The 72,089-nt window shown below is 34.7% G+C and overlaps 1 long non-coding RNA gene across 1 annotated transcript; it reads left to right on the top strand.

Moving 5' to 3' along the window:
* Positions 1–7,384: 7,384 nt before the first annotated feature.
* On the top strand, positions 7,385–44,863 carry LOC103011252 (uncharacterized). Its single transcript, XR_450992.2, has 3 exons — positions 7,385–7,528; positions 29,153–29,329; positions 44,083–44,863. It is a non-coding gene; the product is annotated as an uncharacterized LOC103011252 (long non-coding RNA).
* Positions 44,864–72,089: the final 27,226 nt, after the last annotated feature.

The raw sequence follows: 72,089 nt of genomic DNA on the forward strand, positions 1-72,089 counted from the left end.
TTGAGTACATTCACATTGCTATTGTATGATTCCACTTAGATGAGGTATCCATAGTAGCCAAATTCAGAGTCAGCACTGTTTTGAATATATATTTATTACAGGAAATACTACAGGAGTCACTTCACGTAGCGGGGATATAATAAAAAGAGTTAGCTGCAACACTTTTGGAGAGCTAAAAACACACAGAGAGACAAAGCAGAGGTAACCCATATATAAGAGCAATTCATGTATAAGGTAACCCACATGTAAAAAGCTATGAAACTTAGGGCTGGAGCAACAAAAGGGGAAAGAAAACTAGGAGCTTAGAGGAAAAGATTTCATGGAGCTGGTGCTCAGACCTCTTGGGGGCGGGGGGCGCCACATAGCCACTGCTGACAAATCTGGGAGGGCTCAGGTACTGAGGATGCTGTAAAAAGCTGGAGGCTGACCCAACTGGGGCTGTTGGAGTAACTATGACAAATATAGGAAAATCAAGAAAACTGGATCAGGGAAAACTTTCCATCCTCCTTTGATCCCTGCCTAATTACTTCTTCTAGCGCCTCCTTTCGGCAGAATCTAAGAAAGAAAGATACCTTTCAGGGAAAAGCAGTTTGTAGCATCCCAGCTCTAGCATCACAGAGAAAACTGTAGAATGAATGTAGAGTTGAAGGATGAGTTATATAACAGCACAATAATTGTAAACCATTGCTGTTAACTGGCACATAATATACAACCCAATGTGCATCCACCATATTTCACCTTTGAATTTACCTATCCACTCTCTCAGATTGCCCCCAACTATGTGCCACCACAAACTATGTTGAGCATTTTACTCTAATATAGAGCTAGCCACTAGATCATAGGGGTTATGAATATATATTTCACTCAGTAGTTCCAGATTAATCTTTCGATTCTTTGAACTTCTCTAAAATCACACCACCCATCGGTAAAGTCGAATCTTTATATTGGTAGTTTTTAATAGAAGTATCTTGATGGTTTTATTTGATTTCTCAGCAGAACCTCTGAAAAAATTAGAACAATTATTTGACTCTACTGAGACCTAAAATCAATTGATGTTACTACTTTTCTGTGTTCAAACTCTTTCCTCCAAATTTCTCACTTGCATCTTTACCTAGAAAATAGTCTACGTTCACCATCATGGCCACTTCACTGGATGCACTTACTTTGCTATCCTTGCATTATATTTGTCTACCAGATTACACCCAACACTGTCTACTGCATTTCTGCACCCAGACAATTAACGCAGTGGAGAAAACACACAACCATGTTTGCTAGTCCCGTTTTAAATGTTGATCACTAACTCAAGTGGACTGGCTAACAAAAGACATGTAGAGAAAACTCACAGAACAAAATAAATTAAAAATTGCTAATAAGATACTAAATTGTACAATCTATTCACAGTCAAAGATAAGAAAGTTAAAATTACAAGATACCATTGTTATCAAATTAGCAAAAAAAGATAATGTTTGATGACACCCAGTTTGGGAAACAAACATTCTCTTACATTTTGATTCATTCATTTGATAACACATATTTACTGAGTTTCCTTCATATGCCAGGCACATTTCTAGGCAATGAGAAAACAGCAGGAGCCAAGATAGGAGGTGTCTCTGACTCAAGAAGTTAACACTTTAGAAAGGAGAAGGGAAAGAAACACACAACAACATGTCAGATATTGATAAAAAGAAATAAATCTGAGTCAAAGGCTAGGTAGTGGTTAACAGAGCAATGTTTTCTCATAAGGTGGTCAGGGCATACCTCTACTGAAACAGAAGCCTAAATGAAATGGGGGAGAAAGTTATATATGAATATGGGGCAGAGTATCCCAGGTAATTAAGACAGAAAGTGCAAATGTCCAGAGGTAGGGGTATTTTTTGCCTATTGACAATAGTGTGGTTATAGTAAAATGGATAATAGGAAGGACAGTATTTATGAGATCAGAGAAATAGGAAAGTGCCAGGTCAGGAAGGAATTGGTAACGAACTTATATTTAATTCAGATTCTTCTGGGATTTATATGTTTGCTCTTAGAAGGAGTATACATTGGTACAAACTTCTTGAAGGGTCATTTGGTAATATTTCAAAATTAAAAGGGCACAGACTCTCTGAACCAGCAATTCCAGTTATAATTCTTTACACTCAGAAATATTCCCACAAGTGTGAAAGGTTTATGAACAAATATTTTTATTTCAATATGTGGGTAATAAAAAATGGAAATAAACTAAATGTTTATTTGTAGGTAGGTGACCATACAATTTATCATCTGAACTGGGACAATTTTGAGAATGAATGGAAGAGCTGTTAACAATAATGCAAGGACATCACACATAAACCAGAACTGTCCATTGAAAACAGAAATGTTCTCTATCAATGGGAAACTGATTAAAAGAATTATGCTATATCTAAACAGTGGAGTTCTATATAGCTGTATGAAAGAAGATCTATGTAACTACCAACAATTTATCTATCTTCATAGAGACTGCCCATATAAAATTTTGATTGAAAAAGAGACATGGAGAGATATAGGGAGACATAGATACACATACAAATAGGCTTGTGCAAGTAACCATTTCCAAAAGGATTAAAATAATTAGTGAGCTCTGGGAAATGGGATATGGGGTGGGGAGGAAGAAGAATTTTAATTTTTTAAACATTATTTTGAATTTTTGGAATTTTTGGCCATAAGCACACAAAATAAAATGCTAAAGAAGTCTATTATTTGTATATTCTGGTCTGCATTAAGAAGACCCCATTGAATAGCTCATGAAATGTTATTTCCATTTTCTCATCTCATTATAGCTACTGGCTTTCTTTCCCCTCTGCCAAAAACATGTGTTTTAATTTCACTTCTGCTGTCTCAGGTCAATCAAATAACACTTTAAAAATACAGTAGAAGCTCTTTTAAACAATATCTACTTAAGTGGCCTGAATTATCCAAATTTTCCGTTTTCTTAGCACAACTGGATCTTACTGCTGACAGGCAAGTGAGCACGTTTCTAACACACCTGCACATTTCTGCTCCTACAAATTGGGTTGAATGCTTGCTAAAGCTTCAGTTGTGTTGTAACCAACTTAAGTCAGTGTCATTTTCTTAGTAATTATATAATTTTATTAAATAATACCTCAAAAAATACATGATTGTGTGTGCGTGTGTATCAATGATACATGCTTTGAAAATTAAGGTAGAAATGAGAACAACAAAAAAAACCCCATATGTCAAACTGGGTAAGGACAAGAACTGTGATGAAACTTCGGGGGAGAATATAAAGAATTGTTAATTTTCCACTTAGACTGCTTCAGACTATTTAAATTTTCTTACTTTAACAAAATCAAATTTGGAAATGATAAACATTGTCTTTATAAGTGTAGTTTAGGTGAGAAAAAGAAAGATTCAGAATAAAAAGCCTTGGCCCTACTTCAAAAGGTCTATTTTTAAATTAAGGTACAGAGTTTAAAGTGGCTATAAACTTATTTATGATTTTCCTTTTCAGCTGACTGTTCCAATTAACATTCTCAATCCAAGTTTCCCAATTATTGTTTTTTGGCTCTTTATTTCTCCAACTCAAATATTTCCTTTTCCATTTCTGAAAAATTCCCTAAACTTTCATAACTGCCTTTAATGAATCATTTATCTGCTGATGACTTAGAAAAATAGACCAGAACAATAAACTATTTCTAGCCCTAACTTCTCTATTAAGCTTCATAATTTCATTTCTGCATTCTATATCATTCATTCAAAGAATGGCATTCATTTGGTCCTTTAAAAAATATTTACTGAATGCCTACCATATGTGGGGAACTGAGCTACACACTTGGAAAACAAGGGATTAAGTTCTTCAAAGAATTCAGTTTGGTGAAGAAGACTAATTAATGAATAACAGTTACAATAAAAGGTGGTCATTGCTATAAGATGTGTAAATATGAAATGCTGGAGGAGCAAACAAGTCTATCTTTATACAGGCATTTCAAGCAGAACACATCCCAAACTACATCTATTATTCAAGCTTTCTTCCTCCTCAATTTACATACAAGTGAAGGATGCCTCAGTCCACCCTGCTGCCAAGGCAGAAAGCTACACATTCAATCACAAACCATGTTCTATCAGTTCAGTTGCATCACTTAAAGATTACTTGAACTCATTCACCCAGCTCAAAATCCTTATCTGGTCCTCATCATTTATCTCCTTGGATTAATAAAATAGGCTCATCTACCTTCTTCAAATTGAGCTTATTTTTTCCTCCTACTTTATTGATGCATAATTGAGAAATAAAATCTTAAAATATTGAAAGCGTACAACATGATGATTTGATATAGCTATACACTGTGAAAGAATTCCCCCCCATCAAGTTAATTGACACATCCATTACCTCACATATTTACTTTTTTATTTTACTTTTTTTTTTTTAATTTTACTTTATTTTTGATGAGAACATTTACAGTCCATTCTCTCAGGAAATTTAAATTATATAATACAGTGTTATCAGCTATAGTTACCACGTTATGCATTAGATCTTCATACCTTATTCATCTTATAGCTGAAAGTTTGTACCCTTTTACCAACCTCTCCCTATTTCCCCCACCCCCAGGTCCTAGCAACCACTTTTCTACTCTGTTTCTATGAGTTTGACATTTCTTTTTCAGATTCCACTTGTAAGTGATACAGTATTTGTCTTTCTCTGTCTGGCTTATTTCAGTTAACATAATGCCCTCCAGATTCATCCATGTTGTAAATGACAGAATTTCCTTTTTTAAAGACTAAATAATATTCAATTACATATTATAGTTATATAACATTTTCTTTCTCCATTTATTTGTTGACTTATACTTGGGTTGTATCTATACCTCAGCTATTGTCAATAATGCTGCAATGAACATGGAAGTACAGATATCTCTTCCAGATAATGGTTTTGTATCCTTTGGATATATACTCAGAAGTAGGATTACTGGATCATATGGTAGTTCTACTTTTAATTTCTTGAGGAACCTCCGTACTGTTTTTCATAGTGACTATATGAGTTTATATTTCCACCAACAGTGTACAGGGTTCCCTTTATTCCACCTCCTCTCTAACATTTTTATCTCTTGATTTAGATAACAGACATCCTAAAAGGTGTGAAATTGTGGTTTTGTCTTTGATTACCCTAATGATTAGTGATGCTGAGCACTTTTCATGTACCTGTTAGCCATTTGTGTTTTCTTTGGAAAATGTCTATTCAAGACCTCTGCTTACTTTTTAATGGTTTTTTGTTTGTTTTTTTGCTATCGAGTGGCATGAGTTCCTTGTATATTTTAAAAATTAACTCCTTATCTGATATAAAGTTTGCAAATACTTTTTCCCATTCCCTAGGCTGCTTTTTCATTTTGTTGTTGGTTTCCTTTGTTGTGCAGAAGCTTTTTCATTGATATAGTCTCACTTGTTTATTTTTTTATTTTTATTTTTTTTTGCTTTTGTTGCTTTGCTTTTGATGTCAAAAGCAAATTAAACATTGTGAAGGTGAATGTCAGGGAGCTTACCCCCTATGTTTTCTTCTGGGAGTTCTACAGTTTTAGATTTTATGCTCAAGTCTTTAATCCATTTTGACTTGATATTTGTCTATGATATAACATAGGGCTCCAGTTTTCCCAACACTATTGAAGAGACTATCCTTTTCCCATTGTATATTCTTAGCTCTCTTGTCAAAAATGTATTGACCATGTATACATACGTTTATTTCTGAGCTCTCTATTCTGTTCCATTGATCTATTTGTCTGTTTTGATGCTAATACCATGCTTTTTTTTAATTACTATAGTTTTGTTATATAATTTGGAATGAGGAAGTGTGATGTCTCCAGCTTCGTTGTTTCTCAAGAGTGCTTTGGCTATTCAGGGTCTTTTGTGGTTCCCTACAAATTTTAAGATTTTTTTTCTATTTTTGTGAAAAATGACATTTGAACTTTGATAGGGATTGCATTAAATCTGTAGATAACTTTGGGTAGCCCGGACATTTAAAAAATATTAATTATTCTGAGCTTCTTCTGATACATTCTCCACTCTGGCACCTGGATTGTCTCTCCAAAAGGTAATTGTGGGCATGCCTCACTCCTGTTTTCTCCTTCTACGACTCCCTATTGCCTTCAGGATGAAGATCTACCTCATCTCTGACCATGCTTCTACCTGTATCTTTCTTTCTTATGATTATATTACAGTCTGATTGAGAATTAAACTTTGGAACACTCATAAATTAAGCATACTCTTTAAAGAATGTTCCAAGTAGTTTTTCTCATAACTTCTGCCTCTCAACAAATAGCACTGCAGTTTCAATTTCCTCTGGATCCAATTGCAATGAATACATTGCAATTACAGATTTAGAAACATTGCATGCCTTTCATGGTTATGTAATTGACTGATTATGTGGTCCAATTAGAGCTATCACCAACTTGGATTTCAGCCATTGTTTCACATGGCTCCCTTCCCTGAAATCAGGATAACAGCTTCTGGAGGGCAAATCTTTGCAGAGTATGTTCAGGGTTTCTCTTAGACAGCAGAAGAATTAGTAAGATCCTTCAATAACTGGCAAAAACAATTATAAAGTGTTATTTTAATATTGCTTTTAAAAAATTATGAAGTTCATGCAACACCATTTGCTTATTCACCTATAATATATCTTCAGTGCCTACCACGTGAGAGGCACTACCCTAAGTGGTGAGATTCAAAGATGAGTAAAGTGTAAACCCCCTCCTAAGTGGAAGAAATATAAAGATAAGTATACTTTACGTTTTCTAATAGTAAGGAGGTGGATAAATTATCATTTTCTATGCTAACATGTCTAACCTGAAAGCTACATATAGTCAAAAAAAATCATTTTAAAATGTATTCATTCAATTAAAACACAGTCATTGAATTTGTATTTTGTATCAGGTACTGTGTGGAACAATGGGAAAAGAGGTGAACAAAAAGCATAAATAATACCTTAGTTCTTGCCTTCAAAGAACCAGCAGTCTAGTGGAAGATGATATTATTGAAAATAGTCACTTAATTCAGTGAATAAGTGTAACTACTGAACATGTTAAACACTCTAATGTAGAAACTCATGACGCTGTAAGAACATTTAACAATGGGATTGATTTCATCAAAATTGGCCAGGGAGGGTATCCTTGAGGAAGTGATGATGGAGCTTAGGTCTAATGAGTGGTTAGGAGTTTACTAGGCAGGGAGGAGGCAGAGTGTGCTCCTGGCAAAGAAACCAGCTTGCACTAGGACCCTGTGAAAGGAAGCAACATAAAAACTCTAAAGTCCTGACAGGGCAATCTAATCAGAGTAGAGACGCCAAGGAAAATGTGGGTATGCAGCAGGTTTTAAGGCACTGCTAAAGGGTTTAATGCAGGGATAGGAGCAGTATGGGAGGTGGGTCTGAAGAGAACTGAATGGAGGTGAGAGTGTTATAAACAAATGTGTTCTGTAAAGATAACTGGCTACCCTGGAGATAACTGATTATGAGGGAGAACAGCGACTGTGGGGAGACCTTCAGGAGGCTTTCACAAGGGTCCAGGTATGAGGTGATGATGCTGTGAAACAAGATGGTACTAGTGCCGATGACGAGGAGGTGAAATTATGAAGATAATTAGGATGTCAAATTGTTAGAACTTGTTGGTGGATTAGTGAGGAAAAAGTATTAGATGCCTTGTGTTCTGACTTGGTAACATGAATGAATGGTGTTACCATTCTCTGAGAGAGGGAATAGTATATGTAAAAAATCTACTTAATTATCTATCCACCAGATTCCTTTTCTCTTGCTGTTTTTTATATGTCAAATGCCAAATAGGGTCAAATCTGGATTTGCAAATATTAAACTCACCACTAATCTAATTTTATTTCTCTAATTTTTCTTGTAAGAAATGAAACTGATCAACTTTAAAACATCAGAAAGCACTTAACACATCACATTTGCATGATAGGGTAACAGGCAAATAGCTTATCATGGGCTGGCATCTGAGCAAGCCCACAATCCTATCAGCAGTTCACTAGTTTGATATGATCCAAACATAAATACCCAGAAGTTGATGCCAGAGCTTTGACTGTTAAACAAAGGATTCTTAAACTGGATTGACAACTTAGAAACCAACTTATGTCTTAAGCTTTGTATGCCAGGAGTTAAAAGAAAGAGCTGAGGGTTGAATTAATTAATATGTCGGCTCTTATTAATGCAGTTCAAACCTCTCAAATGATGGAGGTTCTAAGAGATATGTTTTCTTCTAAGGAACCCATATTTGTGTTAAACACAAAATGAGTTACAATGAATGGATCCCCACTCTGCCATTTTAAAAACTCTATAATCAGTTTGGAGGACAGATTTAATTCCTAAATTCAAAGGCAAGGGCATCCTATAAATTGACTATCAGTGTTAAAGATCTTGTAAATGATTATTATATTTTTTGAAAAAAATAAAAAAAATAATAGAAATTTTGATATCAAACTATTCTTTTATATTAAATAGGTTGAATACAATAATTTTTGAGGCTACTTTCTGACTTTGGAAGAAGAATGGATAATACGAGTGTAAAGGGAGGGAAAAGAACTGGATGATGATGGTGTTGATAATAACAATGAACAATAATAGAGAGCTTATTACTAAGTACTGGAATACTGTACGTGGATTAGCTCCTAAGAACTTTTAGGGGCAAAAACTAGTGCTACTATTTTACAGATGAGGAAACAGGCACAGAGACATTATACAGTTTGCTGTAGGTGAGGCACCTTGTGGAGTTAAGCAAAGTCCCAACCTAAGTAGTCTAACTTTAGAAGCTGTGATTTGACCCACTATAATCCCTCTTAGTGGTAACTTTATTTCAGAATCATTAAACTTTGGTGTTATTATGTGTTAGAAGTTTTGAATGGAAATGAGGATTGGGACAAAATATTCCTTTCCCTGATGTATTCTACTGTGAAAACCCTGAAAAAAAGTGAACAGGAAACACTATACTAATCAAGCTTGAGGTGGATTTTTTCCCCTCTAGGAAAAAGCTCCCCTATAATTCACTACTACGCAGGGATTCCAGTGGAATTCAGAATGGATATATTTAAATGTAACAATTGAAAATTTAGAGTTGACTTTTTATCTCTGTGGTACACTGCACACTGTGACCTGAAAGACAAAAGCATGCTGACAGGAAGAATTTACAAATGACTTTTCCTCTGGAAAAAAGAAAAGAAAACAATGCAAATTGTTGTGGGATCCTAAATGTAACACATATTCCCAAAGGTGGCTTTGGGCTGTTCTTTACACTGCTCACCTGAGCTCATTAATTAGTGTTTCAGTATTTTTTTGTTCTTGGGGAAATGAAGAGGCAACATGGTGTAGTGGAGAAGGTTTGCTTCTAGCCTAACACATGCTCGGCAGCTTAATTCCACCATTAGCAGCTCTAGGACTTGAGCAAGTTATGGAAACTTCTCTATTATATGCTACTCTGATGTGCAAAATGGATATTTTAATTGTGACTACATCTAAGCATTGTTTTAAAGATTAAATTATATATACATATATATATAAGCTTATATTTAAATAAACATTTTGCATATGTATCTTAAGTCCTTAAAATAGAGCCTGACACACAACAAATGTTCAAGAGATGTTCACAATTACTATTATTATCTGACCTTAAAGTACAGATTGTTAGTGTCTACAAATAAATAGCCAGGACATTATTTATTTATTAATAAATCCTAACTTTTGGAGAGAATAAAAATGTGCCTTTTTTATTTCCAGACTTTAAAAGAAATCATTTTTGGCATATAAAAAGAGTTGAGAGTGATTTAGATTTAACTATTTCATTTTTTAATTAAAAATTGCTCACGTGTTATATTGACTGCAAACAGGGTAAAGAGAGATTGCTTTCTAGACAGCAGCCTGGAGGTTATTGTTGAGTGGGTGCCCGTGATCCCAGGCTGTGCACTAAAGCTCTGACTGCTTTGTGTCAAAGCAGAAGAGTAACTGACATTCTAGTAAACACAGGTTGAAAAACGACCTTGATTTTCACTTTGTCCCTGACTCAGCAGGATAGTTGATTCTGATATCCTTTACCTGGTTGAATGAAGACCATAAAACATGATTTTAAAACAAAACCAACAATATCCTCAAGGGTATATGCTGAGCAAAAACCTCATGTGTGTTTTATTACCCTTTTTTAGTGTTCTAATTTCATTTGTTGATATGAACAAATACGAATGTAATTCCTTAGAGGTTGTTTGCCTCCATGCTAAATAAAATGTTTCAGATAGATAGATAGATAGGTAGAACAGAAACTGAAAAGTCATTATTGTAATGTACACTATTCCATCCAAACCAAGATACCAAAATTCTGTGACCTTATATTTTAGTGCTAAAATAGATGTTATTTGTTTGTGCACTAAATTTAATGATTTAATCATCTGTCTCTTGCCTTCTATCACCAAAATCTAGTACTTCATGACATTTTTCTCATTTGGTTATATGCCATACAACAGAATTCTTAAGAGGTAACATCACAATGGGATTTTCTAGACTGAGATTTACAAGGCTGAAAACCTTAATACTTTTCCTTGCAAACAGCACATTAGCTAACCAAATTTGGCATATATTCTTATATTCTCTGGTCTCTTTGGCATCGTCTTATGTCTTTGTGGCAACTGGGTGCTGCTGATAAGGTCTAAATTTATGGATTTCTTGCTTGGGCAGGCCCTTTGTTGGCACATAAGATCCAGGTAGAAAGTCCATTTTACCAATAATGGATACTTTGTCAGGTGGTATTAAACAATACTGTCACCATTGCATATGATGCAAACTGCAAAATAACCTGAAAATCATCATGCTTTTAATATACTTGTAAACTTGAGATTCAGTATAGCTTAAATTCTTCAGTTAATATTTTGTCATGGTATTACCAACTTTACTCGAGTAATTTATTATTCTTGCCTGAATGGTAAAAATAAAGCATTAAAATAATAAATTTAATATTTTTCATGGACTTTAATAACCAAACATTTAATATAGCCATTTGAGTGGATAGTCATTAGGCAAAGAGTGCTAGCATTCATAGAAACTTCAGACATCATTAAGACCAAAAGAAGCAAATTTAAGAGGTAGAGGGCTCAGATGTAAACAGCAGGTAAATGTGAGACAATAGGCCCTACAAAATGGCAAAGTAGAGAATATGGCAAACAGGAGAGTTCATGCCTGTTTTGAAGGGGCAACCTCTAGTTAATTGTTGCCATACAGAAATGCCAGCTCAGTGTGGCCTGCTCATCCAATTTTTTGATAGAAATTTTGAATCTGTGTGAAATCACTTACATTTTTTAAATTGGCAATTCATTTAAAAATTAAACATTGTGAGTGCTAAACAAAACAAAGCAAAAAATGAAGCTATCTTTAGGTATGATAAAGTTTATAGGTTGCCTGTTATTCAACCTTTTTAGAATAACATGTTAATATTACACTTGAGGTAACTAATACCCTCCCCCTACAAATTCAGTAACTTGACCAAAGTAATGAAATTACATCATGGTAACCCAGGTTATTCCAAACTACCATATTCTGCTCATATGACTTCATTATACTGACCTTATCATTCCATGATATAATTTACAAGATTATAGTTATAGTCAACCTGAATTAAGTAACTGTGTACGTGTCGCACAACTATGTGTCAGTGAGTTATCTTTATATACATTGTGCTGAGTTCCTGCATATTTCCTAATTTAATTCTCCCAATCAGCATCTTTGTACTAGGAAGGAAAACTGGAAGTCAAATTCTTGTATACTGTGAAACAAAAATGAATAAGGAAGACTGTTAAGAACAAAGTACAGAATTTGATAAGTTTAAAGCCTAGGATTGGCTCTAATATGTTGTTTAGGTGAAAGATTGGTATATTTCTTACTTGAAGCAGTATTTGGTAATTATCATAGTATTAACCTACAGAAAGTTACTGCTGTCTATTTTTCAAACTATCTTTATGTCCATTATCTTATTTGTTTTGATGACTAAGGATAACCAAGCTGAGGTAGTTACAGTATTTCTCTGGCTTCTTCTATAAGAACAGGTTACCCTTTGAAACTCCATTCACATATTCTTGTCTTACTGCCCTTCCTACTTAAGTTTCCATCATTTGTGTGCTTCTCTAGTAAATATTTTATGCTTACTTTTTCATCACTTAGACAATCCCCCAAATTTTCACTTAATTTTATATCCTGTACTTTCTCAACTCATAAAAATATTAACTCCATTGTTCTTCTATCAACTTATTTTGAAACTAAGGAAAGAAAAGTAGAAAAATACATGGCATTTAAAATAAAACAACAGTACACAATGGCTGATAGGATGGAGGCATTAGGCAATGTAAAATTACATTGCGTTGTTGTCATAGCTATGGTAATATTGGGATATGTTCTTTCTACTCAGTCCTGGTATATAAATGTGCTTTGTCTCCTACAGTATGAATCAAATGCGCACAGAAATACTAACTTGGCAGTTACAACCTCACAGTATGGAACTATATCTCATAATCTACTTTAAAAATCACAATATTTGCTCTGTGGCATATAACTTACAGATACTGTTGGTAAACACTCATGGAACTGTGACAGAATTGGTCACAATAATGCTTAGGGTCTTCTTGTTATAGAATCACTTGCTATTCATTAAAATATTATGGCTCAAAATGACTACATTTGGTACTCAAAAGTGTCATACGGTCCTCCATAGGTGTTCATGGACGCATGAAATAAATTGTACCTTTTCCTTCTCTGATGATAGTTTAATGCAAGTACATTTGCACTAGCAGAGTAACTACCAATCCACCTGGTATATGGGGGCAAATACCATTCTATAGCATCTGGAGTATTAAGATAAAGAACCATCTTATTTCATGAAATGTAATCTGGTGATCTGGATGAGAGAAAGCCTATGGAAACCTTCATGCCCTTATAATTTGATTCATTTCAATTGATATGATCTACTGTTTAAACAGAAAACTGTTTAAAATTTTCAAACACAAGAACAGAAAAGCACAGAATTGAATTGCTTTATGTTTCCAAAAACAGGCAGCTAGACTAGATGTTAACAAACTATTTAAATCTCCTTTGGATTCCACAGGGGAAACCACTAAAACATATTTAGTTTTCTATCATCATCGTTGTGTCTCATTCCCCCAAATGCCAAACTGAAAATTGGCAGCCTTGAACTAATTTGTGGTTTACCAGGCACTCTGACATTATCCCTATCACACATGATAGGAGACTTGAATACTAGTTTTTGCATCTGTTAGAGATTAAGGACCTCACCTGTAAAATGAGAGTGTGGGATTGATAGTTGCATGGTTCCCACTGCTCTTGCTTGTTCCAGGATAATTTCATCCTCTACCCACAAGAAGTCTTTTTTTTTTTTTTTTTTTTTTTTTTAGGTTATCCTTATTTCTTTCCTGGCTTTAGTTATAAATGTGTCTTTCTTCTCCCTTTGACAATAAGCTTCCTTCAGGTCAATGACCAGGTCCTAGGAATATTTATACTGGCTACTCAGGCCTTGGCATGGTAGTTGAATGCAGTATGTCCTTAGTGGCTTGAAGACCGAATGGGATAAAGACACTCTAAAATATTAAATATTAAAAATAATGAGTAGACTAGGGCTTGGTATAACTTTATTTTAATATTTTAACTAAGATGTAAAGCCTAATTATTTCTAAAATGAATAAAGTTGGAGCTTAATTTTCTTCAATATTCTAGGCTTACAAGCATGTTTAGAAGCATTAATCTGTTCTTATTTTCAATCTCTAGTTTGAAATAGGCTGGAAAGTCTCACATACTTAACCCTGAGACATAGTTATTTGTATTGCTTTCCAAAATCAATGTATAAGGATGCACCATCATTGATAGAAATAAAGTCAAGAAATTATACATGAACTGAACTAGAAAACTTAGTGAAGATTCAAGACGATTCCCATTATTTCTGAAGTACATGCTAGTATCCACAGGAATCTTTGGGTTACATTTTACTAAATTCAGTAAGATAGAAATCTAACTTATACCTATTACAAAGGAGCGTAATTCAAATTTATTTGCAACAAGTTTTTAAGGACAATGAAGTAATTACATAGAGTTCATAGCTCTTTGAATGACCTACCAATTTTATTTCTGGCTTTATATTATTGAGAAATTCTCTCACATGTGAACAAAGAGACCTGTATTATATAAGGATGTAACTCGGAATATAATCTTTGAGAATAAACAAGTTAAATTCTCATCATTAGCTAAATATATAAAATATATATAAATATATAAAATATAGCTAAATTTTATATATAAAATATATAAAATATATTATATAAGGATGTAACTCGGAATATAATCTTTGAGAATAAACAAGTTAAATTCTCATCATTAGCTAAATATATAAAATTGAGTACATGTAAAATGGAATAGTATACAGCAAATGCAAACAATCAATTCAACCCATATAAAAGAAAAATTTCAAGGTGTAATATCGACTTAAAAAATAATACGTGGGATGACAGACGAAGGTTGAAGCTATTTACGTACTATGAACGTGCAAACACAAAAAACAATAAAATTATGAGTACACCCATATAATATACATGTAAAATATGTATGTATATAACACTTATAAATGGATTGGAAGGGTTTAAATTAAACTCACAGTAAGGATTCCTTAGTAAAAGGGAAGGGTATTTGGATTTAGGGTGGCAGTAAAGGGGACTTCAGATATATTTATGTCTATGAATCTATGTATCTATCTATTCAAAAAGACTAGAAACAAGTATACAAATATGATAGTTACTTCTTGGTCATAGGGATATATGTTGGTAATATTTTTCTTTTGTATGTCTGTAGTTCTAAAGAAGTAAAGTTTTCAGAAATTTTAGAGTAATCCTATTACTTCTATGCAAATTTTTTTCTCTGTTAGAATTTTTTTAAAAAAATCACCAACACTGAAAGGAACCAACCACAGGTTAGCCACATCTTGAATCTATGGTCATGAAAACATCTTTGTACTAATCTATGTCCAGATCAGCTTCTCTAATGTGATGTTTTGGCTTAATTTAGGAGAGGTGATAGACTCAGACATGGTAATGCTTTTCCTACAACTCAATAAATCCCTAAAACTTATGAAAGATGAAAGTATGTCAGGTCAATAAATGCTGGAGAGGGTTTGGAGAAAAGGGAACCCTCTTGCACTGTTGGTGGGAATGTAAATGGATACAGCCACTATGGAGAGCAGTATGGAGGTTCCTTAAAAAACTAAAAATAGAATTATCATATGACCCAGCAATCCCACTACTGGGCATATACCCTGAGAAAACCATAATTCAAAAAGAGTCATGTACCAAAATGTTCATTGCAGCTCTATTTACAATAGCCAGGACATGGAAGCCACCTAAGTGTCCATCAACAGATGAATGGATGAAGAAGATGTGGCACATATATACAATGGAATATTACTCAGCCATAAAAAGAAACGAAATTGAGTTATTTGTAGTGAGGTGGATGGACCTAGAGTCTGTCATACAGAGTGAAGTAAGTCAGAAAGAGAAAAACAAATACCGTATGCTAACACATATATATGGAATCTAAGAAAAAAAAAAAAAGGTCATGAAGAACCTACGGGTAAGATGGGAATAAAGATACAGACCTACTAGAGAATGGACTTGAGGATATGGGGAGGGTTAAGGGTAAGCTGTGACAAAGTGAGAGAGTGGCATGGACATACATACACTACCAAACGTAAAATAGATAGCTAGTGGGAAGCAGCCGCATAGCACGGGGAGATCAGCTCGGTGCTTTGTGACCACCTAGAGGGGTGGGATAGGGAGGGTGGGAGGGAGGGAGATGCGGGAGGGAAGAGATATGGGGACATATGTATATGTATAACTGATTCACTTTGTTATAAAGCAGAAACTAACACACCATTGTAAAGCAATTATACTCCAATAAAGGTGTTAAAAAAACAAAAACAAAAAACACTCTTCCTAAATGGCATAACAGACAATAGGCCTGAGCTCTCATTCAAACTATGCTCTTACCCCCTACTCTAGGAAATGGGACTAATCGCCAATGATCTCTAAAGCAGTCCTCCCAACCTGTATGATTCTACTTTCCTGTAAGACTCAGTAGCATCCATGGCAGATCCTATTCCACTCATGTCCAGGTTTAGGGTCTTCCCTATAAAATTCCCTAGAATTTTGTAGGAAGTAGAAGAGATGAGAACTAATATATACTAAGTAACTGTGTTGGACCTAACATTTTATACATGTTGTTTATTCAGTTCTTAAAATATTCCTAAAATGTAGATACTGTTTTCTCCATTAATGAAATAAAGAACTGGGGTTCACGAAGGTCATAGCATGATTAGAAAGAATATAGATCTTATCTAACTCCCAAACCTCTTTGTTACACAGGAAAATGCTTTCAGAGTTCCCATTCAAAAAGCTGGTCACCAGAATTCATAGTGTGTTTTGTGTCATAATAGAGTTGTTATCTTCTTACCCCTTATAATTTAGCTGCCTGAGAACAAGGGTGACATATTTAAATATAAAGCAGGTGTTCACTTAAGAGGGCAGTAGAATTAGTACTTTTTAAAAAACATCTTTAGGTGATTCTGATAGATACACTCCCATCTCTACCCTGTTGAGAATCTGTGATTTAGAGAGAAAGGTTAGAGGCATGGCTCTTTAAACACATTATCATCATATAGTGACTCAAAAATCAGGTAAATGACAAGGTGACTGAGCAAATGCAAGATCTCCCAGTTCACTGAAAGCTTATAGCTCTTTTGCATACTTTTGCTCACCATTTGCCCAAGCCAAGGGAGCAAATGATGTCGTAAATATTGTTTGCTTGAGTACCAAATTACACCCATACCTATTCCTCCTGTTGAGTGTAACTGAACCTCATTTGATGGGCAAAGTGGGGAAACAGTTCAGTAAACATTCTGGGACTCATCTCTACAATTAACTTCAAAGATAACTACATGGAGACAGGTAAAATTATGGCAAGAGATTTGGGTCAGCTCAAGTAGTTGGTTTTTAGAGCAGGTAAAGTATTTAAGGAAGCAAAATAAAATCATAATTTAACCAAATCTTTGAAAGAGACTACTTGGGAAGTTTTGAATTTGACATCTACATAAATTTCTTACATATTATAAAACCTTAGATGTGATCATTTTGACACAGTATAAAGGAGATATGGTTTTCTTTTTATCAATTTACATATTTATCTAAATAAAAAAGATTAGACCTGTATACTAAACTCTGTTCACCTTTGTTAAACCATGTTGTGAGTTTCCCAGTTCTTTATGATTTAGGTTTCTTTCTTCTTTTTTAATTCTCTTTTTTACTTGAAAATGTGGGCTTACTAAAAGCAGCTATTTGCCAGTGACTAAGCCAGCACTCAAGGCATATTTGTCTTGGCCAGTTCCCAGTCCAATTAAATCAGAATCTCTGGGGGTGGAACCCAGGCAACTGGTCTTTACAAATCACACCAGGTGCAGCCAACTCTAATGTGCAGCCAACATTGAGAACCACTCCTATTTATCACTACACTGACCATTTGAAGCATGCCACCTTGCTAGAGTTTACAGGGCTGCTGTTCTCTCCACAAGCATCTCCAACTATTCAGCTCCACAAGCTGAATTTTTTTTATTGCAAATATAAAGGAGAAGATCAACTAAGACCAACTTTCTGAGAGCACTTAATTATACCTTTTGCATTAAAATAAATTTAGGGAGAGGTGGATGAATCTCAAAGAAGAGATCATATTTACTTTTTATCTGTCTTCTAGTAGCCTATTTTACTAGTGAAATCTTTTAATATATTGTTTAATGAACCAACATTTTACAACTGAAGTCAAGAAATATTTTTTACCAAAGAAGACACTGCAACCTACCATTATTTCATATTTGGTTGTTAGTAGATGCATTGTCTTCCAAATGCACTGTTTTAAATGACTTACCAATACTACATGAAATGTACTATCTATTTACCTTTTCAAAAATGAGTCTCACCTCTTTCCATAAGAAATAAAACTACACAGAAAATGTGTTGTCACATGTGCACTGTTCTTAGATTTTCTGTTTATACAGTATTATAACAAACACCTTTGGCAACTTAAATATTATATTAATTTTGCATTATCAATATTACGATTATAATTATAACATTTGTCAATTTTGTAAAAGGTAGATGATTGACACATTAATATTATACACCCAGATGCACATATGTTGTAGGTTCACCCAAAAAAACATAGACCAGTTCACTAGAGTGAAAGCAAAAGAAACAATTTATTAAAGGGTAGATAGAGTCACATTTTTGAGACAGAGAAAGAGGGCTTGGGGAGAACATCATACACATACCAAAACATCAGCAAAGTGGAGAGATTTGAAAAATCATTTTTTGTACACGTATTGCCTCTTTGTGATTTCTATTATTTCTATACTCTTAATTCTTCTATAGTTAAGAATTTTATGTGTCTTAACCATTATCTAGAATTACATTGATGCCCATCTGTGTTGCATTTCTCTTTTTGTTGCCAATGACAAGATTGAAATATTGTTTTCGTTAAGTCAAATTAAATTATAAGTTATTTAAAACAGATGACCAAAACTCAGTGTAATGCTTCCCTATTCTATTCTTCTGAGGTCTGCCTCTGTTTACATGATGCCAAATGTCTAGAGACTCAACAAAATTGTAAAATTTATTGTTATTATTATTATTTGCACACACATCAACATTAGTATGAGAGGAGCTTCAGTGTTTTTGTTCACATGATAAATAATACAATACAGGCTCTAAACATTATTTGTAATTTTCTGAGTTCTTAAAATAAAATAGCTAACTAAATACATGAGTTTCATTTAAAAGCTCTTTTTGCTCAAGTACCTTCAATTATAATTTGGCTTGGCTCAACACTCACTGGCAATACATTCAGGGACTGAGAAAGGAGGTTTGTTAAATTTTGAGCATTCTGCTTTATTTTTGTCACCAAATTTCAGTATAAATTTCTGAACTTACATGTAAGGAATTCCACGAGTGACAAAAGCCATAATTACTTCTAACCTGTCCAAGGGTTTCTACAATTATATGTCACAAGTTTACATTTTTTTTCTAACCCAGGGAAGTTTAAGGTCACTTCCTAAATTCCTATATTTGATTTATTTTTCAGAGTTCCTCACCAGTGTGTTGGAAACGCTTTTTAATCTACGGATGCCTTTTTGATATACCTTCACATTAACTATTTTAATTGCAACTAAGCGAATTCACCTATGAAAATACATTCCTATATAGAGCTCACTTTTCCCCTGAGGCTCTTATACTAAACTGGGGATGGATTATATTAGGGAATCATCCATGGAACATTAATAAATGCAGTACAGTTGTTTGGCATCCAAACACTACAGACCTGACATTTATCCTAAAGTGATCACCAACAGCATTTTCTAAAGACATCTCCTTCACCTGACAATGAGTTTAAAATATAATTTATCAGAAGATGGAGACAATATCATTCAGAATCCAAACTTACTAATAGAGGTAAACTGCTCTCCTGCTTTGAAATGCAAACAAAGTGTATTAAAAGTACAATGGGAGGGCATCTTTGATGGGGACAATCTAAAAGACATATAAACATATCAGATAATCAATTCCATTTTCCCATGGCAATTTTTCTTAGAGTCTTCTTTCTGCTTTAAACTAGATTTTAGCTCTCTAAGCCTGGAAATTTCCTCAGATGCTCTGTTTGCTAGGTTCAATCTCTTCCTCTCAATTGCTTTATTTAATTGTTTAACAACAAAAATTAAAAGATGGTTACACATGGACCAACAATGAAAATGTGGCATAAACCAACATTAATGATTAGTCCATCTATTCACCTGAGGTGCAACTGCAAAATATAAGCAAAAAAGGAAATAAAAATCATATTCTCACCGTTATGTGAAACTACATGATTTGTCTCCATTCTTACATAAAACTAGTTCTTCCCCCTGGATCCCTCCTCTCTTGAATACACACCCTCCCTTGATTCCACATACCCCTCTAGCTACCTCTTTCCACTGAACTCCTTTGTAGCAAAACACTGCCAGATCTTAAACATTGTCTATCCATATCTTACACAAATGCTTACACAGTTGAAAACTCCTTCTTTCTTGACAAATTTTTTTTAACTTAGATTCTGAGATGCTTCTAGTTTTCTTCCTGCCTCCTGTTTCTTCCCTGAAGTCTACATTGCAGCTTCCTGCATCATGTCTGGACCAATGAATATCAAAGTGTCCCAGACAAAGTTTTTTTCTTTTTCCCTCAAAGTAATTATCTCCTTTGTCAATGTATCCAGATCTGTGGTTTCACATAACTATCATTATGCTAAAGCCTCCCAACTGTGTAGTATCTCTAGCCTTAGCCAAACCCTCAATTTCCCACGTCAGTAAAATATGCTTCTGTTCTACCAGATGTTCAGGCCATAAACCTAAGCTATACATTCTTGAATCTTCTCTCTCTTTCTTCCTCATATCCAGTAGCAAATCCTGCTTTCAAAAGTAAATACCAATTTTAAACTTTTCTTAACATGTCCACCATGACTTTAGCCCAAATCTCTGTTAGCTCTGTTTCAGATTACTGTCAAGTTCTCATTTATTCCTACTTTTTCTACATTTGCCCCACTGTAGTAGCCACAATCATCCTGTAAGAGATAAACCAGATTATTTCACAACACTGCTCAAAACCGTTTAGTGTTTCTCTACCATATTTAGGTTAAAACACAAGCTCCTTATGATAGGGAGAAAGCATTCCTTGCCTTCCTCAATAACCACTCATTACTCTTACTCTCTCTAACATTTTGCTCCTTGAAAACACCATTCTTGTTTCCACTTCAAGGATTCTAAACTTGTTCTACCTTCTTTCTGAACTTCTCCTTGTTCCAGTATTCATATGATACTCTCCTTCTAAAATCTTACATCTTTGGAGTTTACTATGTAGAACAGAGCAGACCACTGACCCCAGATGCTTTTGAACTATTTACATAAGTGAGAAATAACTTTTATTGTTTTTGAACAATTATACACTTTTTCAGTCTAATTTTACAATTTGACTAATGAAATTGGTATCAAAATTGTCCAAATTTCTGCCTAAGGAGATGAATGCCAAACAAAGTATTCTTAGGTGTCAGATGAAGAAGATAACTATGATTCCAACATAGAGCATGAATACTATTATGAATCCCTCTGTTTGCAAATATGAACCTTCTGCTAAGTCTCATATGTTAAAATCTAGAGCTGTTCCAATTGATTCGTTTGCTTTGGGAGTAAGGGAAGGACTCCAATCTCCTGTTTGGAACTTGGTAAGTAGCCTCCTGGTTGAGTAAAAGTGCAAAGGGGACCTGGAAACCCAACCACTCCAAATACAAACTTTCAATCAATTCTCTGACACTTATTTCTGTGTATCACACATACCTTCTGAGGCATCTTGACCTTTTAGGTATTTTAGTGGTGAGGTGGTCATATCTTTGTGGACACTTGCTATGGCTTCCTCTTATCTACTAATTCAGTAATCACTCCATCTCCTTTCTGGCTTAAAAAAAAGAACACTGAATTGTTCATCTGTTCATGTCTATGCCAGTATTTCCTTTGTCCTTTTTAGTTGTATCCCTTTTGAGCCTTTACTATCTATCACTGTCATTTAAGTGAGGTCTCAGGAGAGCAAGGAGATAATGGATAATTAGAAGTTACTTTGCTAACTTCAAATATTCCACAGCATCTTCCATCCTAAAGCAAAGCAAACCCACTTGAAAAAAATAAAACCTCACAGAACATTAAACCCCTCTAGTGATACCATTCAATTTCTCTCCTTTCCTTTAGAGCACTGCTTCTCAACTGGGGGCAGTTTTGTTCCCCAAGGGAATAGCTAGTCCTGCATATTTTTTTGCTGCATATTCTAGCAATGTCTGGAGACATTTTTTTTTTTAAATCATTTTTTTTTAAATTACACTATACTAGGTGTGCTTTATTTATTTATTAATGGCTGTGTTGGATCTTCGTTTCTATGCGAGGGCTTTCTCTAGTTGTGGCAAGCGGGGGCCACTCTTCATCGCGGTGCGCGGGCCTCTCACTATCGCGGCCTCTCTTGTTGCGGAGCACAGGCTCCAGATGCGCAGGCTCAGTAATTGTGGCTCACGGGCCCATTTGCTCCGTGGCATGTGGGATCTTCCCAGACCAGGGCTCGAACCCGTGTCTCCTGCATTGGCAGGCAGATTCTCAACCACTGCGCCACCAGGGAAGCCCCCTGGAGACATTTTTATTTGTCATGGCTAAAGATGCTACTGGCATTTGGTGAGTAGAGGCCAGGGATACTGCTAAGCATCTTACAATACATAGAACTGCCCCCTACAACAAACAATTATCTGGCCCCAGTGCCACTGGTGCTGAGGTTGAGAAACCCTGCTTTAAAGTCAACCCTATCAAAGAGTACGATACACTTCACCTTCCGTTCAGATCTCAAGCCAGAGCAATTTGGATTTTTCTTTCCTCCTCTGCCCTTCTTCAACCAGTTTGGTTTTGCTAGTAGGAACTATTAAGGAGGTGGGAACTGGCAGAGTATCTGGGTTTACCAGCTGGTGCCGAAAAAAAAAATCTCAATCTAATTATAAGTATCAACTGGATTGTCACTTCTAATCCACCATATTGCAGTTGTAAGGCACTCCCAATTCTATCAGGATCTCACAGTCCAAAAGGCACCAAGGCAAAATATGCAGGATTGGCTATCATACTTAATGAAAACTTCCCTCCCTAAGTAGGAGGCACTTAAGTTATGAAAGTTCATATTCATATAATTTCATTTAGAGAAATCACAAAGTTCAACTCTCCAGGGTAAGAAGAAATAAGTAGTCTGACATGGTTCACTTTCATGGGGTGAGGGGTGAGAAGACACCCTGATAAAAACACATTTGCTAATCCTACATGTCTATAACCAAGATATTTTCTTAATATTAGCTGGATTATCTATCACTTAACCTTCCCTAGTCACTACCCAGTTGTTGCCTCAGAGGCCCCCTCAAATATTGGACCTGATATAACCCCTGTTATGAACTCAGTTGTATTCCCCTCCCAAATTCATATGTAGAAACACTAATGCCCAATGTGACTGTGTTTGGACACAGAGCCTATCAAGAAGTATTAAGGTTAAGTGAAGACATAAGGGTGGGGCCCTAACCCAAAGGACTGGTAGCCTTAGAAGAAGAGGAAAGATACCAGGGTTTCAGTCACACAGAGAAAACACCACGTGAGGCCACATTGAGAAGGTGGTTGTCTACAAGTCAAGGAGACAGGCCTGAGGAGAAACCAAACTCACTGACACCTCGATCTTGGACTTGCAGCCTCCAGAACTGTGAGAAATATATTTTTGTTGTTTGAGCCACCCAGTAGTGGTATTTTGTTATGGTAGCCCTGGCAGAGTAAGACAACCTCCTAGATTCATAGTGGCTTGGTTCTTTATATAACATGGTATCCTCTATTAAAAAAATAAAATCCTCCATCATTGCATTATTTGGATATGTATAAAAACAGCCTGATATGTCACAGATAATAGGAAAAAACTATATAAAGATTCTATAGAATTTCAATGTCTATTCTGAGTGGAAATGAGAGGATTTTTTTGAAATAATAAAATTTAAGTAAGTAATTAAAAAGTGGAATTTTACACAACAAAACACAGCTAGAATTTTAAAATAACAATGCAGAGAGATTTGTTCCTAATGAAACCAAATGTTCAATATAAGCATGCAAGTTTTCTTCCTATTATATTTTTGTGTTTTTGAGCATATTTCTAATTTCCATTCTCCTCTCAGATGGTTTCCAGTTAGTCTATCTACTGAAGTCTCCTAATCCATAGTTTCAAATGTAAGTAATTTTCAATGAAGCCACTTCAGAGCATTGTTTTTGGAGTGTTGGAGCTATCATCATTATTTAAACCAGTGTCGTTCTTTGAGATTTTCTAGTCATTCTCAGACATTCTCAAATTTCAAATAGCACTGCGCAAACATACATGAAGTGCTTTCTACCCATTCATATCTCCCTAATAATTTTGGTCAATATATTCTATTAGGTTCCAGAGTTTGTGGGGCTATGATGTGACTTGGCCAAAATGTCTCACGGATTGTCTAGATATTTCCCATTTATTTTCTGTTGTTTTACAGATACCGAAGTACTTTTTCATTAAACTCAGTAAGATGAAAGGGCTCACGCTTAAGCTAACATTTCATATTCTGATCTATCAGCTCTTTCCAAATGCACCTGGCAGTTTTGGTTTGCATCAGGCTTCACAGTCCACTGTAATTCCTGTTCAAAATTTCTGGCAGTGCTTGACTTTTCCCTCTATAAAAACAATTTTAGATGAGCATTGCCATTGCTTAGTCCTTACCAAAAGAGTAGCTCAGGATAGAGTCCATTTCAGATACAAGTCTGTAACATGATCAAAATAATCTGTCTTGTTGGAAGTCAATTACAGAGGCCCCAGAGGTACTCTTATCCTTGTGAGGACTCTGTGGGACCCAAATAATGAAATTTTTATGTTTAGTCTCTTCTCATGACTGGTTATGTAACCCACTATAAATTAATTGGACTAAGTCCCTAAATCTGAGCCTGCTCTGTCTCTTTTGTGGCCTTTCAGAGCAGAAAAGTAAAACATGTTTGGTAATTTTAATCCAATTCCCTTCTGCCTGCTCTGGGATATTTCTCTATCAATGCCCTCTCTTTAAAACTGACATTTTCCTCTCTCTTGCTCGTTTTTTTATATTAGCATGTTCAAGTTCCATGGTTTTAATACTATTTTAAAGCAATTTTCCCTCAGCCTTGTCTCTCATCTCTAGATATCTCTCTTTACCCTTCTCAATCCAGATAAACTTCTATAATATCATTTTCCATGTGTATTCTTCCCATCAACATTTGGTTTATTTTTCCCTTTGATTAAAAGAACAATCTACATGCAATGAAATGTTAAGTGTGCAATTCTATGAGTTTTCACAAATGCATACAACTGTATTAACCCACACTCCTAACAAAATACAGAACAATTCCATCCTTGGAAAGTTCCCTTTTCAGTCAGTCCCTCACCACCTCAGAAGCAAACACTATTCTTATTTCTGTCATGATCATTTGGTTTTCCTATTGCAAAAATTCACATAAATGAAAACATACAATAGCTGCTCTTTCGTGTCTGGCTCTTTTCACTTCATATTATATTTTTGAAATTTAGCCATGCTATTGCATGTATCAGTACTTTGTCCTTTTTTATTGCTGCGTACTATTCTGTCATATAAATATACCACAATTTGTTTCTCCAGTTGACCGAAACCTGGGCTGTTTTCAGTTTTAGCTATTAAGAATAAAGTTACTATGAACATTCATGATCACAGCTTTTTTGTGGAAATATGTTTTTCTTTTTTTGGACAAACATCTAGGGGTGAAATTACTGATATAGGGTAGAAGTATACATAAAACTTTATAAGAAACTTCCTAATTTACTTTGTATTAACTTTTACTTTTTTTTTTTTTAACATCTTTACTGGAGTATAATTGCTTTACAATGGTGTATTAGTTTCTGCTTTATAACAAAGTGAATCAGCTATACATATACATATATCCCCATATCTCTTCCCTCTTGCATCTCCCTCCTTCCCACCCTCCCTATCCCACCCCTCTAGGTGGTCACAAAGCACCGAGCTGATCTCTCTGTGCTATGTGGCTACTTCCCACTAAGTCAGAAAGAAAAAAACAAATACCGTATGCTAACACATATATATGGAATCTAAAAAAAAAAATGGTTCTGAAGAACCTAAGGGCAGGACAGGAATAAAGACGCAGACATAGAGAATGGACTTGAGGACACGGGGAGGGGGAAGGGTAAGCTGGGATGAAGCGAGAGAGTAGCATGGACATATATACACTACCAAACTTTTACATTTTTATAATCCACATAATCCTTTCATTGAATCATATCAAACAACATATTTACAAAAAGCAAAAAAACACTCTCCAAGACATCTCAAATGGTTTCCCCTACACTGTTCATCTTTGTGATAAGACTACTAATGATCTCCAGTTGTCACTTTTAGTGGATCATTTAAAGAACTTGCCTTCTTTTAACTTCATATGCTATTATGCACAGTATATCACTCATCCCTTGAAAGTCTCTCCTTGTTGGGCTTCTGGGACAATTCTTCTCCTTTCCATCTTCAGTCTCCTCAGAATTGCTCTCACTCCTTCATATATTCCTTCAAAGCTTAAATTACACAGGCCTATCCTTAGTGTCTGTCTGTCTAGTCTGTCTCTCTCCTTTTTCTGGTTATATCCTTGGAAAATCTCAAGCTCAACCCTGGCTTTCACTGCCATCTATATGCACATGATTCTCAGATTGAAATCAAAACCTTTGTTGTTTTTGAGCTCCAGATTTAAGTTCTTTTTATTATCAAATGCTTATTTTCATGTGGATATAATGTATGTTTGTTCCATGGAGGACTTCATTCTCATCTTAATATTCTGGCCATAATCTTCAATGGATTTTTACCGCTAATATATGAGATACAGTCAATAAAAGAGAACCAAAAGGCTGGTTCTTTGATGATGAGACATGTGGGTATATTGTCAATGACTCTGATGATTCAAAAGGTTGCTTTGTTTGACTCTGATTTATAGTTTCTATGTAAATGAAAGGATGCCACTCAAAATTTCTCATCATTTATTCACTGGTCAAAGAAAGCTTGTAATTCAATTGAATCTCACATAGATAATGAGCAAGATGGGCAAGGGTTGGAGGCAAAAGCAGCAATTGGCTAAACTGGTATTTTAGGGGGAATCAATCCATCCATGTTCCTAACTTATTCTGAGACAGAGTCCTAGTATCATTTTAGATGGGGATTGGGGCATTTTTCTATTAACAAACATAGATTGAAGTACTGAAGTATCAAAGTAAGCTTTTAGAAAGGAAGATGCCAAGCTTGTGTGCGTGTCAGATTGTGTGTGTGTGTGTGTGTGTGTGTGTGTGTGTGTGTTTGTGTGTGAAGGCTTAAAAGAGATCATGCAGATTATTTCAGGGCTGATCCAATGAATGCACTTGCTTAAGCTGGGAAGCTAGGGCTTTGGGTTTTTTTTTTTTTAATTCATTCCCCTTTTCTCATCCAGTTGATCAATTTTGTTTGCCATTTCTCAGCTTTCCATATCCAGTGAGTCAATTTTATCTGTAAAATATCTGTTGAAACTCTCTTGTACACTTTGGTCCCATTCCTAAATCCTTATATAACACACATATTATGCCTTGTCTACAATATTAAAGTTAATTAATTAATTACTCTACATCATGAATCCAGCTGCTTTGCTCTGTAGTCCATACCACATATTGCTTAGAGCATAAACTCTTTTTAACACAATTCTTACTACACCATAAACCCAACTTTGCCAACCTTTACCACCAAGCTTTAAAGATAGTGTCTTGTATCGTGAATAGGATGCTAGGCTTATTTTGATAGTGGCTATATCTCTGTGCCCTTTCTGTTTACTCACCAAACATTCACAGCTTCCATCACTCTCCCTATTACCTTCGAATTCAGCCATAACTGAAGTACATTCTGTTTCTCAAACACAACACACCCTTCCACATCACCATGCTGTGCACACACTGCTACCTCTGCCTAACATCACTTTCTCCTCCTTGTCTCCTTTGCATCCATGTATTCAGCCTTCATAACTTAAATCAAACATGAGTTATTATGTGCAGCCTTTATTCTGACTGGTACTGTAATTCTGAATGTATGATATGGAAACAAAAAATGCTGTTAGTCTGGCATCTCTTTACTGAGAATATAATTAAATTTAGATAAAACTTAATAAACTTTAAAGCATATTATTCATAATTACTACTATTGAGGTAAGTAAATTGAATTACATTTATAAGGTATCTTGAGTATGTATAAATATAAGAATTTAAAAAATTTGCTCCCTCCCCTAAAGCTTGAAGAGAATTTCTTCATGAGAGAGGGCTTGTCAAGACTCTAATAAAGATTAAATGCATTCGTTTCAAAGCTTCTTCTTTGTCTTGTAGTTTTAGGATGCAGCCATCAAGAGGAATCTCCTTTAGTAAGGGAGCCATTATCATTTTTTCTAGGCATAGATGGACAGTGAAATTAAAGAGAGAAACTAATTATGGAATAATGCGTAGGATTAATTTCACTGCAGAAAAGGTGACTAAACCAATTCTGGGGCAGGTAAAAAGACTTTTTTTTAAAATCCTTATAGGTTTAGACTTGGTTGCAAATATACATTTTAAGTACCTGGAAGGTATAAATGACAGGTAGCTGGTTGAAAGGACTCACATGTACATTGTGCAAATGATGGAGAGGGTGTCAAATGGAGAGTTTAAGCTTAGTCAAAAGGGTGCACCACTATTTGGATCCACTGACTGTTACCACATGGGGCATGTTGAAATACCCCGTCCAAGGGGAAGGATAAGTTGTTGCATCTGGCCCTTTCTACAGCCAAAACACAAGCACAATGTCTGGTGGGCGTCTGAATTTTGGAGACAATATACTCCTCATTTGGGTGTATTATTCTGGCCCATTTACCACTGATCTGAAAAGCTGCTAGGTTTGAGTGCAGCCCAGAAAAGGAGAAGGCTTTGAAACAGGTTCAAACCACTGTGCAAGCTGCTTTGTCATTTGGGCCATATGATCCAGCAGATACAATGGTGCTTGAAGTGTCAACAGCAGATGAGAGATGTTGTTTGGAGCATTGAGCAGGCCCTTCAGGTGAACTGCAGAATAGGCCCTTGAAATTTTGGAGCAAAGCCCTACAATCCAGTGCAGGTAACTCATGTTCTTTTTGAGAAACAGCTGTTGGCCTGCTACTGGGCACTAGAAGAGACTGAATGCTTAAACGTGGCCACTAAATTTCCATATGACATGAGCTGCCCACATGAACTGGTCATTATCTGACCCACCAAGTCATAAAGTTGGGCATGCACAGCAACATTCCATTATCAAGTGGAAGTGTACATATGTGATCAGGTTCAAGCAGGCCCCAAAGGTACAAGTAAATTACATGAAATGGCCCAAACACCCATGGTCTCCACACTTGCTACAGTGCCTTCTCTCTCCCAGCCTGCACCTATGGCCTAACGGGGAGTTCCCTACAATCAGTTGGCAGAGGAAGAGAAGACTCAGGCCTGACCTACAGATGGCTTTCATGATATGCAAGCACCACCTGCACAATGCTGGACAACTGCAGCAAGCACTATAGACCCTTTCTGGGACGTCCCTGAAGGACAGGAGCAAAAGGTAATCCTCATGCCTCTGCATCAATAGGCAAAGAAGGGAGTTCCTGTCCTGGATGGGCTGACTGATCCTAACTACCAGGGGAAACTGGACTGCTACTTTCCAATGGAGGTAAGGAAGAGTATATCTGGAATACAAAAGTCCCCCTAGGGTATCTCTTAGTATTATCATGACATGTATTTAAAGTTAAGGGAAAATTATGACAACTCAGTGTAGGCAGGACCCTTCAGAAATGAAGATTTGGGTCACTTTACCAAGTAAACAACAACTAGCTGATGGGTTTGCTGAAGGCAAAGGGAATACAGAACGGGTAGTAGAAGAAGGTAGTTATAAACACCAGCTACAATCACATGACCAGTTACAGAAATAAGGACCTTAATTGTTATGAGCATTCCTACTTATTGTGTTATAAATATGTTTTCACACATATATATTTTAATGCATGTGATTAATATCTATTAATTCTATATAAATGTGATATAAACTATAATATAAAAAAATTATAATAAATATATTGATATTATATAATTACATCTATTAGAGATATGTTATTTTTATATATATTACTATATTATGCAAATATCTTTGTTTTTCTCCCTCTTATCATGTAAAGTAAGATGAACTGACTGATAATTAATAATTAACTAATTATAATATCATGTATTGACTTTCCATAATATTTAAGTATTGTTAATTTTAGATTATAGTATTTAAGTTACAGGATATCAAGGAAAAGAGTAAATATCACACAAGGCCTTAAACTTCTCTTCTGGGGGAGGGGTTAGTGGGTTTTCAGTTGTATGCAGGACAGTAGTGTCACGTTAGGAGGAATTAAGACCTTCTTATCATCTTTATTGGAATTTAATATGGTTTTTTTTTTAATATTTATTTATTTATTTGGTTGCACCGGGTCTTATTTATTTATTTATTTTTATATTTATTTTTGGCTGTGTTGGGCCTTCGTTTCTGTGCGAGGGCTTTCTCCAGTTGCGGCAAGCGGGGGCCACTCTTCATCGCGGTGCGCGGGCCTCTCACTATCGTGGCCTCTCTTGTTGCGAAGCACAGGCTCCAGACGCGCAGGCTCAGTAGTTGTGGCTCACGGGCCTAGTTGCTCCACAGCATGTGGGATCTTCCCAGACCAGGGCTCGAACCCGTGTCCCCTGCATTAGCAGGCAGATTCTCAACCACTGCGCCACCAGGGAAGCCCCTTTAATATGGTTTAGAGAGACGCAGTGGGTGCCATATTGACAGCAGGTGGGCTTGTGATGGTCAATTTTATGTGTCAGCTTGACTGGGTCACAGAGTAACCAGATATTTGGTTAATATTTTGGGTATGGTTCAAGGGTGTTTCTGGATGAGATTAACCTTTGAATTGGCAGACTAAGAAAAGCAGATTGTCAGCCCCCAGGTGAGTGGGTTGCATACAATCTGTTGGAGACCTGAATAGAACAAAGGCGAGGTAGGGGAGAATTCACTTTCTTTGCCTGGGACATTGAGTTTTTCTCTTCCACTTACACTGTTTTGTAGCTGGGACATTGGTTTTCTCCTCCACTCAGACTGGAACTTAAACCATCAGTTCTCCTAGTTCTCAGGCCTTAGGACTTGAACTGGAACTACATCAATGGCTCTCCTGGGTCTTCAGCTTGCAAATGGCAGATTATGGGACTCTGTAGCCATCATAATGGTATAAGCTAATTCATATACATATATATGTATAATTCATAATACATATAATTCCTATATATGTGTATAATTCCTATGTGTTAGTATACATATACACACAAATACATATATCCTCTTCTCAGCCTCCATAATCACATGATCCAATTCCCTATCTATCTATCTATAGATTTTAGAAAGTAGGAAAGGGAAATACTTAAAATTTAACGCTTTACTTCTGGCATTTGTTGGCAAAATTACTAATTAATAATTTGAGCAAAATTTAATAAACTGGATATATTTTCTATACCAAAAGAATATAGCTGCCAGTAAATTTATTTCAGCTTTTCAGAAGACCAGTTTTACAAGAAGAGGTAGCCAGGTGATCTAGCTAAAAGTACTATAGAGTATAACATGTTTTCCTTTATCTACAATTCTTTTATTCCTAAGGGAAACACTTTTCAAATAAAGCAAGATATATTCTTTCATTCCAAGAGTGAAAAAAGTATTCATATCAAAATGATAAAAGTGGTGTCTTCTTCCTTTTTACTGCTTGGGGGTGGAATGAAAATAAAATTTTAGCATTTTCTCCTCCTTGCCTGTTTATCTCTGCCATTCTGCCAGTTTGTTAGTAGATAAAGATTAATGGGAAATAAATTAGTAAAATGCAACCTAGAAAATCTATGTAAGGAAACAAAGGTAAAAACTGGTATCAGTAGAGGTTTTTAATGCACCCAATAAACATGAAAGAGGACCGGAGTTAAAAAGGAAAACAGTTGCCTGTTCTTTTTTTTTTTTTCCCCCACTTAAACTAGTAGTGCCCAGGTTTCCAAACAGAAACTTGGAGGAAAATAAAATTTTAAATTAAGTGGCACTGTTTTGCAAATCTGCTTGTTTTTCATTCTTTTTATTGAATCTCTCACAAAAACAGAGCACTGTATACCAATGGAATAAGTCTTTCAGTTTCTATCCATCATCCATCCATCCATCTAGCCATCCAGCACCGGCTCAGTAAATTACAGATTTCATTTTCATTTTCAATTTAAAGTTTGACTGAAATCTGAAAGACAGTTTCTAGAACTTAAGTAATTATTTAAAGGAACGTATGCTAAGAGACCAAGATTGCAACCGTATTTTCACTCTGAAACTTTGGGCAGGTTCCTGTCTCTTTAGTAAGATTCCCCTGACATCTCAAAGTTATTAAAGTATACTGAGCATAATAATAAGCTCTGATATTTTACTGAGCATAGTCAAATTTCTAATTAGATACCTAGTTTATTTTACTGAGAAAGAAAATGTCAATGATGGGGGTAATTTCAAAAATAAATTTATGAGCGATTGAGATCTAAAAGTAAGGTGATTATCCACATCTCTTTTTTGGTTTAATGATCACTCTATCTTCAATATTAACTAGTGCTAGTATTTGTTTTATTTCACGTAACCTCCTACACTTTATGCTCCTGAAAATAACCATTGCTGTAATATCTGAGACTGACATTTTGTGGCTGTCCATTTGGCAAATATTTGATAAACTATAATGAAAAAATGTGGATTTTTTGTTTTGCTTCTGTTTCTGCTAATTGTTTTATAAGTAAGATTTTTAGAGTTGAAAGGGATCTTGTGGCTAATTTGATTTCCACACTAATTGTATAGATGATCAAAAGTTAGGTTCCAAAAAAGCATTTGATTCTACAGGTCATTGAGAATTTTACAGCAGAACAAAGGCCGTACTGCACTTTAAAAAAATAATCTATCACACTTTTAGTTTTCTGTGGAAAATTTAATCCTCTTCAAAGAAAAATAAGGCAGAAGTTTGAGGGTTTTTTCCCCCTTTATCCCCCTAATTCTGGTCTGTAGTTATGTTTATGGTTAACCTGCCTATTCATTTGTTTTGTTCATCCGATTGTTTATTTTTTCTTGGGAGGTTTAGTTTGGTTTTCTTCTGAAGGTTTCATAATGAGGTACAACTAGGAAACTCTTCTATGAAGTGCTTTTGTCAAAATTTAATTCAGTTGGAAAAGTTAGTAAATAAGTTAATGGAAAAATCACCCAATTGGTGGGTTAGCGAACCATTCCCAGATTCACATTGTCACTACCCAACCATGTGACTTGTGCATGAGGCTTTCCCAACTAAATGAAAATGTTATAACAGAATACCTATATGTTCCCTTCCAGGTAACAGTTCTCTGACTCTATAAAAATAGATATAAATATGAGTCACTTCCCTTGAAAAGACAACATTTTGTAAAACAAGACTTAGCCACCCCTCCAAAAGAATAATCTAGGTGCTTCCTTAATTACCAAAGAAGAATGAAGTTAAGAAATAGTTAATCTTAGTAAATTTTGGTGTAAGGGCAGGTGTGTGTGTGTGTGTGTGTGTGTGTGTGTGTGTGTGTGTGTGTGTGTGTGTGTCTTTTACCTCAGTATCTATTCATTTGGATCCACATTTATAGCTTACTCATTAAGATTTGTCAAGCATGAGAATAAATTTTTTACTATGTTTTAAATTTATAATATAAGGAAAGGTCCCATATAAGCAGACAAATGCTGTTATTTTACTTCCCAAGTTACAGCAAAAAAGTCAGATATTCCAATAAAAAATGTGAATAGATATTCTGTAGAAACACTGGAAGTTGGAAAGGTTGAATAAAATCTCGTTTGAAATATGAGTACCAAGTATCTGGATAAATGTGATTATTTTTAATGCTGTTCAAACCTGAATTCCAAAATCTTTTAAGCAATTTTCCTATGAATAAAAAATAGAGAAAAGAAAGGAAATTATGTAGGAGAGAAGGGGCTTAAGGTTTGCAGTACTGCTTTTGGTCATTGTTAGTTTATTCTATCCACATGGAAAAATGTACTTATTTCCAAAAGGGAAAAAAAACGCAGTGATTTAAAATATTAATAGTTAAGTAATTACATTAATGATATATTCCTTTTTCAAAATCCTAGTTTATTTTATAAGTCAATGAATACTCTTTCTCTGAATGTAAAGCAAAAAGAATACACAGATTCACACATAGATAATCAAAGGATAATGGTAGTATTATAAATTATGGTTGGAAAAAGTGATTGAAAAATATTTTAATTAAAAAATTTAATACCATAATAAATGTGTGCACCATTCAACTAACTTTTTGAGATCTCTCTTCTTGGCTCTTTAACTTTTTTTTGTGTGTGGAAGCAGAAATTTCTGCTTTAATGACAAATACTTACTTAAGTAATATATAAAAAATATCATATATCTGAAATATATTTATAAGGCAAAAAATCACAAAACTTACTAAAAAATTTAAGTTTATCTCAACTCTAAAATTCAGTTCATTCAAAACAGATGTTTAATATGCAGCATTAGAATAATGCTACTAAGAATTTTCCACATGATAGTTTCATACCATGGATTTAACACTCAGAAAGAAATAGTATTGACCACAGTTTTGACTACTACCTAAGAGAGCAAAAATAAGGATAATTTTATTTGGTAGAATCTGAAAATTAGATCCACTTTTTCCATTAAAAATTTAATATTTCTCTTTAAGAAATAAATCATGACCTTATATTCTGCTTTGTTTATAAAAAATAATTACTTAACCTTTATAAATATATTCTATTGTTCATCATCAGCGACATTCCAGTTACTATTTTTTCGTTCAAAAAATTACCCCAAAACTTAACAGTTTAAAACAATGATTTTATGTTCATAGTTTCTCTGGGTCTCCATGATGTCTACGTACTCAGCTGGGAAGACCTAAAGGCTGGTTGTAACTCAACAGCTGGAGACTAGAACCATTTGAAGGCTCATTCATTCACACATCTGGTACCTAAAAAGTGATGAATCTAAAACTAGGACTGCCAGCCAGAGCGCCTATATGGATTTTCCACGTGGCTTGTCTTTCTCATAGCATGGTGGCTTCAGAATACTTAGACTTCTGCATGGTAGCTCAGGAACACACACACACACACACACACACACACACACAGAGGAAGAAGCTACATTGCTTTTTATAAACCTGCCTCAGAAGTTGTACTCCATTATTTCTATCATACTGTGTGGAAACACTGTAAGTCATCCCAGAAACAAAGGAAGGGCCACAGATGGAGATATCCATATCTTTACCCTATAGGGCTTTATCAAGATTTCACAATGAAAAAAAAAAAGAACAAAGATGTCCAGGATATACTTATATGAGTTATTCTTCTTTTGGCTCTTTAAATGAATGTTTATAATCACTGTTAAAACTCTTAGTAAGGAAAATTTTTTTTTAATTTTTAAAAATGATTAATTTCTTTATTTTTTAGCAAAAATCTATGAAATATCTTAGGAAATGCTGTAACATCTGATTGCATTTGAGAAATTGTGCTTCTAATCATATGTACACCTAATCACTTACAAAATGCTCTGGTGAAAATCTGTTTCAAATATTATCTAACAGAACATTTTGATATTTTAGCCTTTTTGGTTTATTTTTGTACTTTTCTTGTTAACTAAGGATGGTTTAGCTCATTCTTGACCACCCAGGTTATAAAATCACGTCATAGATAGCTGTGTAAATTCTTAAAAACAAAAAAGATAACTATCTGTTCTGAACAGTTCAACCCTAAGAAAAACTATTGGATCTTTCAAGTTTCTTCCAGTTTCATTATTTTTGTGTTAAAAAATTTAGGAATATATTGCATGTTGACATTTAAGGTTAAAATATTATAAATTTGCAAATAGATCTCCAGTGCAACATTTCCTCATTGTTGGGTGGAACAGAATGATGGAAATGCAGGAATGGTTATACTATTCTTCCGGTATTTTCTCTATCTAGAGGGAAATCACTCTGCACATATTCTCCTTTGCAGCCCTATTTCAAAAAGATACCCTTAAGGATGGGAGCAATAGAAATAAATTTATTTTATGACTCTCTTCCTGTCTTTTGTATAACTGTATCCTTTATATATGAAAAATAAAAAGAAATCTCAGTTGAGAGATTCATGGCATTCATGGGGTAGGGGTAGGGGTAGAAAATTTAATCCTGTAATATGTTTCCATTTTGCCTTGGTTGTCAAATTACATGCCTGATTTTAGTCATTCCAAATATATGACAGCACCTACCCTCACTAATTCCTTTTTTTAATTTAAAAATATCTTCCTCTTTATTTTATTTTAATTTGTAAGTACTTTTAGTAGATATAAAAGATGTAGTAGTTATTATGTAATAGTAATCAAAATGTCTAATTTTTTGGAAACTCCATGTAAATTGAGAAGAGAAATACATTTATGAGAAGAAATTATCTCTGATATTGAATTTTGAGCCAGAGCATGGTAAGTAGAATCCTTTGGGTGTACTAAGGAAGAGTCTCCTGCATGAAAAAAAATTGAAAGACATATCCTAAGGGCAGATTAAAGTACAAGGCTAAATGATCTAACCATTACTAGTGAAGGGTTGAAAAACACACATCAACATTACATGAGATGGGAGAAGTCAAAGAAGAGAAGTTATCATGCTCTGGAGGCAAAGGGAATCAGCAGCAGAGAGCAATTCAGCCTGTGTGTAGTTGTAAGGACTTCCATGACCTTTCCCATGGGAAGAACTGTGGTTAACCCTTTGATAAATTTGTACAGATACAAAGAAAATTACACCCACGTCAACTCCAAAATGGTTCTTGCTGCTGCCTGACACTCTGTAACTCAAACTTATTGCCTTAATCTTATATGGGTCTCTAAAATATAAATGTTCCTATGAATGTAATATGTAAGTCTGAATGTTTTCCAAGATATCTTTACACTGAGACAGGAGGCTGAGTTAACCTAGGCATATGAGAAGTTCCGAGTATTTGCTAGGGCACTGAGGAGAGGCTGAGGTTAGAGGGAAGTAAAAAGAGAAAAGAAGGAAACAGAGGAAAAGAAAGGTAATTTTTATGAATGACATGCAGTGTGTTGTGAAGAGTATTAGTGTTATACTCTCAGAAGCGGCTAAGGTGTGAACTAAGTTAATCAATTAAACCCTGCCTTTCTATGATAAAACTTACTTCATCATCACGTATTGTTTTCATCACTTAGGATCTTATTTATTATGTTCATAAGTGAGATTGACTCTTGATTTTCCTTTACCATATTATTCTTGTCTAGTTTGACCATCACACTTATTTTAGACACATATTATGAGTTTGGGAGCTATTTCATGGAAGAGTCTGTATAGAACAGAGTTCATCTGTTCCTTTAGGTTTTAGTATAACTCACCTGTACAACTTTCTGGATCTGAGAGGACAAAGGACAAAACTTTTCAATTTCATTACTTACTGGTGACTTGTTCTCAATGTAGACTGGTCATCGGGGCCATTCATTCTCCCTTATTAAATCCGTCAGTAGAAAAATCTGCAAAAATAAAGGAGGAGGAGATAACCTTAGGAATTTTAGTAATACTAATGATTAAATAAAATCATATAAGTTGGTTAGGCTTATGTTTTTCGCTATGCAAATATAAGTGGGATTTATGAATGATTTAAGCAAGTATATAAACATTGAATCTAGATATTTTTCCTTGTTACTTGAAATATGACCTTGTTTAGTAGTTTAGTTCTCACCAACATTGTGATTTTGAAGTTTGCTAAGAGTCAGCCACATGCAAGCTTTAATCTACGGCATTAAAATGCAACAAATGTTTTAAGTCAAACTTTCTGTTTTGAGATTTTCTTTATCCATTAACTTTATTGAACTTGAAATGCTTTTAACTTTCACAGGGTACTAATTTTAGTCATATTTATTAATAGCTTTTTCCTTTTAAGATAAAACATATTTCTTTTTATAGAGAAGGGAAGAAATGAAAGATCTTTCCTTAAGTCATGTTAGAAACTAGAATAAAAAGATTTGTGGCAAAGAATATCAAAGTAGAGAGTGTTAAGATTTCTTGTATTTTGTCAGTTAGAAATTTCTTAATGAAAGTAAACTTTTTGACATTATCCAAGGAAACATAATACCAACAGTTCTAGATGACAAAAAGAAACTTTGAGAAAGTATCATGGTTTTCTTTTTCAATTTGTGTTTTTATAATGTAAACACAAGCGCTACAAAAATTCTAAAAAGTTATCTTTATAATATGTTAAAGCAACAGTAAATATTGTGATATTCAATGTTTAGAAATTTGCTCTTTGCATGTCAGACTGTAACTAATTTGGCATTGTATAACTTTGATAGTAACATGAACGTGCATAATTTATAATCTGAGTTATCCTTTGAATAGCACTTTAGAGTTTACAATTATTTTCACATTGTTTGTTTTACTTGAACCTCTACAATATATCTGGAGTAGGTATTTGTAACTACATGTTACATCAGGCAGTATTTCTAATGCCATTCAACAAATGAAGAGAGTAAGATTGAGGAAAGTTAAATGACACATTAAGTGGTAGAGTTCAAACTGGTATCATCATGTCTCTTCAAATTCGATGATTCCTGTAAGACAGGAAGCAATGGCAATGAACTATAATGGCATGGAGAGCCAGAAAGAAAATATGACAGTAATAATAGGAATAGACATTAACAAGGTTTGTGTTCTGTGCTTTACATATCATATCTCCTTTCATGCTAATAACAACTTTGTGAGGGAGAAAAACTTATCATCAATTATCAGATGGCAACTCTAAGATGTTAATTAATTTGCCCAAGGTCATAAAGCCAATCATCTGAGTTGTGTGATATAATATTTTCAATTACAAAACAATCAAAATGAAGATTGCTTAAAATTTAATAGGAGATGCTGTTAAAAGCTACAAGTTTTAAATATGAACATGTCAGTTTATCTGAGATTTGTAAACCATTTTAAATAGATATTTGACGTTACAAATATGTTTCAAATCCTTGATACTTGTCAATCTTTGACAGTCCAAAAAATAAAGGAAAAGGGTCAGAACAACATTCCAGAATTTTAAAAAAGCAATATCAGGAGTAGCTGGTTCTCAGTTTTTTTCTTAGCTGATTCATATTTAAATTAGTTCCATTTTCCTTATTAGAAGTTACCACTAAAGTCTTCCTGACCTGTCGACCACTCACATCTATTACTTTATCCTATAAAATTAGAAAACAGAACAAAAAGAAAGGAGAAAGTTAATATATCCTGTGATATGGGATATTGTTGCTTTGAACATTTTAAGACAGAATTTATGTGGAACCAGATTAATTTTAAGGAACTCCCTGTGGGTTCTGTTTGTTGTTTTGAATTGCTTTAATAGTAAACTTGCATTATTTATGTTTATTAATATTTAGAATGCACTCTGCAAGGATGATTTTCATCTGAGTTATAATTAGTCTCAGCTGATGAATGCAATAAAATGATTATAAACAACTTTGTGAGATCATTATCAGTGTCATGGGAGAAAATGTTAAAACACTGCTCCAACATTTTACCTTCAAAGATCCATTGAAATGAGCTTCAGCGCATTTAAAATCTTACATAGATCATAATAAATTTATTTTCTTCCTCATAAAGTTATTGAACTTCACATACTGGTTCACTCTTCCAAAATCCAACTCATTTCTCTTCTGTCAAAAATCTTTAAGCATTGTGTTTGTTATGCATTTCTAAATTTAAAGATATATGCTTTGTGAAATGTTTAGAAAATATAGAGTGATAAAAAGAACTACATAAATATCATCCATAAATTTATCACGCAAACAAAACAGTTACTGGCATTTTGGCATATTTCCTTTAATTAGGACATATGATGATTTGAGTATTGGTATGGTATATGCATGGTATATGCACTTTACATGACAGTTAATATTTGAGTGATTTTCACTTAACTAAACAATAGTATAAAACTTAATACTGTTTATTATAGTTTATTTATTTAAATAGTTTTTAAAACTTTTTTATTAATAAAAGCAGATATACCATAGTGAAATTAACCACTTAACTGGGGTAACTTTAAGTGGTGTTTTAGTTTGTCAGTGTGATGAATAATACAATAATAATAATAGACTTATTTGAATAGTTCTGCTGCCTAGATGATCATGACTTTTGAATTGAAGCTTATCATACAATATTTGGAGTTTTCACATATATTGTAAACTTATAGTCCAGAAAAATCTTACCTACTTACATGACTACCAGTATTTGAGAGTACCTGCCTTAAGAATCCTAAATACCTTTGGTAGTGTATATATGTCCATGACACTCTCTCGCTTTGTTCCAGCTTACCCTTCCCCCTCCCCGTGTAAAACCGATAGCTAGTGGGAAGCAGCCGCATAGCACAGGGAGATCAGCTCGGTGCTTTGTGACCACCTAGAGGGGTGGGATAGGGAGGGTGGGAAGGAGGGAGATGCAAGAGGGAAGAGATATGGGGATATATGTATATGTATAGCTGATTCACTTTGTTCTAAAGCAGAAACTAACACACCATCGTAAAGCAATTATACTCCAATAAAGATGTTAAAAAAAAACAAAAAAGAATACTAAATACTGTCACTAACAATATTTGCTTACTTAATAAATGTGTTTCCATATTATATTTAATCTATTTTCTTCAGCTATTTGTAATAAGGTATTTCAAATAACCATTTATAATTTTCCAAATATTTTAATATAATTATAAATGTATTTAATTTTCTAAGAATAGATTCCCAGAATTTTATCTCATGTATTTTTGTTGCTGATATTTAAAAAAGTCACATAATGGACTTCTTTTTGGTATTTTATAGCATCAGAACCATTAAATATATGTATTTTTCACTTTTGCTTTCTTTGATGTTTTTTATTATTTATCATTTAATCAAAAGCATAGTCTACATTTTTATTCATTCTATTAATAAAAAATATGTACATCTCTTGAGTACACCTTTTGTGGTAGTCCTTGAATTCTGATAAGTTGTATTACTGCATTTTTTATTAGCTAAAACCAATAATTTTAGTCAACTAATAGAGTTTATTTGGGATTATTTGTATTTTTCAGGTAATTTGATTATTTTTTGTTGACACATTTCATAGCTAAGTAATAATTATGATCAAAGTAAATGGCATGTACAATTAGCTCTATGAAGATTTTCACACAAAACTATAATTTTTTTCTCGGCATTTTCTGACTATTGTGTGCCAATAAGTGCAACTTAATTTTATTTATATTATTTACTTTTTCGACTATGTATTAATTTCCTTCTTGATACACCCATTGCAACATGTTCTCCTCTGGTTTTTTCTCTTTAGCCAAATCTCTTCATATTTGTTTCATGGTAAAGTCCTAGGTCTTTTTCTGTCTCTCTCGCTCTCTCACTTTCTCTGCTCCTACCTGAATTCCTCTGAACCAGTAGTACTAGGACTTCAAATATAATCAGTATGCATATGACCCCTACATTTATATCTTTGGTCTTGATCTCTTCACTGAGTCTCTCAAATCTATTGATATCTGCACTGGGATTATCAATCAGCAAACTCCAAGGTACATGTGCAGAAGAGAATTCTTCTTTGTTCAACCTAAATGTCATCCTTGATTCCTATCCTCCGTTTTCCCCACCCACATTCTGTCAATCAACATTACACTGTCAGTTCTACCACCAGAAAATGTCCCCAGTCTGCCTGCATATACCTTTTTCTAATGTTCCTTCTTCAGCCATTATAGTTGACCTTGAACCAAGTCACCGTGATCTCTCTCCAGCATCTCTGCAAAATCCTCCTGTATGATATCCCAGTTTTCCCTCATTTAGATTTTGTATCCATTTTTTTACACATCACCCCTACCAAACACCCTCCAGTGGTTTCCCATTACATTTAGTATACATCCAAACATTTTGTCTTGCCCTGTGCTATATGTGGTACCTGTTTATCCATCTTGTCTCATCTTCTAGCACTCCCATCTTTACTCTCTCTGCGTTGACCTCAGGGAGTTTTCACTGTGTAATCTCCCCACTGGGACGATTCTTTCCCTAATCTTCATACAACTGGCTCCTTGTCATCATCACTTAGGTCTCAGCAAAAATGTGCTTTTCTCAGACAGTCCATAAGATTACCTTTCCTAATGCAGTATCCCTTAATTTTGCCCCTGACTCACATGTTTTATTTTGCTTACAGATTTTACCTTACAGAAAAAATTTAAGTATTTATTATTAAATTTTCTTTTATCTTCTTTATTAGAATATTATTTCAATAAGAGCAGGAACTTGTCAAATTTGCATATTAGTATACTCCTGATGTCAAAGAAAAACAAAAATTGGGATCTCTAAGATGAAAAACTATCATATTAGGAATTATAAGTATTATCAATATATGATGTTTTTTTTTATATTTTTGAGGCTATTTTGCTTTAAGTTCAACTAATATTAATATTCCATTTCTGCATATTCTACTTTTGCCCAATGTAATTTTGCCTAGTGTTTCATTTTCAACTTTTTTTTTGCCTAGTTTTTAATTTTCAACCTCATTTTGTTTTAGGTATCTACTGCAGTCAGCATGTAATTAGATTTTGTTTTGTAAGACAATTGGCAAGACTTTCTGTTTTAGTAGATAAGTTTAAACCAGTTATGTTTATTATCATAACTGACAACTTCTATCATATTTCTCCATGCCTTTGTTTTTTAATGACTTCTTTTTGATTCCTTTGTCTTAGCAATTCGAAGATATTAGTTCTAATTTACTTCTACATGTGCTTATAAGTTTTATCCATTCTTGTACATATGGTTTTATGATTATCAGAAATTTATATGTAAAGTTATATTCTGAGTCACCTACATGAAAGATGAGGGCTCCAGAATGTTTTCGTTATGCTGATACCTTACCAGTTGTTCTTAGTGAAATCTGAAATTTCCACAGGTATTGTTACTCTTTTTCAAATTTTATTATCTGTTTCAGTAATTATTGTTATTCATTCATAAATTATTTACCATATATAGTTATTTTTCTACTTCCCTTTATATCATTTTAAGGTTAGTACAATTTTTAACTCCTCACCAATTTATATTACATTTTCTTTTGTGAGTATGTAATTTTGATTTAAAATAATTAAATATTGATTGTGAAAGTATTGATAACTTTTATGTATATATTTCATATAAAATATAAAACTAAAATGTTAACCCACGATAACACGATGGGAAGGTTTGAAACGATATTTAATGCAGTCTAAGATCATTAGTTTGAGGAGGGAAATTAAAATGCTATTTTTTTCTTCTAGAATGATTATAGCTTTATCTTTTATGATTTTGGCTATAATCCATTGCAAGTTAATTTTTTATATGGTATTGGGTAAGGACTGAGGTTCATTTTTTTCCATATGATACCCTGCTGTTCCATTATCAATTGTTAAAAAAACTAACTTTTTCTACAGAATTACTTTGGCAACGTTTGAAAATCAATGGTCCATAAATGTGTGGGTATATATCTGAACTCTCTATTTGATTCTATTGAGAATATGTACTTTTGAAACTAGAACTCAAGTGTTTTTTAATTCTAGAAAAATGTGGAAAATTCTAATATATCTTTTGAAATATTCTTATTTCGTACATTCTGGTAGTTTGGAATTGCAACCTAGTCCATGCATTTTAAAACTTCTCAACAACTTCTCTATAATTATTCTTTCATATTTTGTTTCCCTTTATTTCTCTATGCTTAATTGTTTTGGATAATCTCCAATTTATTAATTTGTCTTTCAGAATCTAAAAATTATACCTTTAATAGTCTTTTTAAAAATGTAATTGAATATAAACTTAATTTTCAGAATTTCTAATTGGTTCTTTGATTTAGGTTCTTTTTGCTTAGGCCTGATTATGTTTCATAATTTTCATAGTTGCAATTCATTTGTTTATTTTATTGAACATTCTATATGTACTTATCTTAAAATATTCTAAATTATTCTGTAAAACTAAATCCATCTGAATTAAGTTCATGTTCTGAGAACTGACTTCATAAATGAATTTGAAAGCATTACATTTTCTCATGTTTTAGAATTACAATTTGCTTGTTCAATTTGAGTGATATATATAAATTACATTATAATTATGCATATATGTATATATTTCCCTTCCCCTTTCCTTCCCTTCTATGTGCTTTGTGTTCACCCCATCTAGTCTAGTATTTTTTTTTTTTCCAGTGCCTCAACTTGCCACTTTCTCTCCTTCCACTTTCCAGAATGATTCTACATATTGGCTTTTACACTGAGGCGATCTTGAAGACTAACAATTTGGTCAGCAAATAATTTCCTGTATGTGGAGATGTTTCTTTATTCACTTACCTCCTCAGGTTTGTAGCTTTCTGCCTAGTAGGGAAACAGGCTACTTAGCTAATTTCCTTGAGTGAGAAAGCTGCATTGTAGCTCCAAAGGTAAAGCAGCCAGGATGGCTCCATTCTCCCATCTCATGTTTACCTCTTCTACACTGCAAAAGCCTATTATCTCAGCCTGCTGCTTCCAGATCAAGAACCCAGCCAATCATAGATTCAACCATATGCTATGAGGTGTATGTAAATATCTCTGTGATTTTGATTTTACCACACCATGGAAATGTACGTGCTGTTTTAGATCTCAGTGTGTTTTATAATTTCACTTTTTTATACCCTTCTTCATCATCATTAATAAACTTAAGTTAAAATTTAAATCAAGATGGCTGATAAGATCAGTCAGAAGCTGAAAGTAAGGGATGATTTTGCTGGTAAAAGGGCAACAGAATAAAACAAATTATATGAATTTCAAAATATTAAACACAAATGTATAATTCAACATTCAAGGTTCATACTTCAAATATTAGCTTCTTTTCTTCATTTTAGTACCTAATTTACATAAACTTTGTCTTGTTAAAAGTGAATACACATTTAGAAAAAAGCCTTGTTTATTTCTATGCTTTGTTTGTGATCACTATGAGGATTTATGATTTGAAGATACTTATACCACCTTGGGTGGTCAAATTAAAAGTTATATCAGACCTCACCTATGAATTTAACATAATTATTTTCAGTTCTATATACTTTATTCCACACACTGTGTCACTGTATTAAGACTCTCAATGCAATCTTTAGTCTATTTATTACTGGATATTTCCATGTAGTTTGATATTTCACATATTGAAATTACTGTAGTATGTCAGTATGTATGTTTTGAAGCAAAAAGAAAAATAAAACAAAACAAAACACCTTTCATTTTCCTGATCAAGAAGGATCAATCCATTTTGGAAAATCAGGTATGCTGATTGTGAAAATGCAGAACAAATTTGCCTAGACCAAATTTATTGCTGCAGAAAGAGATCTCTGCTTTTCCAGGATCTAACAATGAAAAGCATTAAAGGACTTATTCAGTTTCTTAGTTGATAATGTTTATATACTTAGTATGACTCAGCATACAATTAACCATAGTAGAACTGATAACGTAGACTTAATGTGATACCAGAAGTACTATAAAGGAGGAGCTTATGGTTTAATTATAGAATAAGAGATTTTAATAGGGCTAAAAATGATACTATAGAGACAGGATGTCACCATGAAATTGAAAGTAAGGATTTCTCTTTGAAAAAGTTGTTCTTGTTCTTCTACCTATGATCAGCACATATCAAAGCAATCCAAAGAGAAAAACGTGCAGTGACAAAGACACTCTCAGTGTATCACACATCACACAGACAGTGGTGTATTTATGAGGATCATAACCTGGGCCCTTCATTGCAGCAACAGTCAACATGGAAACTGCACATTCAATTGATCCTGAGTTTTGTAACTTCCAGATCATTGTATATTTGCAAAAGATTTGGAATATAAATTTGCCTCAAAAATAAACATGATTTCAAGCACTGTACCTAGAGACCAATTATATCCAAAGTGTTTAACGAAATTTTTTTTTTGCTTTCAAATGACCACATACTTTAAAAATTATTTTAATTCTACCCACATTTTAATAAATATGTCAAGATAAACTTTCTGTCTGAAGCTCTGCTACCTCAGCTTAAAGTAATTTTTTTCTTCCTCTGGATTCCTACAGGCCTCATTTATTATGTATTTCATTAGTTTGGCATTTAGCTTGTACTGCATTGTATTATTAGTTATTCTGGATCTTGCCTTTTGTTCAACTTAACTGTAAGCTTTATTAGGGCATCGAGTATGGTTTATTTCAATTTATGTCTCTAACCCTCAATGTAGTATATACATATGGCTAGGTGCTAGGTAAATAGTGTTTAAATTCTGTAATAGTTCCTTAATATTTGATTACATTAAACATTATTTAAACACAGATTTGATGAGTAGAAGTATTTCCTCTGCTCATGTGGAGAACATGTGAAATAAAAATTTAAATATATACTAGAGCTTTGATATATATACATTATCACTTAAATGGGGTTGGTTTCATTTTTTGAAAATGGCAAGGTTCCCAACCAATAAAGACACATTTGAACTTGGTTTTAAATTGTGATATATGTAAGTAACATCTCAGTTTAGAACCCCAAACTTTTGTGTGTCTTTAATTCATACTCATCTTGAAATACAAGGGATGAAATATTGCTTTGCACTGACTCAAAGTATTGACTAACTAAATCAAAAATCTCTAATATGTAGATTAGGGTTTAACTAAAAGAGCTAGAAGCTCTATTCTCTTTAAGAAACTTATCTCTAAGTCGATTAGCTTCTTAGATCTCCCTGTAGATATTCACCTCAGTCCTTCAGTGGACCATGATGTTATCGTCAGTCAAGAATATGCTCTCCAACTAAACTCACACCTCCAAGAATTCACCAAGTTTTCGACAGAGAAGATAAGCTCCAGAGGATGAACATCTGGAAGGAGAATGCTACTGCACTAGCATCCTTCACTCTCCTACAATCACTCCTGAATAGAAATGCCAAAATATATTGTACTATAGTCATTTAAGGTTCCCCTTTCTCTTTAGATTTCTTACTCATATATCAAAAAAAAAACCATTTGCCTGATTTACATGAGCATCTGTGAAAGTCTGACCTCTTCAAAGGTTTTATGAAATATTAGCTATAAACATAAACACTCAGAAATAACAGCATTTCCCAGCCCTCCTTAGACTTGTTATTGCCATATGATTTAATTCTGGCTGGTGGGATATAAGTAAAGATATTCTGTGTATATGAAAAGTGTTCCTAAAGATAATGGTAGGGGAGGAGGGCTGTCCTTCCTTCATTTTTTCCTTCTTCATGCTGGCCAAAATACTGTTATTATGGGTGAAGTTTTTGCCAGGAGTCATGTGCTGAGAATAACAGAATAGCAAGACAGAAAAAGCTGAGATTTTTATGTGAGATAGAAGGAAATATCTATCTCAAGTTACTGTAATGTTAGGTTGTCTGAAACTCATACATGAAATTGGACCTGAAAAACATACTTCTATATTCCCAATACCAACACATACTGATTTCTCAGTAAACATTTGTCAAATGAATAATGCTATGATACTTCATTGTGTTACCAAATTGTGCCTTTTTCAGGGAGCTGCTGACTGAAAATTCTTACTTATAATTTCACTCTTTTTTCACTTTCTTATTATCTGCTTGCATGTAGAGAAGACATCCTACTCCCAGAAAACTGTTAGATAATAGAGTTGATCGCTGTTTCCTGATACAGACCCTCGTATTTTTATATGGAACAAGTCATCATCGAAGGAGAAAATGCCCAGATATAAGGAAGACATTTATCTTACCACAACAGCATAGTTAGCGTCTAGAGTATACATTTATAGCTCATGTTCTTATTCTTACAAGTATCATTAGAACTATTCCCAAGACTTTCCATATACTTAATGCATTAAAACTAGCTATAAAACAGCCATACATATAGGTGATTCTTGGTTGAAAGTAGGTATATGATAAGTTATTTTGAAAGAATGACCTCATGAATGTCCAGGAGAGTATCCACCTTCCCATGTTTTTTATATAAATCCAGAAGAGACTCTCAAACCCTGCCAATGCTGGCATTAACAATCTGTCCCTAATAAAAATGTTTTCCACATTGGGGCTGGGAGGGTTGAGAACCACTTCTTAGCCTTCTAAAGGTATTCAAAGGAAACATCAATCTAAGAAGAAAAGTATGCAAAATTCATTACTGTATACATTTCGAATGCAAAGAAAACAAACCTCAAGGGCCACATGCCACATAAATTACAGTGATAACATTCGATATGTAAGAAATAAGTGACCTTAGATGAATTTAGCTATCCAAGGAAAGTTTACAGAGGCACAATGTAAAAAGGCAATACCAACACAAAAATCTCTTAGAATTTTGTTTTTTATTATGTTAAGACAGGGTTGCTTGTTTATTTTAAAAAGAGATAAAACAAGGACAGTGCCCTGAACAACTAAACCAAAAGAAAAAAATGACCTCAGCACTGTAAGACAATTTACAAGTACTAAAACAAAAGGCCTCCCAAGTTTTGGCCTCTAATAAATAGAATGTTCTTGGCTGTTTAGAGATAGGATTTTTGACTACTTTGTTTCTGTTTTTCTTCTGCTTCCCCAGGCAAGTCAAAGCCACATAAGCTCTTTAAGCATCTGGCAAGCAGGTTTCCTGAACTGATTTATCTGGATTTAGTATCACTTCATGAATTGGTCAATGGGAGTATTCACACACAACTCCAAAGTGCCATCAGAATAGCCCAATACCTCCTTGAAAATGTCAAGAGAACTGCTCTTTGCATTATTTTAACTTTAGGAATTGCAGCTTACCTTCCTGGAGGTTAGAAAAAAAAGGCTTAAATGAATCCACTCAAAAATAGAGATCCTATAAACAGATCTAACACCAAAACTTAAGATTTCAAGCTAAGTGCTTTTACTAATTGTCCCTTATTTTGGGAAGATGCTGATATTTAGGCCATGTTTCCTTGACTTGTAAAATTCATATTTTATTTGAACTTATAGAATTTATGAAATGAAGCTAATATTGAATAAAATTACAAAATAGCCAAGAAATAAAAGAGTTCATTTTGACACATGAGCCTCTTCTAAAGAAGTTCATGATAGAGCTGTAACAGGAGATGCCGTTAGAAAAATAATCATTCAAAGCACAGCATGATTTTTCAGAGTTTGAGAATGTCCCCTTTTCTTTTCCTAGTTCCTTTCTCCTATAGTTGTCATAGGGATGAAGGCTCCAAACCTCAAAAGAGAGTCTTTCTGACTTCTGAGTTGAGCTAGATTTTTGGCCTTATTTTTTCCCTATACAATGTTTGCCTTTGGTACTGATGATTCAGAAGGTGGCTCTGTTCTTGGTGCTCAGGTGTTTTTGTTTTTGTTTTTATTTTAATCTCTGCTTATATGAGGCCCTTTTGCTCATTCATGTAACAGAACGTACTGAGTACCTCTTATGTGACAGGTACATCTTAGGGTCACATACTCTCCTATAGATTCCTTTCTAGTAATATCTAGCACTATGTTAATATGAAACAGGTGAGAGAGGGGAGGGACTGAATTGGCTCGCACAATTATAGAAGCTGAGAAGTCCCCAAATCTGCAGTTGGCAATTTGGAGACCCAGGAGAGCTGGTAATGTGAGTTATAGTTTGAGGACAGGAGAAGACCAAAGTCCCAGCTCAAACAGTCAGGCAGGCAAAGCTCCCTCTTACTCAGCTTTTCTGTTTTATTTTAGTCTTCATTTGTTCTATGTAGATGTTCAATTTAGGTCATCCATCAGTTGATTGGATGAGGCCACCCACATTAGGGAGGGCAATCTGCTTTACTCAGTCTACTGATTCAAATGTTAATCTCATTCAGAAACACCCTCACAGACATACCCAGAATACTATCTGGCAAATATCACAGCATCCTATGGCCCAGTCAAGTTGACACATAAAATTAATCATCCCACAGGGCCTAATTGGACATATACGATGAGAATGCAGTTAACTCAATTAACATAATACACTTAACTCAGATAGAATTTAAATCTAACAAAAAGACAGCTTTATCAAAAACTGCCACCCTGGTTGACTAGAGTGACTAAAATTCCATCATCATGTATTTGTTCCACTGTATTACACATCATCTGTGGTTTTAAAAATCTAAATGCCTCTGGATCACAGATATCTCTGGGAAATAGATTTCACTCTCTAAATCACTCTCCTCATTGCCAGTTGTAAACAGTAATAAAAATAGCATTTATTAGATGGCAAGCACTACGATAAGTGTTTTGATGTATCATTTGATTGAACACATTATAATCCAGTGCTATGAAGTAGGCACCATCAGCGTTACCATTTTAGAGACAAAGAAACCGAAGCTTAGCAATATTGAGTAACTTATCCAAGTTTACATGGCAAGTAGGTGATACAGCTGAGATTTAAATCCAGGGTTATTTGGTCCCAAGGCTGTAGTTCTTAACCACAATTCTGTACTAATCCTTTTATAAATTAGTTATCTGGAAAAACACATTTCCCCTGTCTCACACCAGTCAGACAGGTTGTGAATTGAGGGGCATTCCCAAGTAACAACAGATATAAATGGCATTAAATGCAACTGATATGATAGTGGGAATATAATTGAAAAGAAAGAACCATTAGGTCAAAAAATGTTTCTTGGTTGTGTGACTTTGGGAAATTTAGTGAACATCACTGATCTTCATTTGTTTTTATATGTAAAATGGATAATTATCTCCTTTATTTAAAGTATAATTTCCTATAATCTAATTAAGTGATATACTAAAACTAGCTATTACTGATGCTATTACTAGGATAAAATTTGTAAGTCAACAGCAGAATAACATGATGATTTGTTTACAGGAACATAAACATGATTTACATACTTCTATTTGTGTTGGAAACCAGGGTGGAAATAGATCAGAAGAAAAGAGAAATGGTGTAAACTATGTAGACAGTGTTTAGGAGACAGTGAGAAAATTAGCCTTCCTGGTGGTAGAAAGGTTTTCCATAGAGAGAAATGAGAGATAATGTGGGAAAAGTGAGTAAGGGACACATAGCCTATAACTGGTAAGGTAAAGTATTTCGTTTCTTCCCATTAAGTTACGGGGTTCCTCAAAAGTTTCTGAACATGGAATGGGATGTAAAACTGAGGATTTTAATATCATAGTGATATGCAGATTGATTATAGAAATGATAGTATAAGGTTCAGACATGAGCTGAGAAATCAGAGTGAGAATGACAGTCCTGAGATTAGAAAGTAAGAAATCAATCTGAAAAACAGAGGGTAGGAAAGATTAACAGAGAATTGAGAGTGATCAGATGTGAAGGAAAAGTTGTTTCAAGTTTTTAAGCTTAGATAACTGATGACTAATGATTGCTATTAGTAGAAATTATGGGAACAGTTTGTGCTGGTTAGATAGTGAAAGATAATAAATCCTAAATTTGAGGCAGAGGTGGGAACACTGATTGGAAATGTCCAATGTGAAGGTGAAAAGTTGGAAGTGGAACTTGAAAGGGAAATTACAACATGTTTTCTTGTTAATCATGTGGAGGTGACCCTTGAGACCAAGGAAATAAATCTGTTGAGAAAAGACAATTAGAGAGATCAGAATACAAAAATCTAGACATGGTTAAACACACTTCCTCTACTATGTTGCAAATGGTTAATTTTTTTTTGAAATGAGGGAAAATGGTATTCCTAGATGAAAAGCATCAATCACTTAAAAATCTTTTCTGCTATCTCAGGTTAGTCCTTCAAATGCAAGTAATGCATTTATTTCAGTGTATCACAAAGAAAGTTGACCTCTTAATATAGAAGTCAATGGTATATCAGGACATTCGTTTCAGAGGATTGCTCATTCTCTCTTAAAAATATTATTATTTTCTCAAATACAACAGATAGTATCATTAAAATGTGCAAAATTAAAGGTTTCAAAACTATCCAATAAAATGCATCATCTTTCTTTGTTTTAAAATATGGGAGTAGCTTTCTGCTGCAGACTGCAGCGAAGTGAGGGTTGATCCTAAGTACTAGGGGAAGACACTGGAACTCACCAAAAATGATAACCCACATTCAAAGTTGACGAAGCCGCAATGAGACGGTAGGAAGGGTGCAATCACAATAAAATCAAATCCCATAACCGCTGGGTGGGTGACTCACAAACTGGAGAACAATTATACCACAGAAGTCCACCCACTGGAGTGAAGGTTCTGAGCCCCATGTCAGGCTTCCCAACCAGGGGGTGCAGCAATGGGAGGAGGAATTCTCAGAGAATCAGACTTTGAAGGCTAGTGGGATTTGATTGCAGGACTTTGATAGGACTGGGGGAAGCAGAGACTCCACTCTTGGAGGGCACACACAAAGTAGTGTGCACGTCAGGACCCAGGAGGAAGGAGCACTGACCCTATAGGAGACTGAACCAGACCTACCTGCTAGTGTTGGAGGGTCTCCTGCAGAGGCAGGGGGTGGCTGTGCCTCACAGCGGGGACAAGGACACTGGCAGCAGAAGTTCTGGGAAGTACTCCTTGGTGTGAGCCCTCCCAGAGTCTGCCATTAGCCCCACTAAAGAGCCTGTAGCCTCCAGTGCTGGGTTGCCTCAGGCCAAACAATGAACAGGGAGGGAACTCAGCCCCACTAATCAGCAGACAAGGGGATTAAAGTTTTACTGAGCTCTGCCCACCAGAGCAACACCAGCTCTACCCACCACCAGTCCCTCCCATCAGGAAGCCTGCACAAACCTCTTAGATAGCCTCATGCACCAGAGGGCAGATGGCAGAAGCAAGAAGAATTACAAAACTGCAACCTGTGGAATGAAAACCACATTCACAGACAGACAGACAAAACAAAAAGGTAGAGGATTATGTACCAGATGAAGGAACAAGATAAAACCTGAGAAACACAACTAAATGAAGTGGAGATAGGCAACCTTCCAGAAAAAGAATTCAGAATAATGATAGTGAAGATGATCCAGGACCTTGGAAAAAGAATGGAGGCAAAGTCTGAGAAGATGCAAGAAATGTTTAACACAGACACAGAAGAATTAAAGAAGAGACAAACAGAGATGGACAGTACAATAACTGAAATTAAGAATACACTAGAAGAAATCAATAGCAGAATAACTGAAGCAGAAGAATGGATAAGTGACCTGGAAGACAGAATGATGGAATTCACTGCCATGGAACAGACTAAAGAAAAAAGAAGGAAAAGAAATAAAAACACTCTAAAGGAACACTGGGACAACATTAAACGTACCAACATTCGCATTATAGGGGTCCCAAAAGGAGAAGAGAGAGAGAAAGGATCCGAGAAAATATTTGAAGAGATTATAGTAAAAAACTTCCTTAACATGGGAAAGGAAATAGCCACCCAAGTCTAGGAATTGCAGAGAGTCCCAGGCAGGATAAACCCAAGGAGAAACACACTGAGACACACAGTAATCAAATTGACAAAAATTAAAGACAAAGAAAAATTATTAAGAGCAACAGGGAAAAACGACAAATAACATAGAAGGGAACTCCCATAAGGTTAACAGCTGATATCTCAGCAGAAACTCTACAAGGCAGAAGGGAGTGGCATGATATATTTAAAGTGATGAAAGGGAAGAACCTACAACCAAGATTACTCTACCCAGCAAGGATCTCAGATTTGATGGAGAAATCAAAAGCTTTACAGACAAGCAAAAGCTAAGAGAAATCAGCACCACCAAACCAGCTCTACAACAAATGCTAGAGGAACTTCACTAAGCAGGAGACACAAGAGAAGAAAAAGACCCACAAAAACAAACCCAAAACAATTAAGAAAATGGTATTAGGAACATACATATTGACAATTACCTTAAATGTGAATGGATTAAATGCTCCAATAAAAGATACAGACTAGCTGAATGTATACAAAAACAAGACCCTTATATATGCTGTCTACAAGAGACCCACTTCAGACCTAGGGACACATACAGACTGAAAGTGAAGGGATGGAAAAAGATATTCCACGCAAATGGATATCAAAAGAAAGCTGGAGTAGTAATACTCATATCAGATAAAATAGACTTTAAAATAAATAATGTTACCAGAGACAAGGAAGGACACTACAAAATGATCAAGGGATCACTCCAAGAAGAAGATATAACAATTATAAATATATATGCACCCAACATAGGAGCACCTCAATACATAAGGCAAATGCTAATAGCTATAAAAGAGGAAACTGACAGTAACACAATAATAGTGGGGAACTTTTAACACCTCACTTACACCAATGGACAGAACATCCAAACAGAAAATTAATAAGGAAACACAAGCTTTAAATGACAAAATAGACCATATAGATTTAATTGATATTTATAGGATATTGCATCCGAAAACAACAGATTACACTTTCTTCTCAAGTGCGCACAGAACATTCTCCAGGACAGATCACATTCTGGGTCACAAATCAAGCCTCAGTAAAATTAACAAAATTGAAATCATATCAAGCATCTTTTCTGATCACAATGCTATGAGATTAGAAATCAATTACAGGTAAAAAAAAAAAAATGTAAAAAAACACAAACACATGGGGGTTAAACAACACATTACTAAATAACCAAGAGATCACTGAAGAAATCAAAGAGGAAATCAAAAAATACCTAGAGACAAATGACAACGAAAACACGATGATCCAAAACCTATGGGATGCAGCAAAAGCAGTTCTAAGACGGAAGTTTATAGCAATACAATCCTACGTTAAGAAACAAGAAAAATCTCAAATAAACAACCTAACCCTACACCTAAAAGAACTAGAGAAAGAAGAAGAAACAAAACCCAAAGTTAGTAAAACGAAAGAAATCATAAAGAGCAGAACAGAAATAAATGAAATCGAAACAAAGAAAACAATAGCAAAGATTAATAAAACTAAAAGCTGGTTCTTTGAGTAGATAAACAAAATTGATAAACCTTTAGCCAGACTCATCATGAAAAAAAGTTGAATTTTATTGAATTTTATCAAATCAATAAAATTAGAAATGAAAAAGGAGACCTTAAAATGGACACTGCAGAAATACAAAGCATCCTAAGACACTACTACAAGAAACTCTATGCCAATAAAATGGACAACCTGGAAGAAATGGACAAATTCTTAGAAAGGTATAACCTTCCAACACTGAACCAGGAAGAAATAGAAAATATGAACAAATCAATCACAAGTAATGAAATTGAAACTGTGATTAAAAATCTTCCAACAAACAAAACTTCAGGACCAGATGGCTTCACAGGTGAAGTCAATCAACCATTTAGAGAAGAGCTAACACCCATCCTTCTCAAACTCTTCCAAAAAATTGCAGAGGAAGGAGCACTCCCAAACTCATTCTATGAGGCCACCATCACCCTGATACCAAAACCAGACAAAGATACTACAAAAAAAAAGAAAATTACAGACCAATATCACTGATGAATATAGATGCAAAGATTCTCAACAAAATACTGACAAACAGAATCCAACCGCACATTAAAAGGATCATACACTATGATCAAGTGGGATTTATCCCAGGGATGCAAGGATTCTTCAATATATGCAAATCAATCAACGTGATACACCATATTAACAAATTGAAGAATAAAAACCATATGATCATCTCCATAGATGCAGAAAAAGCCTTTGACAAAATTCAACACCATTTATGATAAAAACTCTCCAGAAGGTGGGCACGGAGGGAACCTACCTCAGCATCATAAAGCCCATATATGACAAACCCACAGCCAACATCGTTCTCAATGTTGAAAAACTGAAAGCATTTCCTCTAAGATCAGGAACAAGACAAGGATGTCCACTTTTGCCACTATTATTCAACATAGATTTTTTTAAAAATTAATTAATTAATTAATTAATTTTTGGCTGTGTTGGGTCTTTGTTTCTGTGCGAGGGCTTTCTCTAGTTGTGGCAAGCGGGGGCCACTCTTCATCATGGTGCGCGGGCCTCTCACAATCGTGGCCTCTCTTGTTGCGGAGCACAGGCTCTAGACGCGCAGGCTCAGTAGTTGTGGCTCATGGGCCTAGTTGCTCCGTGGCATGTGGGATCTTCCCAGACCAGGACTCGAAACCGTGTCTCCTGCATTGGCAGGCAGGTTCTCAACCACTGCGCCACCAGGGAAGCCCTCAACATAGTTTTGAAAGTCCTGGCCATGACAATCAGAGAAAAAGAAATAAAGGAATACAAATTGGAAAAGAAGAAGTAAAACTGTCACTGTTTGCAGATGACATGATACTATACATAGAAAATCCTCAGGATGCCACCAGGAAACTACTAGAGCTAATCAATGAATTTGAAAAGTTGCAGGATATAAAATTAATGCACAGAAATCATTTACATTCCTATACACTAACAATGAAAGATCAGAAAGAGAAATTAAGGAAACAATCCCATTCACCACTGCAACAAAAGAATAAAATACCTACGAATAAACCTACCTAAGCAGGTAAAAGACCTCTACTCAGAAACCTATAGGACACTGATGAAAGAAATCAAAGATGACACAAACAGATGGAGAGATATACCATGTTCTTGGATTGGAAGAATCAATACTGTGAAAATGACTATACTACCCAAAGCAATCTACAGATTCAATGAAATCCCTATCAAATTACCAATGGCATTTTTTATATAACTAGAAAAAAAATCTTAAAATTTCTATGGAGACACAAAAGACCCCAAATAGCCAAAACAATCTTGAGGGAAAAAAACAGAGCTGGAGGAATCAGACTCCCTGACTTCAGAGCACACTACCAAGCTACAGTAATCCAGACAATATGGTACTGGCACAAAAACAGAACTATAGATCAATGGAACAAGATAGATAGTCCAGGGATAAACCCACGCACCTATGGTCAACTAATCTATGACAAAGGAGGCAAGGATATATAATTGAGTAAAGACAGTCTCTTCAATAAGTGGTGCTGGGAAAACTGGACAGCTACATGTAAAAGAATGAAATTAGAACACTCCCTAACACCATACACAAAAATAAACTCAAAATGTATTAAAGACCTAAATGTAAGACTGGACACTATAAAAGTCTTAGAGGAAAACATAGGAAGAACACTCTGAAATAAATCACAGTATGATCTTTTTTGACCCACCTCCTAGCGTAATGCAAATAAAAACAAAAATAAACAAATGGGACCTAATGAAACTTAAAAGCTTTTGCACAGCAAAGGAAACTATAAACAAGACTAAAAGACAACCCTCAGAATGGGAGAAAATGTTTTCAAATGAATCAATGACCTAAATAGACATTTCTCCAAAGAAGACATACAGATGGCCAAGAAGCACATGAAAACCTGCTCAACATCACTAATTATTAGAGAAATGCAAATCAAAACTACAATGAGGTATCACCTCATACCAGTTAGAATGGGCATCATCAGAAAATCTACAAACAACAAATGCTGGAGAGGGTGTGGAGAAAAGGGAACTCTCTTGCACTGTTGGTGGGAATGTAAATTGATATAGCCACTATGGAGAACAGTATGGAGGTTCCTTAGAAAACTAAAAATAGGGCTTCCCTGGTGGCGCAGTGGTTGAGAATCTGCCTGCCAATGCAGGGCACACGGTTTCGAGCCCTGGTCTGGGAGGATCCCACATGCCGCGGAGCAACTAGGCCCGTGAGCCACAATTACTGAGCCTGTGCGTCTGGAGCCTGTGCTCCACAACAAGAGAGGCCGCGATAGTGAGAGGCCTGCGCACCGCGATGAAGAGTGGCCCCCACTTGCCACAACTAGAGAAAGCCCTCGCACAAGAAACGAAGACCCAACACAGCCATAAATGGATACATAAATAAATAAATAAACCCAAAGTTAAAAAAAAAAAAGAAAACTAAAAATAGAATTACCATATGACCCAGCAATCCCACTACTGAGCATATACCCAGAGAAAACCATAATTCGAAAAGATACATGCATCCCAATGTTCACTGCAGCACTATTTACAATAGCCAGGTCATGGAAGGAACCTAAATGCCCATCGACAAGACGAATGGATAAAGAAGTTGTGGTACATATATACAATGGAATATTACTTAGCCATAAAAAGGAACGGAATTGGGTCATTTGTACAGACATGGATGGACCTAGAGACTGTCATACAGAGTGTAGTAAGTCAGAAAGAGAAAAACAAATATCGTATATTAACGCATATATGTGGAATCTAGAAAAATGGTACCGATGAACCAGTCTGCAACACAGAAATAGAGACAAAGATGTAGAGAACAAATGTATGGACACTAAGGGAAGAAAGCAGGGGGTGGGGTGTGGTGGGTGGGTGGAGATTGGGATTGACATATATACACTAATATGTATAAAATAGATAACTAATAAGAACCTGCTGTGTAAAAAAATAAATAAAATTTAAAATAGAATAAAATTAAATAAACAATTTGAAAAAATAAAATAAAATATGGGAGCCGTTTTAATGTTAATGTATTTTTCCCCATGAAGTTTTTCACCCTATTTTAAACAAATCAAGGAACTAGTTAAGGAATGGTCACTGAAAATATACTGGAAAATCACATCATGTATTATTTCTTTTTACTGAGATTATCTTTTTTCTACTTATATCTCAAGTAGCCCAATATGACTACCCAGTATTTGCAAGGCAAGAAAACAATTTTTTCCAGGATAACTTTGTAAATGACCAAACAATTTTGGAGCTAAGAAGCACAGCTCATATTACATTATTGGGGATTATGAGTTCACGAGTATATACTTAACTTTTAGATGAAAAAAATAAAACATTGTTCTTTAAAATGGAGACAACAAATGAATCAGACAAACCTGAGGGTTTTACTATTCTCAAGAAGAAACTAGGAACAAAATGTTTAGGCACAAATGAAGATTTAGCATGTGCTTATGATATTTCATATCAAACCATTAGTCTACCAGAGCACAATAGCATCCAGTCAAAGTGCACTCTAGATTTGGGCAAAGGAATAAGCTGTTCACTTTTTGTGGTCTGCACCTAATTAGAGTTTGCCAAATTTAGGCCACACCTCCGTGGTATTTGTTTGGGGTCCTACATATTTGAGAGTTTCTATTAATTTAACAAACATGAATTGGCCACATTTTTATGCAAAGCCCAAGTGAAGTTGTAGTATGCAAAGATAATGTAGAAATACCTCCTGAGGTATGACAGGGGGAAAAGATAAGTATGGACTAAGAGTGCTATTCATATCCAGTGACTTTCCAGATCCTTCCCAACCAACTTTGCATTAAGGCAATCTTCAATTAGAACTGAGTAAGGTGGTAAATGTACTCACCAGATTCTAAGTGACTCCTCCTCACAGGATAAAGCAGTCAGAGAAGAAAATTGACCACACTTCCCATGGCACTCTGTAAAGGGGTTAGAGTCATATGGCAGGAGTAGACCTTGGAAATGTCTAAGTAGAGGGTGAGTAGTTCATGGGATTAGGAAATGGGGCAAGGTGGGAGTTCTAATGATATAAACTAAGTAACATCATGGCAGTATGAGATATGTGTGTGCCCACTGGGGTAAACAATTATAGCAATTAGCAACTTGAAAATACTTTCTATGAAGTTTGTTTTTTTAAATTAAGGTTGGTATCTTGACAATATTGGGTCTTCTTCTGATGCACACACATATAACATCTCTCCATTTATTTATTTCTTCTTTGATTTCACTCATCAGGGTTTTGTAGTTTTCCTCATGTAAACCTTACACATATTTTGTTAGATTTATACCTAAGTATTAAACATTTTTTTGGTGCTAATGTAAAACGTGTTATGTTTTTAATTTCAAATTCCACTTGTTCATTGTTGGTATGTAGGAAAGTAATTGACTTTTGTATATTAATCTTTTATCCTGCAAACTTGCTGTAATAACTTATTAATTCCATTATTTATTCTTGTTTTTGTTTTTTATTGATTTTTTTGAGATTTTTCAACATAGAGATCATGTCACCTGTGATCAAAGTAAGTTTCATGTCTTCCTTCCCGATCTGTATACCTTTTATTTCCTTTTCTTGTCTTACGGCATTAGCTAGAACTTTCGATGTCAAACAAGCTCTTCAGTCCTGTCATACTCTAATTTGCAGGGTTACAAACTGCATGAAGTCCACAGGATATCATACTGGTGCGTTACATTGATGATATCCTGTTGCACAAACTTGGTGAGAAGTACGTAGCAACTACTTTAGAAACCTTGGTAGGATAAATGAGTGCCAGAGATAGGCCAGAATTATGGCTTCCTGGCTTATTTTTAAATTAATTTCAAGTTATCTGTAGTTACAACTTAATGATTTGTTTCCAGTAGCCCTGTGTAGGAACTAGCAGATAATACTGTCAAATGAATGCAATGATCTCTATAGCACTGTCTCTATTCCCTTGGCTTGAATTACCTTCCCATTGAACTAACTTAACTCACAGGAAGTCTCACAGGAAAACCCCAAAATTCTGAGCCATTTGGATCCAGATGATTTTCTGTGCATATAAAATCATTTTTTTAAAAGAATGTGACAATAGTATATTTATTTTTAGCTCCAAACTGAGATTTTGAGAAAAGTTAGAAATATCTCTAGCTTAAGCCTTAATTTTTTTTAACTTCTGGCATTTCATCCATAGCTGTTATTTATTTGACTTTGACTGAAAAGGTGACAAAGATTTCAATCTCAGTTTATAATAGATCGATATTTTAAAGTTGAAAAATGTACCATCACATACTGTAAGGTACAGCCATAATGTAATAAGGCTGTTACTTTAACAAACTATCCAAATATGATACATTCATTGGAGTGGTGACCTTTTCAAGCTCTTCACCTTCAGAAAGTGTCTTTGACTGCAGTGTTGTTGTTCTTTAACACTCTAAAATCATTCCATTCTTCATTGATATAATCCTTTAAATTATGGGACCTACCTGCTTTTATAATACAATTTAAAAATCACGTTGAACAGTTACAGCGCACCAAATTCCTTCCTAAATGCTAAGAAAACAAGGTCAATAATATATATTTAAGCATTTGCTTAGTACCAGTAACTTTACTAGGTGCTCATCTATCTATTCAAAATGTAAAAATCCTTGAGCAAACAGCTACCCAATAGTAGCTGTTATTTCTTAGTATGTCTGGCAGGACCTAGCCTCATCCCTTGGATACAGTAACTAAACGATCTTATCAGTTTGAAACTAGCAACACTAAGATAACAAAAGAGGTGAGATTTCCTTATAAATAGTGAGCGGATACTTTTAGAAAACACTTAAGTGCTATTTTATAAAGAAAGAATTCCTTGTGACAATGTTCCTCATAGCTGAGTTTCTTTTAGCCATGTTTTTGCCAGGCCTTTGATAAAGCTACTAGTATTGAAGCTTTGGATAAACAATTTACTATTGCCAATAAGCCTTTTAAATTGGCATATTCTTGAACTCCATTAAAAAGATACATGCAAAAAAATACATTTTTATGGCACTATTAATTTTATATCATCATCCCAAAGGATAGTCCTGGACATTGATATTGATGGCCAAAATATAAAAGGTGGATTATAACTTTAGTTAAATTCTAATACCTTAGTTTCAATGTTTCCCTTCCCTAATTTTTATTTAGTGTCTTGAGCACTGACTTTCCAGTAATGTTCCTATTCATACACCAGCAAAATAAAATCATCTCCTATGAGATTTCAGATATATTAAATGGCTGTAACCTATGATCCATGAAAAAGTAAAGGCAAAACATAATATCACGTAAAAATAACATCACAGAATCATTTATATTTTTAGCTATAGGTACTTAGTTTTTACTGATTACAAATAAAACTACTAACTTTAAATAGTGTTGAGTTTTTTTGATGTATGAACAGTTTTCATTACTTTAGAGTAAATATCCAGGAGTAGTAATGCTGAATTATATAATAAAAGTATGTTTAGTTTCATAAGAAACTGCCCCAATTTTTTCCAGAGTGGCTATACAGTCAAAAAGTTTCTTTCTTTTGGGACTACCCTGTTTTTAGTCCTGTGGCCAGAGAGACTGGGCTTTTCTTGGGGCTGCTTTGTTTTGTTTTAGTCTATGCTCATTGACATTTCTGAATTGCAAGTTACTTTATTACCCAGGCCAGGACATATATGTCCTTCCTTAGGTGCTCTTCACTGGGGCATCCCTATCCAGTTCACCTTCTCCTTTTCCCCTGTTAGTGTCTTCTGAGAGTTGAGTTATATGTTGTGTTCAGATGAAGTTTTAGCTGTAATTAGTGGAAGAGATCTGGTGGAATGTGCTTACTCCATCTTGACTAGAGCTAAAATCATCAGCTAAGACCATTTATATTTAATTACCATGCATCATGAGAAAATTCATGTATTTTAGAAAGTCAATCCTGTCATGTTGAAGCAAATTGGTTTTAGCTACTCTATACCTCAGTTTCCTCCACGTGAACATATGTGTCCCAACATCTCACATTATAGGAAGATTCTACATTACCAGCTCTGAGCACTACACGAGTGTATCAAGGGCAGAGGAGAATTCACTTTAAGAATGAAAACAAACTTCCACATGGCTGTCTTTTTTCAGCTCTATGCAAATTCACAATTTAAAATTCCATTTAATTGAATTGAGAAAGTGCCAGCCTCTCCACCCACATGCCCAAAAGCCATTCTGCTCACACTTTCTTGTTTGGAGCATTATACTTTTATCCCCTGCTTTGAAGGAACTCACAGGACATCTGTCAAATAACCCCACAGAAGCTTTACACCAGGGTGTTGAAAATATTCTTTAAAAAAAAATCTGTTCCAAAGCCACAACGTTTTAAAATTAGCATCAGTAACTCACAATGGGTTGCTATTAATATCTATTAGTAGAGTTTAATTTGTCAAGTTTTCACATTGCTCCTAATGACTATATATTATTTAGAAACTAGTAATTCATGTATAATGGATGTACAGTACACTGACCTCTTTTATAACTATAATTTATCTGCTGTTTTTTAATAAGGTAATTATTTGATACAATTACTAATATGTAAATATATATAATATATAATATACACACTGCTATTTACTATACTTATTACTTGAGAAATGAAAAAAAGACATTTGCTTGGGATTCTTAAAAGACATTAATATCATCTAAAGAAAAAATATACCTAAATAAAACGTAATGTCTTATCTAGATAAAACAAATTGAAATCATCTCATACATTTAAATGTGTGCTTCCATTTGTCTTTATTTTACCCGAGTCATAGATCATTATTCAAACGTTAAAGCAACATGAAGGATAAGAGATGGTTTGGCTTTTCAAGAGCTGAGAAAAATATACTTCTATGGGAACAATAGAGAATAGCATTGGTTGAGGATATCCTAGTTGGTTATATGATATTCCTTTCCTAGTGCTTATTCCAATGCAATATTATAGTTTTTAGGAGTAAAAGAAGATATGAAAGATCCCATGAAACCCGTGCTGCAAATCCCATGCTCTAAATATGTCAATTTACTAATATGCAGTTATATGTTTGCTTGTTTGAAGCCACAGTAAAGCCAACTTGTATTTGAGGTTAAACTCTATAAAAGATCATGTTTTCATTTGTATTTTATATGACAATTATGTAATATGTCAAATTTCTTCTCCAGTTAGTTTCATACAATATAGCAAAGCAGAAGAGTGAAGATTTGGTCCAGTATAAAAGGAATATCTGTGATATCCCAACTGATTTCAATGGGTATTTAGCAAGAAAATCTCTGTATATGACTTTGAAAGTTTTTTCTCTCTTTGAAAGGACAGCTATTAATATTATGGAGCTAGAAGCAGAGACTTTAGAAGCTCATCCATCACTTTGACATTTTTCTTTATGAAATAAAACAGCATTGCATGCATGCACACACATACACATATTTACACACAAACTGTAGGTAAAATTTCACTCATGGAAACAACAATGTATGGTAAATGATCCACTTTCTAATTAGCAAAACACACAATTAACAACTACCTTTCCTCTGTATGGTAAAATGTGACTTACATCAGTATTAGCTAGAGCCTAACCATTATGATCTTGAGTCAATGATAGAGCAAGTCATCCTATGGATAAGTACAAATAAAACAATAATTATGCAGTAGTGATAAAGCTGATTACTATTATTTTTGGTTCTCTGCCTTCATGGTACTTGAACGTATTGTACTTTCAAGGATGCCTGATTCTTGTAAGTTAAGTATGGTCATATGCCTTGTTTTGACTAATGGGATTAAAGTGAAAGTGGCACGTGTTGCTTCTAGGTGAAAGCATTTAATTGCTGGTGCTAGAATTTTCTTCCTTTACCTCTGCAACCTTGAAAGCATATGTTAATATGGAGGGCAATACTAAATGACCACATAGCTGACTTAGCAAGTCACTTAAGCTTGTAAAGGACTTTGTGTGAGGCAAAAATAAGTCTTTATTATTTTTATGTCACTGAGCTTTTTGGAGTTTCTTGTTACTAAAACGCAACCTATCCTATCCTGAAGAAGCCCACTGGTACTGTGGAAATAAGAGGATTATTGAGTGAGCCTAGGACTGTGTAAGAAGCTTTTGAAAGATTAGTCAATTACTCTTCATAATAATCCATATAGGGTTGCTATTATTATTCCTGTTTTACAAATGAATTCTCAATACAAATTTATCACGTGCCATTAATTGCTGTGGCACAGTCCTCAACTCCATTTCTGATGAGTTCCATTGATGGAGTAGATGGTACAGTTTCATACTTTGCAATAAAAATCAATTTCCTACATAATCAAGGACCATCCTTGTTCCCTGTGAGTCTCTATCAGTCTGCTCTAAATGTGCAAAGGAGTGAGTTATCCTAAGAGAAACGCATAAGAGATGTCTATATCCCACCCTCATATGTTTTGTTTTTATATGGAGTGTAAATGATTCACAAAAACGAACATATCCAAGTAAATCACACTTCTTGGATGTGTCCACTAAGTTCACATATTCAACTCATATTTATGGACAGGGCAATATATTAAATTGGTTTGGCACTGAACTCTAGGCTCAGAACAGCTGTTACTAATCCAGACTGTCACTTAACCAGTTTTATGACATCAGTTTTATGATACAGAAGCTTTCTATCTTCTCTATGCTCTGGTTTCTTCACTTAAGAGTGTGACAGTGCATAAGGTTTACGGGAGGATTCAATAAGGTAATCAATATGAAAAGCTTAAAACACAGATTGACATGTAATAGTCAGTATATATTAAATACTGTTATATATTATGTGAACAGAAAATAAAAATGGCATAATGTTATAATTATTTTTAAGTACTTATACTATGCTAACACTCTACCAGGTACTTTTCCTAAATTATGCCATTACGTTTTCACAATAACTCTGAGGCCTCATTGCTCTTAAACTCATTTCATAGATGAAGCAACTCACATTTCGAGATGTAAATAAGGGTTTTAACCCTGCTTTATTTGGCTTGTTCTCATCTCAGAGTCTACGTTTTACACTATAGCAATCTCAAGACTAGTAACCATGATGCATAAAAGACCAATGAGATATAGGCCCAAGGTCTCAAGAATACTAATCTGGATATTGTTAAGACAAAAGGAAGAATACTACAATGCATGATGTGTTACAAGATACGTACAAGTGAAGCACTGTGAGAGTTTTGAGGAATGAGCTTGCTTTCGACGAAAGCAGATGGTTACATGGAGAAGAAATCTGGAATTTTAGCAAGCTTAGAAGGATAGGTAGAATTTTGACAAGTACAAAGGATGCAAGAGCATCCCTGTAGAAAGGAACAGCATGAAAAGGGGTCTTGCAAAAAAGTATAGAGCATATTAAAAATAAAGCTAGGAGACTTGAATGTATGAAAGTATTTTCAAAGTAACTACAATTACAATTATTCTCAGTAAATGATAGCATAATTCCTATTAGCAACTGAATTTATTTATTTCTGTGTAATCCAGAAACTAGTGGCTTGAAATAACAAATGTTTATTATTTCACTTTTTCTGCAGGTCAGGAATTTTAGAGAGGCTTAGTTGGGTGGTTTGGGGTAAGGGTCTCTCAGGAGGTTGCTGTCAAGATGTTGGCTGGTACTACATTCTTCTGAAAGCTTGACTGGGACTAGAGGATATACTTCCAGCTGACTCACTCACTTGTTATCTGGATGCCTCAATCTCTTGCCATGTGGACCTCTGCATTGGGCTGCTTGAGTGTCCTGACCACATGGCAGCTAGCTTCCCCCAGAGTGAGTGATTCAAGACAGAGCAAAATGGAAGTCTCAGTGTTTTCTTACTACCTAACTTTAGAAGTCATATGCTGTCATTTCTTCAAAATTCTGGTGGAGTTTATCGAGATATGAATGCCAAGAAGTGAAGTGTCACTGGGGATATTCCCAAAGCTAGCTACCATAGCCATCCTTTATGCTTAAAATAAATTCATGCACCCTACTTAAGAACATACTATCATAAGAAGTCAAGAAACCGAGTCAGGAATCATACTAAAAAAGATATCTAACAAGGATATCTATTCTCACAAACTCACCCCATAGCATGAAATTAGAAATATCTAAAGCCTTCTCTTTTATACATAGTCTCCCCATATTTCCTATCTCACCAAAATTTTAAGTGCTATAGGTCTTCTGAACCATCATAAAGTTGTTGTGTGAGATGCTACGTCTTAGTCCCTTATAACTTTCTCAAATCAGATTTACTTATTCCTATTTTTAAAAAATAAATGGCACATCTGAAAGTTAGGAGATCACCATGTTTACTGGGTACCAAATTAAACATGAAGGATTGCCAGAATATTCATCTAGGAGCAATTTATCAAGACCGCCGCTTGAAAGAAAGGAAGAAAAGACAGTGCTGACTCTTGGAACTACCATGTTCCAAGAACTTACTCATTAAAATAGCCCAGGTAATGAAGAGGGGCAAAAGTTAAACCTTATTACCTTCCCACAATCTAAAATTTTTGGAAATAAAGCAGTCTAGTAGCTGTCACTTCACAGATTATTTTCTATCATTGCCAGTTTTAGCTATGTTCTCAAGCCATCGGTATTTCCGACTGTTTTATCTGGCCTCTTGCTTTTATTGGTCCCAAGTTCAATCAAATGAACTGCTGAAAGTGAAACTCTTGAACTAGCTCATGTGCTGAACAATGAACTCAAAACAAGCCTAGGGCAGCAAACGGGATTTTAATTGCTCACTTCTATTTCTTCAGTGCCTTTTTCTCTAGGTGATTGTGTGACAAGAGGCCTCACTGAATTCAGAATTTGTAGGACAAAATACCTAAGCACAATGGTAACCATCCATGCCCTTGATCTTGCTAGCATGTCTTTCCTTAGTCCAGGTAATGCTACTTGACACAGTCTCCTGGAGGTATTAATAGATTATAGACTGCCTTACTTCAGAGGGCTCTTGAAAGGGCAGAGGGGAAAAATAATCACATTATCTTTGCCATTATTAAGCACTTATTGAATGCCACCAGAGGGCTAGACAGTATATACAAAGTATCCATTTTACACACATTAGGAATTGCATACGCCTTTTACTTTAGAAACATATTAACACCATTGCTCTTTCTGTCACTTTTACTTTCATTTCCTATAGAATCCTTTTGGGGCATCTTAGATAGTAAGAACTCATTTGGATTGTTTTTCTAGAATGACCTTTCATCCTCCTTGTCAGCTTATCCCAGCAGGGAAATATGTCTGTTCCCAGAAATGATCTCCCTCCTCAGCCATTTCTATATTGTCAGAGGGTCAAGGACTCAATTCATTCACATACAGTTTAATGGAAAAAGTAAAAAGTGACAGAGAAGGACTACTGTTTGCAGCATTTCCTTGTGTTTGGCCACTAAAGCTGTTAATATTTCAAAGGAACTATCATGGATCCTGTAGTATACCAGATACTTTTGCATAAAGTGCGTATTTTATATACACAGTGCCTAGTAAGGTAGGAAAATGTCCCATGTTGCAGATGTTGAATCTGAGATGCACAGAAATTTATAAACTTTCCCAAGGCTATATCAATAGTGAATAGTGGAGGCTGATTTGAACCTCACACCGTCTAGCATAAAATACAGGCCATTTTCAGTTTACCAACACTGAGAGAAATATAGAAAAAAGAAAATTCAACAGCTGATTAAAAAGTTTTCTACCCATAATTCTGGTATTAATTACCGTGAATAACTAATGTATGGATAAGATTCTGAGTCTGTAAGCACTAAAATTGGGAGTGTTTATTTCTTTAAGGTATTGTCATTTTAGGTAACTAGCCGAACATTCTAACACATGGAAAGGAAAAATGATTGTGGGTTCTCTTTCATTGTGATTGGCTTCACTATTAGAGGCTATAGTGCTTGTTACTTCAGAATTCTAAACACACATACAAAAAGCCTAATCACTTTTGAAGCTTCTATAATTTTTAAACTATAAAATAACACATTCAATTATTTTTGACTTTTTTGTTTAAAAGTTTCTAATTTAAAAGACAAAAATAATCATTCCATCATGATAATCATGCTTGCCTTTACATATCCACTTATAATAATTCTCCCAACATTTTTACAGAGTCAGAATTATAGTATGCATATATTTTTTCATTCTGTTATATTTAGTACTATACTATATCATAAATATATTTCATACAGTTACTAGTTTTTAGAATAATTTACCTATGTAGCTCAAAACATATAACTGAACAGCTTACTAAAATTGATTTTACCATTATTTATTCTACATTTAAATGTTTGTGTTTTACAAACAGTATAAATACTGTTGAAATGAGTATCTACTGGCATATAAGATTTTTCTTTCTTTTAAATTGTTTCCTTAGGATACACTTCTAGGACTAGACAAGGGCTAAGAATATATGATATACATGAACATATTTAATATTGTGTATTTCCATTTTTAATATGCTCAAAGCAAAACATTTTAAAAGAACCCTGAAAAACACCACCAAGGAAAAAATTAAATTAGCCATGATAGTATATATATACACACACATACACTAAGCTATATAAATATATCTTAGTGTCTTAGAAATAAATAATAAATATTTTACAGTAACATTAAATATTAACCTTTCTCACATTTTAATTAACAACTAGAATAGTCCAAGATATGGATGTATAATCAATTCTCTACTGTTGGATATTTATGACACTAACACTTTTTGAAAATTGTAAATGTATAATGAATACAAACAGACATACATGTTCACCACTTATAATTCTAAAAGGATACAGAACTGAAAAGGGGAAAATTCTTAGAAATAAAATTGTTTCTTTAAAATGTATACCTATTTTTAAGATACATAAAAGTCTGCATCTTTGATGACCTCATGTTATTTACTCTTGATACAAGGCTTTTGTTTATAATCTTTCTCTGATATTAAAATTACCAATCTTGTTTTCCTTTATCCAATATATTTTGCCCACACTTTTAAAATAAATTCTTAAAAAACTTTAATTTTAAGTAACTTTCCTATAATTAGCACAGTTGGATTTTATTTCTGACCCAATTTGATATTCTTAGTCTTTTAGAAGAACAAATTCATTTTTGTATTGTTACATTGAATACACTAGTTTTATTTTTATCATCCTATTTTGCAGGTTATCTTATTTTATATTTTTACATATTTTTTGCTTCACCTTTTTCCCATGCTTTCTATGTTGTGCAACAAAAACTCTGGTTTCTTGTTCTTAAGCTAGTCATTTGAAAGGCCTGCAACCTGCTTTAAATTCTAGTAATAAAGGCCTGTAGATTTAAAGACAATCATTAGACCAAAATTCTTCTATTTTCATTAACATAAATGGTAAGTAAGCTCCTTTCAACTCTGGTCTATGTAAAGTTAGGCAATCAAACCACTTTTACTTACCATTTAACCCTGACCTTACAGTGTTTATTGATATATCTCATAGTTTTATCTTCAGTTTTATTGTTAAATATTTTTTTTATTATATATCTTAATTTCCAGAAATTACTGTTGACATTTTTATTGTTTTGGTACATATGTATAAGTTATTCAGATTTTATTCCATATTTAGATGGTTACTTCTATTTCTTTCATAATTTTTCCATCTTCCATATAATTTTTCATGTCTTTTTATTTGTACTCACTTTTCACTTGAATGGAGTATATTTTTAATTACCTAGGATATGTTCTGTGCATATCTGGGGGTCAAATGTGAATTATCGACTTTTATAAGTAAAATATTTAGAAATTACCATCTTTGTTTTGTTCAAATTCTGTAAAGGTTGCTCCATTATTTTTTGCTAGGCATAAAGTTGCCTTCTTTTTAAAAAATTGTTATTCCATTTTCCTCTGGATGTTTAAGGAAATTTTAATTCACTCTTTAAATTCAAATATATCACTAGGTTGTGCCATGGTATTTATCACTTGTTCATCTCTTCTCAGTTCACCAGGAACCTATTTTACATGCAGTTCTATAATTCCGTAAGTCAGAAAAGTTTTCTTCCATTATAACTAACCACGGATTCATGTCCATTTGTTCTAGTGACTTCGTTAGGAATAACATTAGATGTATTTGGTTTTTTCTTGGCTGTTGTTAGGTTTTATTCTCTCTGACATTTAGCCTTTGTTTGTCTTTCCCTTTTATGTTTTGGAATAACTTCTTGCTTGGTCTCTACTCTCTGATTCAGTTTTCTTCAATGCAGATTCTTGATTTTGAGTAATGTCATCCTAATTCTACTATGGCTACATCTATTTCTCTAGGTTCTTTCTTAAACTCTTTCTGATGATCCCTTTTAGTTTCATTCTATAATCTTACTCCATCTTTTATCTCTCAATGTTTTAATTAAGTAAACTAAGGAGATAACACTATTTGAAAAACATGATTTATATATAACATATCCTACTTAAAAGTTTGTTTTTCCTTATATTTTGAGTGCTATATTTATTTACATCTTTTATATTGTACTTTCTTCATAGATTCCATTATTTTACATTCTAATCATTCATTCTAAAGTGAGATGACTATCTCTTGATATTTAACTTGCACAAAACAAGGAGTAAATACTTTTGTGGACCCTGACAGTCTGATCAACTATGTGCTGCTAGAATTCTCATCTCAAATCTAAAGTTCTGTGGCCAGATGATATGCTTTCATGTTACTTTCAAATAACCCAGCAGCACAAAAGAGAAGGGAAACATATAGATTGCAGATATTATTTTGAATACTATCCAAGTTCTACACCAGGCCAATTTCTGCAACCAATTTTTTATCCTGACCTCCATTCAAGTGGTTAGATCTAGATTCTTTGTTTATTTTTTCAGTGATGAATTAGAAAAGCCCATCTCATGTCAAGCATTGGCTTCAGAATCTTCAAGATGGTGGGGGAATAAGACATGGAGCACACCTTCACCCCACAGATACATCAAAAATACATCTACATGTGGAATGACTCCCACAGAACATCTACTGATCCTGGCAGAAGACATCAGACCTCCAAAGAGGCAAGACAATCTCCATGTAACTGGGTAGGGCAAAAGAAAAAAGAAAAAAAAAGACAAAAGAATTGGAATGGGACCTGTGCCTCTGGGAGGGAGCTGTGAAGGAGGAAAAGTTTATGCACACTAGGAAGCCCCTTCACTGGCGTGGATGGGGAATGGGGAGCTTCAGAGCTATGGAGGAGAGCGCAGCAACAGGTGTGTGGACAGCAAAGTGGACAGAGTCCTGCACAGAGGATCGGTGCCGACCAGCACTCCTCAGCCTGAGACACCTGTCTGCTCGCCTGCCAGGGCAGGTGGGGGTCTGGGTGTCAAGGCTAGGGCTTCGGAGGTCAGACCCCAGGGAAAGGACTGGGGTTGGCTGTGTGAAGACAGCCTGAGGGGGCTAGTGCGCCACAGCTGAGGGAGTCCAGGAAGAAGCCTGGGCCCGCCAGAGAGGCAAGGGACTATTGATGGGGGATGCACAAGGAGAGGGGCGGGCCTGCCACAGGAGCTTCTTTCTCCGTGTGACCACAGGCAGCACGACACTGCCAACATGAGCTCTGGGGGCAGACGTGAGCCGCAGTTGCTATCTAAGACAACAGAGGTGGGCGCAAACCGCTACTGATGCCGCCGCTGCCACCAAGGGTCCTGTGAGCAAGCACAAGTCACTGCCCAAACCTTCCTAGGAGCCTGCGTAGCCCGCCACCACCGAGGGTCCCATGATTCGAGGCCAACCTCCCCAGGGGGAGCGCACAGTATGGCCCAGGCTGTTGCAACTTCCTACTAGCCTCTGCCACTGCAGGCACTCCCCGCACATACCAGTAGTGGCTGCCATATCCATCCTTTCCCTGGCCTGAGTAAGTGTGCCCTAATCAGCTGCTGC

Source organism: Balaenoptera acutorostrata, chromosome 6, assembly GCF_949987535.1.
Source record: "Balaenoptera acutorostrata chromosome 6, mBalAcu1.1, whole genome shotgun sequence".
NCBI classification, from domain to species: domain Eukaryota; kingdom Metazoa; phylum Chordata; class Mammalia; order Artiodactyla; family Balaenopteridae; genus Balaenoptera; species Balaenoptera acutorostrata.